The sequence below is a fragment of the Vigna angularis genome, chromosome 10, assembly GCF_016808095.1.
Source record: "Vigna angularis cultivar LongXiaoDou No.4 chromosome 10, ASM1680809v1, whole genome shotgun sequence".
NCBI lineage: Eukaryota > Viridiplantae > Streptophyta > Magnoliopsida > Fabales > Fabaceae > Vigna > Vigna angularis.
In genome coordinates this window covers 21,818,762-21,890,850 of record NC_068979.1, presented here as the reverse complement: position 1 = coordinate 21,890,850, position 72,089 = coordinate 21,818,762, and the positions used below count along the sequence as shown (strand labels likewise).

The 72,089-nt window shown below is 34.4% G+C and overlaps 4 protein-coding genes and 2 long non-coding RNA genes across 9 annotated transcripts in view; 4 read left to right on the top strand and 2 right to left on the bottom strand.

The window, feature by feature from the left end:
* The first annotated feature begins 19,335 nt into the window (after positions 1 to 19,335).
* LOC108338499 (probable beta-D-xylosidase 6) lies at positions 19,336 to 23,650 on the top strand. Its single transcript, XM_017575410.2, has 6 exons — positions 19,336 to 20,139; positions 21,199 to 21,365; positions 21,480 to 21,577; positions 21,675 to 22,022; positions 22,352 to 22,768; positions 22,963 to 23,650. The coding sequence occupies exons 1-6, from the start codon at positions 19,429 to 19,431 to the stop codon at positions 23,568 to 23,570; spliced, it is 2,349 nt and encodes a 782-aa protein (XP_017430899.1). The 5' UTR covers positions 19,336 to 19,428; the 3' UTR covers positions 23,571 to 23,650.
* An 8,779-nt stretch (positions 23,651 to 32,429) lies between these two features.
* Positions 32,430 to 33,692, top strand: LOC108337676 (uncharacterized). Of its 2 annotated transcripts, XR_008245772.1 has the most exons (4): positions 32,430 to 32,506; positions 32,772 to 32,852; positions 33,142 to 33,229; positions 33,361 to 33,692. It is a non-coding gene; the product is annotated as an uncharacterized LOC108337676 (long non-coding RNA). The 2 variants fall into 2 exon arrangements; XR_001832933.2 differs by having other exon boundaries at positions 32,466 to 32,852.
* Positions 33,693 to 35,961: 2,269 nt separating this feature from the next.
* On the bottom strand, positions 35,962 to 42,056 carry LOC108338241 (glycine-rich domain-containing protein 1). Of its 3 annotated transcripts, none has more exons than XM_017575010.2 (9): positions 41,853 to 42,056; positions 41,309 to 41,497; positions 40,705 to 40,822; positions 40,346 to 40,600; positions 39,441 to 39,896; positions 38,329 to 38,867; positions 37,375 to 37,567; positions 37,003 to 37,158; positions 35,962 to 36,892 (listed from the first exon to the last, which is right to left on the bottom strand). In XM_017575010.2, exons 2-9 carry the CDS (start codon positions 41,464 to 41,466, stop codon positions 36,299 to 36,301), a joined length of 2,469 nt encoding a protein of 822 aa, XP_017430499.1. In that variant the 5' UTR covers positions 41,467 to 41,497; positions 41,853 to 42,056; the 3' UTR covers positions 35,962 to 36,298. The 3 variants fall into 3 exon arrangements, with proteins under 3 accessions (XP_017430499.1, XP_017430500.1, XP_052725583.1); XM_017575011.2 differs by having other exon boundaries at positions 41,309 to 41,494; XM_052869623.1 differs by having other exon boundaries at positions 41,309 to 41,479.
* Positions 42,057 to 46,701: 4,645 nt separating this feature from the next.
* LOC108337069 (uncharacterized protein At4g37920) lies at positions 46,702 to 50,545 on the bottom strand. The gene is made up of 6 exons (XM_017573511.2): positions 50,225 to 50,545; positions 49,479 to 49,753; positions 48,938 to 49,103; positions 48,336 to 48,580; positions 47,337 to 47,524; positions 46,702 to 47,244 (listed from the first exon to the last, which is right to left on the bottom strand). The coding sequence occupies exons 1-6, from the start codon at positions 50,403 to 50,405 to the stop codon at positions 47,028 to 47,030; spliced, it is 1,272 nt and encodes a 423-aa protein (XP_017429000.1). The 5' UTR covers positions 50,406 to 50,545; the 3' UTR covers positions 46,702 to 47,027.
* Positions 50,546 to 58,964: 8,419 nt separating this feature from the next.
* On the top strand, positions 58,965 to 61,748 carry LOC128194203 (uncharacterized). Its single transcript, XR_008245523.1, has 3 exons — positions 58,965 to 59,495; positions 59,609 to 59,672; positions 61,452 to 61,748. It is a non-coding gene; the product is annotated as an uncharacterized LOC128194203 (long non-coding RNA).
* A 9,595-nt stretch (positions 61,749 to 71,343) lies between these two features.
* Positions 71,344 to 72,089, top strand: part of LOC108318930 (ABC transporter G family member STR2) — a 5,147-nt gene continuing 4,401 nt past the window's right edge. Inside the window, exon 1 of the mRNA XM_017549923.2 lies at positions 71,344 to 71,829. Coding sequence (XP_017405412.1) covers positions 71,344 to 71,829 — 486 coding nt within the window. The remainder of the gene's footprint in view (positions 71,830 to 72,089) is intronic.

The following is a 72,089-nucleotide window of genomic DNA, read 5'->3' as shown; positions in this document are numbered from 1 at the left end:
AGTGGACAAAGTTACGAGGTCTTGCCTGGTCGGTCTGCAGCTATAATGCATCAATGTTGCATGTCGGTAAAGTAATATATCGGATATAATGTTTTGACAATATTTGTTTATAACATTTTAACATAATCTACGTGTTATTAATTCACAACTAATAATAATAATCATAAAAATCAACATAAATCAATTACAGGATGATACATAGATAATGTTAAAATGTTGTCAAAGTATCATTATTCAAATATCTGCCTTTTGTCTTAAAATGAGTTATGCAATTTATACTTTTAGAGAAAATTATGCTTGATTCACAAGTACAGAATAGACTTTTTAAGTCTGTTACTTTGACCTTTTTAAATATGTTTTAGAACAGACTTACATTTGTCAGGCTTAATTTTTAAATCTGTTATTAAGCAATAGACTTAAATTTAATTTTAACTCTGTTGTGAATCAACAGACTTAAATATTTTTTCAGTAAAAAAATAATAAATGATAGAGAAATATGTTATAAAAGAATTAATGTGATGGAGACATATTAAGAAATAATAATACTGAAACTCTGTCAAGAATTATCATATTGTGAGAATAAGTTAGTCAAATTAATGATGCGGAATTTGAGTAATTTATGTAAATATTTAAACTCAAATCTTATTGTAGTTAAAATAAAACTGGCGTATTCCATCTATTTCAAGCAAATGATCTTTGATGGTGTGACATGCTAAATATTTAATTGATATAAAATTAGATAAAATTATTAATTTCCATGTTCAGATAGAAAACACAGAATTATAGGACAAGGTAACCATTCTACAACCTTCCTAATATTTTTTTGAAACTCTTTTTTTATCAGTTGATCCATCCATATAAATTAAGAATTATCAATCAATATAAAATTTAGTATATTTCGATTAAAATATTCTTATGTTATGTGCAGTGCAGTGTTTCACAAACCCTCCCTTTTCGTTTCATTTTATAGGCAGTTTAAGTTTTTTTAACTTTTAAATTAATTTTTATTTATTCATTTGAATATAATAATTACAATTTAATTCTATTATTAGTAAATACTCATACTAATATAATTTCTTTAACTGTTCTTAGGTGAAGAAAGAAAACATTGCTTGATAATTATTTATATATTATAAACTTCCAAACCAATTAGATGTGTAAGAATAGCGTTATCTTATGTTTCATAGAAGTAGAAGTGTATATAATAAAACCAAATTATATATTTAAATGCACAGTAATTACGAAGAACTATGGAATAGGAAAGAATATAAAGACATTGTAGAAATAAAAATTCAATTCAATGACTAATATATTTCTAATATAATAATAGTAGTAGTTTTCTTTAGGTCACATATATATTTTGTCACCTCTCTTAAGTTCAGAGTTAAGTTAGAATTAGTATATATGAGTGGCAGAACTTTTATATAGATATTTAACATATTTATATGAGCTTAAAGTTAAATAATTAAATTGAAATATTTTAGGCCTTTGGTGATAATCTAAAAGAACAATACGTTTAGAACAGTGTGAATAAATATCAATATAATCATTTTGAACTTCACATGTGAATAACATAAATTTTTACGCTTCAGATGTTTATTATTTGTTCCAGTTTACTCCATGGTTTGCTTCAAAATTAATTTTGTTGAATTTAAATTTTAAACATAGGCTCGTCGTATTCTAAAACGAATTTGAGTTTTACTTTAAATAATTCTTTTCAGCTATCTATGGCCTTTAAAAACAAATATTTTAAAATATTTATGTATTAGAAAGATTAGAACTTTTTGAAAATAAGCGAGTATTATTTTGTGTAACATTACAAAAATATAGTGTAAAACCATATACGAGAGTCATCACATGTTAATAATAATACAGATCAGTTCTACACAGAACGATATACTATTATGGCCGAACGACCTTAATTAATAGCAGGAAATTAAAAATTAAGGCTAGTTATTACTAGACCGAACGTTTTTACAAAATACACTAATACTGCACGGTTTTTACAAAAGAGAAAGCCAACACCAGACCGAACGCTCTCAAGGTTTGGCCTTCACTTCCGTTACGTCTTCTAATATTTCTTCCAGCAGCTCTTCTCCCTCTGCTCACATCCACACGGATGATCATTGCAACAGGACAACGACAGGACGTACAACATAGACAAAGATGATAAACATGGTAAGCTTAATTTCTTCCATAACAATAGACAACATTTATAAATAAACCAATGACACTCAAATCATCATTCATACATTCAAGGCATGCAAAAACGACCACTTGACTCTGACTGTCCGGACTGTATGAATCCTATGTTATTACGACGTTCGTGCACCCGGGTGATGTAGTAATTGGGATACCCTCAACAGCTGTCACCCGAGGTTGATCTATTTCGTCCAAGTTAACCTTATGGACTAGGACCTCCTGCCATTCCCACACGTGACTTACTCCTCTCTACATCAGAACGAGTAATCATGGAATATCAGGATGAACGCCCGCTAAGCTTTGCCCACATCCATACTTTACCAATCAATAACCACTTTCTGAGATATTCCTCCCTGGAATACTCGTTCATAATCAACTATTTCATACACATCACATCTCAATTTTTCCTCATACTTAATCATCCATACATTCAAATGAAATAAGATCATACGCTCTTATCATAGCCCAAGTACGACTGGAATAACGCTTCTTAGAAACTAACGAGACTGAGCGCTACTCATCTACTTTAATAAACAGACTCCTAAGAGTTCAAACCGGACGCCACGAAGCCTACGCCGAGTACTAAGACTCTAGGACGAACACGTTTTAAAGACCAACACTGACTTATACTAAGTAATAATACTGATGAGAAACTATGAATTAACGAACGCTATCTAGTTTGAATAAAGACTCTGATTATAAGCACAGTAATACTATATTACCGAAAACAAGACCCAGCGCTTGGTTTAAGACCGATCCCTATAGAAACCGAACATTATTGAACGAGCGTTGGTCCAAGACCAAGTGCTTATCAGGAACGAGCGCTACTGAGACTGAAAGATTGGTCCAAGACCGATCGCTAATAAACTCACAGAAAACGAATGAATATATATATACAATTGAGCCACCACTTATTCTGAATGAAAAGAACGATAACATCTACGACCTTGAGTAGTATATGACACGTTAACTAAACTATTCAGGAAGTCTAAAGGAGAACCACACTTAGGCTGATCACTCATATTTACATTCTAATATTATAACACGCTCGTTATTACCGTAATTCCTTGTATAAGAGAACCTAATATAGACGGACGCTTGACCAGATTACCACCTTTACTCAGAATACTACAGTTGATGATCAATTCCTATCTCAACTCAATTCACCACATGCATCATTCATCCATCCACACATCCAAACAAGCAGTGAACACATATCTCAAATTCATCAAATAATCAAACAACGTATCATGCAAAGATGCCAACGTTCAAACAAGAATTTAAATCAAATTATATAAGCTTCCCTTACCTTTATACGTAACCGAACGCTCAACGAAGCATAATAGAGCTCCCCTCTATCAAAGAACTAATGTTCGACACTCCCGTTTTAGGAGCACTAGACCAACAGAAAATCAGAAACGCTCAGAATTATACTATCTACTCAGGCAACCAAAAATAGAGGGTTGCATGCAAGACTTCAACGAACGCACTAGAGAGAAAGAGACTCACCGGCTCAGAATCATAAACCGATCGGTTTAAATGGAAGCTCTTGTCGCCAGGAGTGTTCAGACGGTGCCTGAGAGGTGATCGGAAGAAGAAATGGTGATGTTTTCTTAGAGAGAAGGAGGAGATTTTAGAGAGGAGGAGGAGAAAATGTTTTCAGCAGTTTGGAGAAGAAGAAAGGCATGCAGAGAAGTGGCACGACATTTGAAATTTGGCCTTAAATACTGTCGTCACCCAAAACGAACGGCCACTCTCCTGCAGCCACCTGTTTTCCACTACTGAAACGCTCACTCACTTCTTGGCACATGGATCCCACTACTTGGGGGTTTTGAGTGTGTTTTAAATGGGTCTAACAATTTTGTGTAATATGATATTATATTCATGTTAAAATAATTTTTTTAAAGCATATATTATAAAACAAAATTTAGTTTGTGGTCTAATATCAAATGTTAGGATTTCATTATATAATATTATGTTAAAATTTAGAATGACATTATGTTAAAATTTAGAATGACATTGTCTAACCTAAACTGGGTATTGTTTTTAAAATTCAAATTTAGATAAAGAAAACTTGTTTAAATATATAAAGTATTTTCAACATAAAATTTTAAGATTTAATATTTATAAATTTTATTTTTTATATACTAGGAAATTTTTTACTTTTACATGAAACTTTTACTCATTTAAATTTTTAATAATGATTATAATTTACAATCCTCAAAATGGTGCATTTAGTCACGAAAACAATATAAAGCAATGCACACGTATATGCTATCAATCATGGAAGTAAGTTTGTTTGAATAAATAAAATTACTTTCAACTTTTAACTAAAGCACACACAACGACACTGAAATTCATGGCTACAACAATCATATAATGCAAGTTAGATCCGAATAACCCAGAGGGCTTATTTCTCTTTTAAGACTACGTATAAGTAATTAACTGCAACTTGCTACTCTCGAATTCATATCTAACAATGACATGAAAGAAAAATAAAAAGGTGAAAGAAAGTAGCAAACTAAAGTTAGCTGCATTAAATGACAACGATAATGGAATGTCAAAGTGATAGTATCAGAAACATCATAGGAAAAGGCTAGCTATGATGGTAGCTAATGATGAGAGTAATATATATGATATTAAAGTTGTAAGCATACATCATCATATTGAGGTGACTACTAAGCAAAAAGTTTAGTAGAATTGAAGTTGAAGATCACACACCATTCCATTAATTAATATAAGTCAAGATAAACATGTTAATATTTGTACATGTACTATTTCCTCAACTTTATACAAGTCCACGTTACCACTATTCTTTTCCACCAACCTACCTTGTTGAAAATGCTCCTAAAACGTGGTAATCATATCATTTCCATTTGCTTAATACCTCAAACTGAGATCTTGTATTTAGTTATCATTTCCATTTGTTTTGTTTACATGAAGATATCGGCAATATTGCATGATAAGTCTCCGATCACTGTCAGCATCAAGTGATATACTCATGGTTTGAAACTTTATAGGCTTCTAGCTACTAATGAAAAACATAGCTTCATGTGGATCCAACTATTCACATTCCTCGCTTTATATCACATCCAATTGAAACTTCTATCTCTCACCTTTTATACTTGTCTGCTTTTACCTGTCACTAAATCACCATATCAAACCAAGATATCATTGCTGTAACTTTTGTCAAAACTCACATGCTACATTATTTTCGACACATAATGTGTGTAAAATGGGATGCTTTTTAGTGACTAAATTCCAAAATTGAGATCGTGATCATTAGATTCATGCAGCTTACTTGCATTTGCATCAACAAAACAAATTATACTGAACTTCTGTTTACAGCCACAGATTCATACATGTTTGTTTTTATCACAGGTTCAAGTTCAACTGATTGCAGACTTGCAGTGCAGCAGCAATGTCAAATGCAAGATAATGAAGCTTGTATTAAATTCATACCCACATTAGCTTTATGCTAGATCACCAATTAATACGACATGTTATAATACGACAAATAATGAAAAACGTGATCTAGACTTTCTTGTCTTAGTTAATCCAATTTGTCTTGGACTCATTCTATTTTTTGTTATTTTGGTGTCTGGAAGAACCAGTATGCATCAAACTATATAAACTATATGAAATTGAAAGATTCCAGGACAAACGCTAAAGAATCTTTGAATAATCGTCCAAATGAGACAGGGACCACCCAGATAAAACTTTATTCACAAATTTTTCTGACTGAATTGGCGTTAGTTAATTTGGGTACACAAACTAGAATAATGGAGTTGTTTCCATTTATAGAGAGGCTTTGTTTTTTCTTTTGATGTAGGATAATACATTCTAACTTCATCCTAATACCTTGTTCATATCTTCAACATGTTTATTAAGATTTCAGACAAACATAAAACACAGATTGAGACAAAGTTTACTTGTTTTTGTCGAAACAGATTTTCTATTCGGGGAGGGGGAGCTATATACTATCATGTACGGTGCATGTGGCTTGTCTGGGCCTACTACCCAGTGTTTATTTGGGCCACCCAGTTAAGTTTAAGCCCAATTAGAGCAGTCGGCCCAAATAAAAGTAGAATTTTGCTGACCAATAAAAAAGAGTAAAGAATTTAACTGTGTCAGTCATGTTTCACGGATAGGTTTCAATGATGTGTTAGATTCTTTTTTGTTATAATTTATATATATTTTTGGTATCATGAAATAAAAACTTTACATTTGTCTCGGTTCTTTTAGGATGAAAACGTCTCATCATACCCAATGTAAATTCCTTAATAAGAATTGCTCGAAGTAACAACATTTCTATATTATTGTTAAAACTTCAGACCTTTCATTATTTTAAGAAAAACGTGTCAATCCACCTTATCTTCTTAATCTAAGAGACAGCGAGTTTGATATTTTAAAACATAGCCTCAAATTCAAGTATTAAAAATAAAAAAAAGTAGGCGTAGAAAACTATAAATAGTATACTGTTTTTATATTCGTTCATATATAATATTCCTAAAAATTTGAATTCCAATTTTTTAATAGGATTTAATAGAAATATGTTGATTATGTGCAGAAAAAGTCACTTTCTTATTTAATAATATATGTTGTCATATAAAAATATTAACTTTTGTAATAATTATTTGAAAACTTTAATTGGAACACACTGTCTTGTACATGATTGATTTTCGTAACTACTATTTAAACACGTGTGAATGATAAATGTTTGTTTTATGCAACCAAAATTTATAATAACTAAATATTTTTAACATATAAAATATATTTTAATTCGTGCTTAGCAATTTTTATTATAGTGCAAGGTCATTATTAACTATTAGTAGACTCTTCATTTACAAAAAAAAAATACTCAAGTTTATTTATAAATAAAGGTGATAATAATTGATTAAATGAGATAAAAAAAAGTTAAGAGCAACTCCCCTTTAACAAAAATGAAGGAACAACTATACTGACATGAAGATGCTTAGAAATAAATAAGAAAATTTTATATGAGGATCTCTTTGAACTATGAATGTAAATAAATTGGATGTGATCAAACGGATTAATCTTTGCTTCGTTAAAAATAGAATAATGTAAATTAACTCGTCATGATTATGTAAGTTGAAAGTTCAAACCCGTGTTATTAGAGGATAAAAATATTTTTAAAATTTTTAATTTGATAAATAGAAACAGTTATTTCCTTTTCATTAAACAATTATTATGTATGATATCATGATAATCTCTTTAGATAATAATATTTTGATCCATTTGTTAATTTTCTATCCTATTCATTTCCCTTATAGTGTAAATTTAAGTTAATTGATAATTTTTTCTTTAATAAAAAAGAAAGGAGGTCTTTTTGTTTTCAAAAACGAGAAAGGAGTTACGGCCCAAACAAAAAGAGAAAGAGCAAAAAATGTTATGCTATTACATTTTGATCCATGATCAGGTTTACAAGAAACTATTTATGTTGAAATAAATTTATCAAAAAGGCGATTTTGGCAAAATAATATTTGGATCAGTGGTTAAAAATGAATGGAATAAAAAAATATGTGTATTGTAATTGGTGTCAATAGAGCGTATATTGAATTAAAGAGGTTATTAGTAACAATAATATAATACATGGAAGTGGTAAAACTAAAAACAAAATGTGTCTAAAAACTAGATTTTATTTAAGAGAAATCAAATATTTTCATCTTCATTTTGAGTTTCTAAAATGATTTAAGTTTTAAAATCTTGGTCATTAGATCTGCATACTATTCCTTAGTTTCACAATACACCAACTCATTTTGTCTTTCTTGCAAAAGATCTCTTAAAAAATAAAAATATACTCTTGCCATATATTACTGGATTTTTTAAAAGTTTATTAATTGTTGAATTATTCACAATAATAACATAATTACTATCTTAAATATGAGTTAAGCTTCTCAAAACTCTTCTCATCCACATCGTTTGATAGACACTAACAACAATAACTACAAGTTGTGTTACTTTACTTAAGAGAATAACAATGTTTCTTGGAAATTCATGATATTGCTCCTAAACTTAGAAAAAATGTCTAGCCAGAAGTGCTTTTATAATCATCTTCATCTCCTACAAAATCAGAATTTGTGAAAGGAAACAAATTTTCTTCTTCTCCCTTCTTGTAAAATATCACATAACTAGTAGTCTCTTTTAAACACCTCAATATTCTTTTAGTAGTTTAGACATATACTTGTTAATTAAGCTTACACTAAACATGATATCGGGTCATGTAACGATGATATAGTAAACTTCCTACAATTTGCTTGAAGTTTCATCTATGGTTGTACCTTTAACATCTTTGTTAATTTTACTACCTGAAATAATTGGACTTTTCACAGGTTTACTTCTAACATTACAAATTTCTTCAACCCATCATTGACATATTTTTGTTGATAGAAAAAAATTCTACCTGGTTTATGTAAGACCTCGATGCCAAGGGAGAATCTCATCTTTCCTAAATCAATTATATGAAAGAGTTGCATCATGACTTCTTCAATTTAAGAATCACACCCATGTCATTGCTAGTATAAATCAAATCATCAATGTATATGTTGATAATTAATATGATTTCTCTAGTACTTCTTTTGATGAATAAAGTCTGCTCACTTTGACATTTTTGAAAGCTCTCTTGCATGAAATGTGCTTTTATACGGCCGAACCAAGCCCTTGGTGCTTGCCTTAGAACATACAAGGCTTTACGTAACTTGTAAACCTTATGCTCTTTCCCTTTTTTTATATAGCCCTTTGGTTATTCTATATACACATATTCACTTAAATTTCCATGTAAGAATGCAGATTTTACATCTAGCTGAAATATGTCACATCCTTTGCATGTCGCAAGTTCCATGATCAATTGTAGTGTATCCATATGTGCAACAAGAGCAATACCCCTTAGTTACAAATCTTTCCTATATTTATCAACTTCTCCTAACTTATTCAATTTTGTCTTGTAAATCCATTTGACTCCGATAGTTCTAATTCCAACTCACAGTTCCATTAGTTCCCATGTTTGATTCTTTCAATTCAGTTTATTTTGCTATTTATAGCCTTTCATCATTTCTCGTGTTTGACAACTTCCTCGAATACAATTGGATCTTCACTTGTGACATCTTGTATCATGTAGACTTGATGGCAATCCCTTTAGGGACTTCCCATCCAAAGAAGTATCAACTTAACACTAAAACTAATGTTGTGTTCACTTGGGGGTGATTAGGGGAGAGTGATTGAATGAATTTAAGGGGATTTGAGGGTAAACTTTTGTGTTTACTTGAGTGAATTTGGAGGTAATTGAGAGTGGATTTAGAGGTAAAGTTTGTGAGAATTAGTGTAGGATTTGATTGATGTGACAGATAAAACAAATTGTTTAATGGGTAGAAATTGAATATTACCAAAATGCCCCTAGTTATTAAAGTAATATAAAATTATAATTGTTAATGTTATATTTAATTGTAAAAATGTTTATAAAGAATAAAAAATTAACATTAATTATTTAATCATTAAAATTTAAATTTAAGAGCCTATTTAATATTATCAAATTGTTTTTTATTTATTTAAAGATTAAATTAGAAGGTTTCTAAGGCAAAATCTTAATTAGTTTTTAAGATAATATTAAATGATGTTAAATATTTATATATTAGAATTTAAATTTAAGAGGCAATTTAATACATCAAATGTAGGTTATAATAATACATTACAATACAAGAATAATAATACTGCATTGATATTGAAGAATAAAAGAAAGATTAAAAAGAAAACATAAAGAAAGCTTCTTCTTTCTTCCACATGTCCTTTGGAAAAACAGGCTGCACAGACAATGCTATTCAATAATGTTAAAGCAGTTGTTGAGTTTTTGTTTAACTTAGAAAAGAAAAGGGTGTGTTTAGGCCTTTCTCCTGAGCCAATATTTTTTCCAATTTTTGTTTGGGCCTTTATCCTCTCGCAGGCCCAGCTTTGGGCTGCTTGGTGAAGCTTCTTCACTCCCTTTCTCTTTGTCTCACACGAAAAGATAGCAAGGGTAGCACCTTTCTTCTTCTCCAACTAAGAACTCCAGCAATGGGAGTCTTGCAGCGCGCACGGGGAAAATTCTTTCCCTTTCTCTTTGGTTCGTGCAATCTCTTTTTCTTCATGGACAAACCCAATGTTGGGGTCTTTTTGTTGCGTCGCTGATGAGCTATTTCTCTCCTTCTCCGTTCCAGGGAGGTCGCGGGACAGAAAGTGAGATACCCTTCTCTTTTCTCTTTCTGTTTTGGACTGCTTGCAGGGGAACCACTTTTCTCCTTCGTCTTTGCTCCAGATCGCGCATGCAACCGAATACGAAGCTCGTTAAGAAGTATGTGAACCGAATATCACCCACTGGGAACTGAATATGGGTTCTTCAAAAATTATTCACACTCCTGGAACCGAATACGGGTGGAAGGTAACCGAATACACCTCCACTGTTATTCTCTTCTTTAGCTTTGAACTCGTCTTCATCTTCAACCATCATCTTAAAATCGACTATTATGTCAGCTTTAGGAGTTGGAATTATACAATGTGCAAGGGTAAATTAGACATTAGATGGTAAATCCCTTCAAATCTCTACACTCCAGCGAGTGATGAAAAATTCCCCAATCCCACAAATCCGTGCATTTCGTTCCTCGCATTTCGGTTAAAGTGAACATGCATTTCTTCGCATTTCATCGCCCTTAAACACGCGTGAACAATTCTTTCTGCTCAAGTGAACACAAGCTAAGAAAGGGAAGTTGAATAAGGACTTTTAAAAAAAAAGGATCTTTTCTTTCTAAGTCTTAGAATGTTTACTTTACTAAATACATTTACATTGTTTTGTAGGACAAAAATAAGGCTTGGAAACCATAGCCAATCAGCCAAAGAAGCTTGGTGAGCTAAGGGAAGCAAAGGAGGCAAAGAAAGGAAGCCAACCAAACAGCCGCTGCCACTCACCAATGTCCAAGTTTTAAAGCACGTTTTTAATGTTTTTCTTGTATGGAACGTGTAACTCATGCTTGGTAGCATTTCCAACACATGTATCTTGCCATTTTCATAGCTTGCTAGGCACTTCAGAGTCATCTCTTCCTCTATAAAAGAGATACACTCCTCTTTGTAAATGGAACTTGAATGCCTTAGTGAAATGCTGCTGAGATTTGTCCAACCATTCCTTGGTTCGAGTTCAACGTTTGTGCCTCTTTAGCATGTTTTCCTCTAGCTTCCTTCCCCTTTGGAAGGTTGTCTGAGCTTGAGATTCAACACACACTTCCAATCCTTCTCCAAACCATTCACCGAACACCTTCCGTGCACTGCCTCCACCAATCATCTCTTCATTCCGCTGCGACCTTCTAGATCCGTGGAGAGCTCTACTGTGACCAGTGGAGCTGCTTCCATCAAGACTGCTACCTCAACTTCTTCTTTTTCACTTAATCTAATTTATCGCTTCAGGCTAAAAAACTTGGGAACCCTTTTTGTAAAGAGCAAACAACGTACCATATTCATAACAATTTTGTTTATGTGTTTTGTGACTCCATTTTGATGCTGTGAATAAGTTGTGGTAAGCAACCTTTTTATTCCATGTTCTTCATAAAACAACTTGAACTAGAGAGAGTTAAACTCTCCTCCTCTATCTGTTCGTAAGCATTTAATAAATGCTTCAACTTTCTTTTCCATCATTTTCTTGTAGAATTTTAAACACTCAAAAGCTTCAGATTTTTCGAAGAGCAAATGCACCCAACCTTTACGATTATAATCATCAACAAAGCTTAAAAAATATTTTTTTCCACTATTTGAAATGGGTTATATTGGAGTACAAATATATGCATGTATAAGTTCCAAGACCTTGCTAACACGCCATTTACTTGACTTAGCACTTGAATTATAATGTTGTTCGCTAGTGAAGCAGTCAACACACATGATATTGGAGTTGTTGAGTTTAGGCAGTCCATGAACCATTTGTTGTGTTTGTAGTGTCTTCAAGCCTTTGTAGTTTAAGGGGCCAAACCTTTGATGCCAAGGTAAGTGAGCTTAGAGGATATGTGTAGACATTCTTCAATGGGAGAGGTGATAGATCTGTTACCAATGAGGAGCATTGATGTCTTGAAGATAATGATTTTGATGATGTTACAAAGTGAAGAATATGAAGACCCCTGTTGTATGAAGTTCAAAAGCATTTATGTATAACAGAAGATACCAGGATCGAGCAGTTAAGACTAAACGGTAGAAGGCATGACCAAGACCAAGCGAGGCATGAACGAGACCGAGCGGTAGGACGGTGAAGTGGTGGTAGAAAGAATTGAACCTGGCAACCGAGTAGAGGCATGACTAAGACTGAACAATCACAAACAGTTGAATGTCGAACATAGGACAAAGACTGGCCAAACATAGTTCAAGACTGAATGGTCACTAACAAACGATGACCAAGACTGAGCAGTCAGGACTGAGCAGTCGGGGTTGAGCAATCAGGACACGAGCAATCAGGATCGAGCAGTTCGAACCGTGCGGCAGAGGGCATGACCGAGACCACGTGAGGTATGACCGAGACCGAGCAGTTAGTACTAAAGGATGGAAGGCAGTGAGGAATCAAACCGAACGCTGGAAAGCTATAAGAAACCAAGTCGAACAACAAAAAGTGATAAGGACTCGAGCCGGACGACAGAAGGCGATAGGGCTCAAACCAAACGGTAAAAGGAGTTGAAGAACTAAAACCGATTGGTTTGAAGAGTAAATATTCAAACTGTTCCAAGTCTCGCAGATAATCGATTATCACTAGCAATTGAAATATGTCGTTTCAGTTTCAGACCAGTAGGCTATATATACACTCTCCTTCAAATCCTTCAAAAGTAACTTTGCAAATTTAAGAATACAGTAAAATATGAGGAAGTTCTCAAGTGCTAGTTCTTGCTTTTGCTAAGTCTTGTGAATAGGAGAAGCTCGCGCTTTGTGTGTCAAAGGTCAGAGCAGTTCTCTTCAAGTTGGATGAATGTTCTTGCTTCTGGTTCGTTTGTCGAAGGAAGCTGCTTCCGATTCATTTGTCGAAGGAAGATTTGTTTAGTTCGTTTGTTGAACGAAAGGTGTTCTCGTTTCTTAATCTCCATTCACTATCTTGTGATCTGTACAAACTGTAAAACCATTTTTTGATGAAAAAGGTTAATCACTATTCATAGTGAGTAACGACTGGACGTAGAATCTTTTGATTCGAACCAGGATAAAAATCATTTGTGTGATTTTTCTACTCCCTATACTCTTTACATTTTTTGCACATCAACTATTTGTTAAAAAGTTTATAAGAAAATTAAAGGAACCATTTTTTAAATTGACCGAACACACTTTACGCTATTTTATTCCGCTGCGCGACTCGACGATACTGATTGTCGGTACCAACAATTGGTATCAAAGCCTTAGTCCATGAACCATTTGTTGTTTTTGTAGTGCCTTCAAGCCTTTGTAGTTTAAGGGGCCAAACCTTTGATGCCAAGGTAAGTGAGCTTAGAGGAGATGTGTAGATATTCTTCAATGGGAGAGGTGATAGATCTTTTATTGAAGAGATTAAACATACGGTTGCTACTCATTTTTGTATGTGCAATCAAACTTTTAGATGAATGATAGGTGTTGCATGTTCCATTTTGTATAAGAATAGCAAGTTCTTTTTCTTGTAATTGTCCCATGCTCAACAAATTTTGTTAAGCTTTAGGACATAGTATACATCATGAATAAGTAAGGTTGTGCCATTAACGCCAATTGGACATTATTTGTTCCAACAACAGTCATTCGAGAATTGTTTCCACATTTGACAAAGTATTGATCTCTAAATAAGAATAGCAAGTCCTTTTCTTGCAATTTTCCCATGCTCAACAATTTTTTTTAAGCTCTAGGACATAGTATACATCACGAATAAGGAAGATTATGCCATTAAACGCTAATCGAACACTTCCTGTTCCAACAACAATCATTCGAGAATTGTTTCCACATTTAACAAAGTGTTGATCTCTAGATACCATTTTATAAACATACCTTTATTGCCACACATATGATTAAAACACCTTGAATATGAAAACTATGATAATTCCTTTTGGACTCCTTTTCTACAGTAGCCATCAGAAGAAGCTTTTATGTTTCATCTGACTCTACATAATTTGGTTCTCCTTTGTTCCATTGAGGACATTCATACTGAAAATGTCCCAAGTTGTGGAATTTGAAGCATTCCACGGTGTCTTTTGAAGAAAATTTTCTTCCTCTTTCCCGTCCACGACCTCGATGTGTTCCTCTTCCTCGCTACTCTTCGATGTGAGTACTTGTTCATTATCTTGGTAGAACTTTCTAAACTTTTACTCATGTACCACCAAAGAGCTATGAAGTTTGTCAATAGACATTGCTTATGTGTCCTTTGACTCTTCGATTGAAATCACAACATAGTGTTGGGACTATCGAGGAAGAGGTTCACCAGGGAGACACAAACACCACTTACATCTGAGCACAACCATATAAGGGATTGACACCATTCTTTACCCAAAACCTTAAGGCAATGGGTTAATGGGTCTTTCATATTTATATAATGCTTACTTTCTCATTTCTATCCAATGTGGCACTTAGACTCACACTTGGATTCCCAACAATCGTCCCCTCAAGGGTGAGTCCCTTCCACATAGGTACATTCTCCATCCAGCAGAAGCATTCCCAACCAACCACAACCACGAGTAGCCCTTCATACAACCGTTCATTTTAACGGGACTTGCTTACTTGAATACCCTTTGCAAGGAAAACTTTCGATATAGGGACCATTATATTCGTTTGATACCATCGACTCTGATACCACTGTTGGGTCTATCGAGGAGGAGGTTCACCGGAGAGACACAAACACCAGTTACATCTGAGCCCAACCATATAAGGGATTGATACACTCTTTATCCAAAACCTTAATGCAATGGGTTAACTGGTCTTTCATCTTTATATAGTGCTCTACTTTCTCATTTCTATCCAATGTGACACTTAAACTCACACTTGGATTCCCTAACACATAGGTGAACCGTGCTGTCAATGTTTGAAGTATTTTTTTCAACCATCTTTACATCAGGCATAAGCTCTCCATTGCTTCTCATTTTGTTTGCCACTACCATGATTATAACAAAATAGTTTGTGATGGTTTTTGTTCCTATAATTTCAAGCACCCCAAATTCCCTTCTCAATACATTAAGCATTGATTTCTTCACACAATCATTTCCTCCAAATTTTCTTTTCAAGGAATCCCAAACAATTTGGGATGAGCTCCTATCCAAAATTTGTTCTAAAACTGATCTACTAATGGCGTTGGAAAGGTAATGCTTGAATTTATGATATTCAATTCTAGATTTCTCCAATTGTTCACGAGTCAAGGCAGTACCTTCCACAGGCTCCTCAACACCTTTATTGATCAAATTCTAGAGACCCTTAGCATGTAGAAGATTCTCCATCAATTCACTTCAATGGTTAATGTTGACCATCAAAGTAAGAAGTTTTTGTAGAGAGTTTGTCATTGTTCATCTTCATAAAGTTCTTTCCTCACAAGTAAGCCTTATGTAGCAGACTACACTAGTGCAAAAATAGCGTATAACGTCACGCGTTCAATGTCCAACCACTGAATAGCCAACGTTAAAAAATGACCGATGACATTTTTGTAAATAAATGCAATTATTAGACGTCGTTTAGAATTGTAATTTTACGTTAATTTGTTATATTGGGTAAATTTTGCAAAAATGTTTGGCGTAAAGGTGAAAATGTATTTACGTATGACGTCGAATTCCCTAGAATTAGACGTCAAAAGGATATAAAACGTTGAATGTTAAAATGTTAGTGAATTCAATAAAAATTTGAACGGGAGATTGAAAATTCATTCACTTTATCTTAGTGCGCGATACCGTCTTCTCTCCTCAAACTTTTCTGGAACGAAGTTTGACGACAATCACATGTAATATTTCTTTCATTTGTTACAAATGCATGTTAATTAACTAATTTAGGTATGATTTTCGTTTATTTTGACCGATTATTTTCGTGTTTTTGTCCTTCATAGGCGCATTTTGCTTTCTCTCTCACTGGTGGCAACACTTTATTTCGACGAACCCACCTTTTGAAGGTTAGTTTTTCGTTTTCGTTTTGAATAACTTATTTATTGTTTTTGTTGTTGTTTGTTGGTTGAACCTGTTTGTTGTTGTTGTTGTTTGATTGAACTTGTTTGTTATTATTGTTTACTATTGTTGTTTGTTGTTGATATTACACTACACATTCATAGTTCATGTTTTATAAAATACCTAAAACTGAAATTTATTATTTTCTGCTTTTCAAGTTTCGTAGAGTTTTAAAAAAGATCACAATTAATTAAAAAAACAAAAAAAAAATTGATTAACGTCGAATATTTACAAAATTCGACGTTAATTTGCTTTACTATGAACGTCGAATTGTTCTATGTTCGACGTCAATTTAACGTCTTCCGATATTACGTCGAACTCGAATTCGACGTGAAAGGTCGAAAAACACTAACGTTATACGATGTTTTTGTACTAGTACTAGTGGAGACTCATATACCCATTTGAAAAGAATAAAAGAATATATGTATTGAAATTAGAGTCAGCTGAGTGTGTTTATTGAATTAAAGAGACTATTAAATAATCAATAAAAAATATATGAAAATGGTAAGGGCTAAAAAGAAAATGTGACTCAAAATTAGACTTTATTATACTTTAAAAAAAAATTATAAAGATCTTAAATAAAAAACACATTGTTGTTGTTGACTAGTAAAAAATTGGCTTAAGTACACTGTTGGATAAAAAATGCCTTTAGGAACTCAAGTGATTTTTTTACGGGATCAGTTAACCCTATCATCCTTTTGAGGGACTCGTTGGGTAGTTCATTAAATCATTTTAATCAATACAAAAAATCATTTGAAAACCATGTAAAAAATGTTTTCAAATTGATTAATGTAAAATAAGAATTAATGCAAAAACTTTTAAATGTAATTTAAAAAGAGTAGACGCAAACCACTTACATATTTTAACAATTTGTCATATAGAATCTTCATTTAAGAATAAACAAAAATTAAAGATAAAACACGCAAAGTCTAATTTTAAGAATAAGGCACGTAAACAGCTAAATAACTTAGTGCATAAATGGTGAAAAGTCTCTGTATAGAAGTAAGTGATGTCTAACTAAATCCAACTTCAATGTGTAAATCTATACTTGCTTCTTCTTTTTCATATACTTGTAATGGGTATTTTTCTTCTTTCTAGTATATTTTTCTTTGTACTTAAAAAGTATATTATTCCCTGAGAGAAAATGTAAATAGGAAATTTAGGAAAGTGTGAATAGGATTCAAAAAAATGTCTGTATTTTAGATGAATTTGTTGGAAGTAGTACTGGAATAGGAAGAACATAAGGAGTTACATGCCACAAAAGCTTTTCAACACTTTAAATTGATTCCATTTATGGAAATAAGAAATGAACTTTAACCAATGAAATCAAAAAGAGCTAGGAAGTTCATCGATAGACATTACTTCTATGTCTTTTGACTCTTCGATCGAAACCACAACATAGGTGAATCATATTGTTAATGTTCGAAGCATTTTTTTCAACCATTTTTGCGTCAGGCATAAGCTCTCTATTGCTTCTCATTTTGTTTGCCACTATCATGACTCTAGCAAAATACTCTCTTAGTTTTTGTTCTTATCATTTCAAGCACCTCAAACTCTCTTCTCAATGCATTAAGCATTGATTTCTTCACACGATCATTTCCTCCAATTTTTCTTTTCAAGGAATCCCAAACAATCTAAGATCTGCTCTTATCCAAAATTTGTTTGAAAACTAATGGCCTTGGAAAGATAATGCTTTAGATTTCTCCAATTGCTCCAATTGTTCACGAGTCGAGATAATATTACCTTTCATAGACTCCTTAACACCTTTTTTTGATCAAATTCCACATACTCTTGGCACGTAGAAGATTCTCCATCAATTCACTCCAGTGGTCATAATGTTGACCATTGAGGGATTTTTGTAGAGTTTGTCGTTATTATTCTTCGTAAGGTTATTTCCTCACAAGTAAGCCTTATATATCAAGTTAATGAAAACTCTCATACCAATTTAAATAAAATGAAAGAATATGTGCATTACAATTTGTATCAACTGACTGTATTTATTGAATTAAAGAGACTATAGTCAGTAACAATAACAAAATATATATAACTGGTAGTAGCTAAAAATAAATTGTGATTTAAAACTAGACTTTATTATAACAATAAAAAGACAAATTATAAAGATCTTTAAAAAAACATTGTTGTTGTTCGCGAGTAAAAAATGGCTTAAAATCATAGCATCATTGATGTTATTCATTTCATGAATAAATAAAAAAACGACATCCTTAACTTTTAACTGAAATAAAAATTAGAAAACAAAAAAAGTGCACTGTTGGATAAAAAATGCCTTTAGGAACTCAAGTGAGGGACTCATCGAGTAGGTAGTTCACTAAATCATTTTAATCAATACAAAAAATTATTTGAAAACAATGTCAAAATTGTTTTCAAATTAATTAATGTAAAATAAGAATGCAAAAACTTTTAAATGTAATTTAAAAAGTTTAAACGCTAACCACTTACATTTTTTAACAATTTGTCATATAGAATCTTCATTTAAGAAAAAACGAAAGTTAAAGACAAAACACGCAAAGTCTAATTTTAAGAATAAGGCACGTAAACAGCTAAAGAACTTAGTGCATAAATGGAGAAAAGTCTCTAAATAGAAGTAAGTGATGTTTAACTAAATCCAACTTCAATATCAGTAAATCTTTGCTTGTTTCTTTTTTCATACATACTCGTAATGGGTATTTTTCCTCTTTCTTGTATATTTTTTATCTTTTTACTTAAAAATTATATTATTCTCCTAACCTGAGAGAAAATGTAAATAGGAAATTTAGGAAAGTGTGAATAGGATTAAAAAAAATGTCTGTATTTTGGATGAATTTGTTGGAAGTAGTACTGGAAGGGAAAGAACATAAGGAGTTACATGTGACAAAAGCTTTTCAATACTTTAAATTGATTCCATTTATGGATATAAGAAATGAACTTTAAGCAATAAAATGAAAACCGTGAAAAATGAATTGCTTAATTTAATACTCGGCAACACAAAGACAAATCTGTTTTAACAGTATCTGGTATTAAGTAAGACAACAGAAGAGAGTGAGTGTGTTTGGAAGAAAGCAAGAGTGAGATGAGGAAGCAATGGGCAAGGAGTTCCATGATGATGTTTGTTCTGATGTTGTTCATTGTCTCTGAAACAGCCACCGCAATAAGCAACGACTACTCTTGCAAATTCCCCCACCACTCTTACCCTTTCTGCGACGCTTCCCTTCCCACTCTCGCTCGAGCGCGCTCCATCGTTTCTCTCCTCACTCTCCCGGAGAAGATCCTCTTTCTCTCCAACAACGCCTCTTCCATTCCTCGCCTCGGCATCCCCGCCTACCAGTGGTGGTCCGAGTCCCTCCACGGCATCGCCCTCAATGGCCCCGGAGTCTCCTTCAACGGCACTATCCCCTCCGCCACCAGCTTCCCCCAAGTCATCCTCTCAGCTGCCTCCTTCAACCGCTCCCTTTGGTTCCGCACCGCCGCCGCCATCGCCCGCGAGGCCCGCGCCATGTTCAACGTGGGCCAGGCCGGCCTCACCTTCTGGGCACCCAACATCAACATATTCAGAGATCCCAGGTGGGGCCGCGGCCAGGAGACTCCCGGGGAAGATCCCATGCTCGCTTCTGCCTATGCTGTTGAGTACGTCAGGGGCCTTCAGGGGATTCGTGGAATCCATGATGCTGTTGGTAATGATGATGATGATGATGAACTTATGGTGTCTGCGTGTTGCAAACATTTCACTGCTTATGATTTGGACATGTGGCAGCAGTTCGCGAGGTATAACTTCAATGCTGTGGTGAGTTCTCTTATCTTTTCTCTGCTTCCTTCAGTGATCATATTTTCTGATGATTAATTTCTTCTTACTTTATACACAGAAATGAATAGTAGTCCCAAACAAATAAACAAGTAATGGATATGTACTTAATATCTTGAGAATCAGTAGTATACCCTGATGACTCTCTTCAACTCAATCTTAGATGAACTAATCGGACTTCACTCGAATGTGGTAGTTGGCTTAGGTACTTGGTAATTCGGCTCTCAACTTTCCTAGAAAACACATCGACCTTGGTGAAACTAAAGGCTGTTTGGGGGCATCCCCACAGGCTTACATATCTTAATACTCAAGGCCCGATTCTCTTAAAAGGAGTGAATATCAATTGTTTTGGGTCTATAAATAGACCTTTACACCATGACCGTGAAGGACACACTATGCTTCTAGCTTAAAATCTCTCAATATCTTTGGCTAGAACGAGTAGGAAGATAGTGTAGGAGAATTTAGAATTGGAATTTGACTAAAATGCACTTAGTCATACAATCACAAATGGCCATTGATAATGTACCCTCCCGAGCTACCAGCCTATCTAGAGCTCAGACACACCTTAGCATCATTATCCTCTACTGCTCGAGACCTAAAGATTATGTTACGTCCTAGATTTGTGCTAGCCTTTTGTGACGAACTGATTCTTACAGTGTCTAGCTCTTAGGCAACCAGGTTAAATGTCGTTAAGGGGATAACACAAGCATACTGGGGTACTGTGACGATGGAGTAACAGTCCATGGAGTTACGTACTGACCCTCAGTCTTGCTAGGAAGCCAGAGAATACCCACTTGAAAGGACCAGACATGGTAGAGCTTTGGACCATCATCTAAGGGTTTCCTAAACTGAACATGTAAATTCATTGATTTTTATAATAATTGATTACAATTTAGAATTATATCTTGTTGGTTGATAATGTAAAAATATTTACATTAACAATGCATAGAATTTTGTTTTTTTTGTAAGGGTTTTATTGTTAGTATTGCTTGGATTTGTAACGTGTTGGTTAGCCTTCATCAATTGGTCTTGTGATTGTAGGTATCACAACAGGATTTGGAAGACACATATCAGCCACCTTTTCGTGGTTGTATCCAGCAAGGGAAAGCAAGCTGCTTGATGTGTTCCTACAATGCGGTGAACGATGTCCCTGCTTGTGCTAGTGAGGAACTCTTGGGACTGGCTAGAGACAAGTGGGGGTTCAAAGGGTATGGGATTTTGGGTCTTTGAATTTGTAGCAATGTGAAAATTTATGATGAAAAACAAAATAGACAAGAATATTTTGTTGATTATCAGGATTGGTGGTTTTGACTTTTTAATAGGTACATCACCTCAGACTGTGATGCTGTGGCCACGGTTTATGAGTCTCAGAAATACGTTAATTCCAGTGAGGATGCTGTTGCTGATGTTCTCAAAGCAGGTGCTTTCGTTTGTCTGTTTAAATGCATCTTTCATTGAATTTTTTGCAGCAACATTGTTCGAACTCGACAGTTTCTGACACTTTCTCAATTCATCAGGTATGGATATTGATTGTGGAACGTTTATGCTTAGACATACTGAACATGCTATTGAACAAGGTAAAATTAAAGAGGAAGATATAGACAGAGCTCTTCTTAACCTTTTTTCTGTTCAACTGCGCCTTGGACTGTTTGATGGAGACCCTATAAGAGGCCAGTTTGGAAAATTGGGATCAAAGGATGTTTGTAGCCTAGAACACAAAACACTGGCGCTTGAAGCTGCAAGGCAGGGAATTGTACTGCTGAAGAATGACAGGAAGTTTCTTCCCTTGAATAGGGATATTGGTGCCTCCTTGGCTGTCATTGGTCCAATGGCAACTACAACCAAACTTGGTGGTGGCTACTCAGGTATTATTTTCATATTGGAATGTTGTAATTTTCCCATCTTCATTTGTTTGTTTCATTTAATTTTGCTTGCAGTAGTTATTTCTGGTCAGGCTATCCCTACCCTGCCAAAATGTTTGTTTCATATACCACTGCTTTATGTACCCAGGACATTCATGCCTGCTAAAATGCCAAATACTTTCTCTATTCTAAAATAATTATCGTTTTAGCAATTTACTACTTGTGTGTTTTATAATTTTTAGTCCATCATTACTCTAAATGTTTCTTTATCTTTTATAAGACCCCTCAATTCCCTGATACTGAACTGCATGATTTTGCACCTAATAATGTAGGAATTCCTTGCTCCTTAACAAGCTTATACGGAGGACTTGGAGAGTTTGCAGAGAGGATATCATTTTCTTTTGGTTGCCATGATGTATCGTGTGAATCTGATAATGGTTTTGGTGAGGCTCTTGACACTGCAAAACAAGCTGATTTTGTTGTTGTAGTTGTCGGACTTGATGCAACGCAAGAGACAGAGGATCATGATCGAGTTAGTCTTCTCTTGCCTGGTAAACAGATGGACCTTGTATCCTATGTAGCTGATGCTAGTAAAAATCCAGTCATTCTAGTTCTTATTGGGGGAGGACCTCTTGATGTCTCTTTTGCTGAAGAAAATAATAAAATTGGAAGTATTCTTTGGGTTGGGTACCCTGGTGAAGCTGGCGGAAAAGCCCTAGCTGAAATAATCTTTGGAGAGTTTAATCCAGGTATGTATACTTGTAAGTTATAAATGAATATGCTGTTAGACAAGGGTGTCTTCATCCATTTTGAACATTTGAAGTTAGATAAGGGTCTTTGTACTCCAATAGTCATAGTTACTATTTTAAGCTAACTGCTGTTAAATGATTTTTTTCTTCTCACAAGAAGATTTTTAAATATCCAAATCCTTTTTGTGATGCAGTGGGAAGACTACCAATGACTTGGTACCCTGAGGCATTTACTAATGTTCCCATGAATGACATGAACATGCGAGCTGATCCTTCACGTGGTTATCCAGGAAGGACCTACCGCTTTTATACTGGAAGTAGAGTATATGGATTTGGCCATGGTTTAAGTTACAGCCATTTTTCCTACAATTTCTTATCAGCCCCAAGTAAAATTAGTCTGTCAAGAAGAATCAAAGATGGTTCTAGAAAAAGATTGCTATATCAGGCACGGAAAGAAGTTTATGGAGCTGATTATGTTCCAATTAATGAGTTGCAAAATTGCAATTCATTGAGTTTCTCAGTGGATATTTCTGTGACGAACCTTGGTGATTTGGATGGAAGTCATGTTGTAATGTTATTTTCTAAAGGGCCGAAAGTTGTAGATGGTTCTCCAGAAACCCAGTTGGTTGGGTTTAGCAGTCTGCATACTGTTGCTAACAAATCTACTGACACAAGCATTTTGGTTCATCCTTGTGAACACTTGAGCTTTGCAGATGAGCAAGGAAGAAGGATTTTGCCAATGGGCCACCACACCTTGAGTGTAGGGGATGTGGAGCACATTGTTTCAATTCAAATTTATTGAGTGCTTGTAAAATGCTAAATGTGTAACTTAATGAAAATTTTAAACAGATATGATAAATTTCAAATAATGTTCGTCGAGAATCCAAGCTTTTTGGTCATGAATTTGTTTATTGCGGGTAAAAGTGGGAACAGAGAAGGTTATGTTGTGTGGTCATGATCGTTGTTCGCTGGTCCCAGTTATAAAGGAATTTGTAGATTAGTTTTTGTTTTTCTGCAAGACCTGCTAAACATAAACGGAAAATGAACAATGAATATGTTAACAGCCTTGTTGTGTAGCAGTTGAATAACTAGTTCATAAGTTATTAGTGGGGTGAAGAATGGCATTAGAATGTGAAAGAAACAAAGAGTGTGATGCAAGAAGTAACTAACAAAGTATGATGAAAGAAGTTTTCTTGTTCATTTTGGCCCATATTCAAAAAGAAAAACGAATAAAGGTGCAAAACATCTCCACATAACAGAATTTCAAAAGTTAACAATTGAATTTAGATAACTCTTTTTATCCAATAATTTTTAATGGCGAAGTCAAAATATAAGACAGTTTAAATACATTTTCTTTCTTTCATCCTTTAAGATATTTTTTAAAAGATAAAACCATCACAAACAAATCTTCAAAGTGAAAAATACCTTAAATATTAGGTATGACAGGTACAATAATAACAGTGAAAATTATTTCTGGTTTAATTTTTTTGGATAACATAAATTTTTATTCTGTAACACTTCCTATATAAATTACGATAGTTCGTTATTTGCATGCCAAAACTTTTAGGGTATTATCATTATTTTAGTTAACAATGTTGAACTAGAATTTATTCTATATTTTAGGAATAACCGAATGATTTCAATCCGTCATATTTTATTTATTGTTGTGGATTTTAGCGGATATTATATTATCAACCATGAACACGATTCTAAACCCAACCATATTTTCACACTAGGTGCTTCCAATAATACTCAGACCTCCTTAAAGAAACACTTGTTGAATAAAATACATATTTAAAAGTTATAAAAAAATTCCGATCATTAGAAATTAACAATAACTTTCTTATATGATCATGTTAGTTATAATTAAATTTCAATTTTAATTATTACTTAAATATGTTTTCACTCTCTATACAATAAGTAAGTTTTTTTCTATTTTAGTTTCTCTATTTTTTATTCTTCCTTCTCTATAAGTATTCTATTTGTTGGGTCATCTATTTGAAAATCAAAAGGTGTCAAAGTGATCACTGCGGCAAGGCCTTCTAGTCTAGCCTATCAATTCTTGCAAAAGAGTAAGTTAATTTCTACTTTTTTCTCTAGGTTTCACGTTTTTTTATGCATGTGAACTATTTTCTACCGCGTGTGTCATCTAAGTGTTCCTTTAGATTCTTTGTTGATTAGCAGTTCTAACCGCGTACTCTAATCATGATTTTATGATTTGTATATATAATCTCTCTAAGTTGAGAAAGAGGTTTTAGGTTCTTTTAAGACCGTTTGGTCGTTTAACCGGTAAGGAAAGCTAATGTTTGTACTTAAATTAGATAATAATGTATAAAATTGTGATTGTAAGTATGTATGTTATTGTATATCTAAGTTGACTATGTATGAAATGCTTGTTTTGGTGCTAATTGTGTTTGATGTGAAAATAATGAATTAAATGTGCTTAATTCTTTGTATAATGTGTGAAATGAGGTATGATCTTGTGAAGGTATTTAATATGAAGGTATTGGTGTTTACTTTGGTTAAATTTTTAAGAGGAAAGATATAAGTATCATTATAGGTCTAATTTAGTCTATATTGGAAGTTGAGAGGTGATTTGTTGAGATATTATTTTGAGATGATGAATGGTGATTTTGGACAACTAATTTGATCTTTGGTAACTATTTTAAGATGAGAAATGAACTGATGAAAGGGTTTAAAATAAGATGGTGGTCTTTTTGGGTGTTTACCATGTGGTTTAAGGGTTGTCTTAGGGGTTTTGATAAGTGTTTTTTTCTGTAAAACTGGTTGGATGAAGAAAACAAAGGTTTGGGGACAATTTTCAAGTCATTTAAGACTTGTTGAAATTGTAAAACCAATAAAATTTGGTATGGAGTTCAATAATGGACTAATGAGTGGGTAATTGCATGTTTTTGAGTAGTGAATTTCTAAAGGAGTGATTTTAGAGAGAAACTTGATGTTTTGGGTTGGTGTTTAGGCCATTTAAGACTTATGTAGCCTTTTTGTTCAACTAAATCTGAGGTAAAATGTTTAGAATATGATATATGAGTTTTAGTTGTATATTGATTGGTTGAACCTTATTTCCTTACCAAATCATCAAATTGTTATCTAATTTAAGTTATAAACATGTTTTTGAATCATTCTCACTGTCTAAGATGTCATTTTGACCATTTGGATACCAAAGCTAGTTTTAGAGTTGATTTTCTGGTATAGGGCTGAGCGTCAGGATTGTAGGGTTGAGCGCCTCCATTCCAGTGGTGTTGGGGCTAAGCATTAGGAAAGTGGTGTTGAGCGCCACTTTCCAATTGGTATAGGGCTGAGCGCCAGAATGTTAGGGTTGAGCGCCATGGGTGCAACATTGGTTTATGTTCTCTGTTTTCTTGTTCTTATTGGCTTTTGAGTTGTATTTGGTACTTTGATAACTTGATTGGATTATTTCTAGTTCTTTTGGTGGATGTTTAGTGGATTCATGTTATTGGTATGCAATGAGGCTATGTATATGATTAAGTATGATGAAAACATATGGGTAACATGTATAATGATATTCGAATAATATGTGAATTGTGTATTTAAGTATGATGTGAGAAAGGAATTCCAAGGAGCAATATCCTAAGTTGGTTATGTTGTGTAATGTATTGAACTAGGGTCTCCTGGATTGGGGAATGATCCTGACACTCTCAATAACCCTATCTCAAGTAGAGATAAGAGATTATGTTGTGGAGAGTAGCCGGAGGTCCTACTCTATGGTCACTGATTTTGGCTATAGATGTTTGACAGATTAATCTTGGTATATGACATTATGGTTTTGGTTAAGGTTGTAGTTATTATTCTGAGCAAGTTACTCCACCATACATGGATGCATGTTCCCCATGAGTCCAACATTTATACATTTATCTAGATAGTCGGAGTACAAGGTTGATAGGAATTATTTTATATGTTTCTTGATTCATAATATGGATGTATATTGTTATTATTTTAAAATGTATGTATATCCTTTTTGTATTTTAGCTTACTCTTCTGTTTGTGTTTGCTCGTATATGTACTTGTTTTCTCTTTTGCAATGATCACCTTAATAGTATGAGTTTAAGTGATGTCTTTGGAGAGTAGGTGCTAGTTGGTAGTAGCGGAGCTAAAGCTTAAAGTAGGACGTTCCGACTTTTCCTTTTTATTTGCAAAGTTTATCTTACACTTTTGGTTCAGTGTAATATGTATTCTTGTAGTGTAAAAGGGATAAATATTTCTATTATAAATAATCGTATTAGGATTTTTATATGTTTTCTTTAAGTTAAGTGTTTATAATATTAAGGGTTAAATATGTTTTTAGTCCCTTAAGTATCACACGATTTTGGATTTAGTCCCTACTCGAAACTTTGATTGCTTTTAGTCCTAATAGTTTTGAAACTGTTATAAATAGTCCCTAATTTTGGATGGCGTTAACTTTTTTTTTTGACGTGGCTAACGGCCAGCCCACGTCTGATGTCAGGTATGAGTTTATTTTCTGCCATGTTTTCTTTTCTTTTTATTCCAAATTTGCACACAAGCCCCTAATTTCTTCAATGTTTACACTTCAGTCCCTAACTTCTTTTCAAAATTGCATAATAGCCCCTGTTTGACCAGCTAGGTGCAGGATTGACTCAGGTGAGTCTGTCCAGTGAAACCATGCCACATGCCAGTTCACCCTTTACCCAAAATTAGGGTTTTGAATTGAGCACCAGGAAAAAAGTTGCGCCTACGCCGTCATGGCAAGAACACGAGAGCGGGTTGCTCTCTGATGAAGCTCAACTTGCTTCATCGCGAAGCAGAATTTCTATGGAGGCGCTTAGATGGCGCGAGTTGCTGCGCAAATCTCTCTTAAGTCTAGAAGTTGATGACTTGCGAGAATGGGGATAGTGGCTTCGTGATGGGTTTTTTATGTCTCTAGCTTCTTGGTTTTATTCCTGCAGGTTTTTGGAGGTTGACGCGCTGGCTTGCACGAGGTGGTTCGATGAAGATGAAACTGCCATCTGGTGGCTCTAGTTTTCTCTCTCAACGATGATGGCACGATTTGAAGGAGATGACGGTGGCACTTCTGCTTGGGGTTTGTAGGTGGTTGGCTTGGGATTTTGTGGCGGCATGGAGGCTAGGTGGTGGCGGCCTTGCGTTGGAGGTTCAACGACGATTTGGGTTTCGCCTTCTGTGTTTCTGTACGTTGCGAGATGGCTGCCAATGACTTAATCTCTTTGCGGTGTTCCTTCTGAACCCTAATTACGGTGTTCCTTCTGAAGTGTAAACATTGAAGAACTTAGGGGCTTGTGTGCAAATTTGAAATAAAAAGAAAAGAAAATATGGCAGAGAATAAACTCATATCTAGAATCAGACATGGACTGGCCGATAGCCACGTCAAACAAAAGTTAACGCCATCCAAAATTAGGGACTATTTATAACAGTTTCAAAACTATGAGGACTAAAAGCAATCAAAGTTTCGAGTAGAGACTAAACCCAAAATCGTGTGATACTTAAGGGACTAAAAACATATTTAATCCTAATATTAAAGTTGTAATATATCCTACAGCTATGGAACACTATAAAAAAAATAGGAATGTTAAATTTAACGAAATATCAACTCATTATTCCTATTGAGACAAATTTAAATTGTGAGATAATGTTAGTTTGTGAATATTCAATTTGTGACATTTAATTTTTAAGATTAGTAAGATAGATGATATTTACTCATCATAGAATTAATATTATAAACTGAAAATAGTGATTCCAATTTTTTGAGAGAAAAAAAATAAATATTTTTTTTATAGAATCTAAAACTAAAATTCACAAATTTAATAGAACCTAAAAATGATAATTTCAAAATTTATAGAGAAGAAAAGAATAATTTCTTTTACATGGATCTCAATAAAGTTCGTTAATTTAAAAAATAATAAAAGCATATTTAATCCTTTCACCATTATTGTCTAACTTAAATTTATGGTTAATAATGTCTCATTATACATATAAAACCTTAGGAAGCAGTGATTGGACCTTTATTTAACAATGACAATTACCATCATATTTAATTAAATACACGATCCCTCATCTCATGCTTATTTATTTGTCAACGTAATTAATGATTGTGGCTGGTAATTACTTGTTTAAAAAGTAAGCAATTCCCAAAGCCTAAAAGGAATTACATATATGCAATTTGATTTTGAGGAGTTGGTCACCCCAACACTATGAATACCAAAAGGTCATTGCTGCTTAAATATTCATATAGTACTTCACATTAAACTAATTTATGGAAAAAGAAATATTTTATTTAAAAAAGGTAACACAGAAAAAGTGATTGTCATTGGAGAACCCTATAATTAGCTTAATAATAAATAAATCCCCTAAATTGTGCTTAAGAAACTCATATTTTGATAAAGGTGTTGAACTGGGACATTGACATGGTATCCGATTAGGATAAATTTATAAATATTAATAAAAAAAACGATTCTCTTTTATTTAATATAAGTTTTAAGGTTTTGAAAAACTTTTTTTTTACATTCTTAATCTAACTTAAAAACTAATTAAAAAGATAACTAAATAATTACCAACCACTCCAATTGGCCAATACCTATCTCATCGTCATGTTGTTTGGAACTTTCCATAGTTGTCATTCATCATCAAACTTCTTCAAAAACACCATCTCGTGATCTCACCAATTGAAAATTCAACTCTCCTTTTCATTTTCCTTTATGTATTTTTCTGACATATTCTTTCCAACCACAAAAATTTACAAAGGAAAAATTGTGACCAGTAATTTTTGTTTCCTCAGAAACTTAATATATATTCAGCAAAACCACTGACTGAAAAAATAATAATGATGAAAAACCAAACATGTATTATTTTAGATTATATAATAGAGTAATGACAGACAAACCCTCTAATAATAATGAAAAAAACAAACATGTATTATTTTAAAATAATATTTATACTTAAAATATAAAATAATTTAAAATAAACCCTCAAAGAATAAAGTTAAATGTTTTTAAATAGGTGTAGAAAACTTAAGAGGCGTTTATGGATTTTTTCCACATATAATATATACTCCTATGTTTTACTTAAAATATGTTTATGCGATGAGAATATATGAGTCCAATGGACAAAAATAAAAAAGTTATATTGTTTTAATATTTTGAACTAAAAATGGTGTTAACTTTTATATAAATTAGTCATATATTTTATTATTATTATTATATTTTTTTAGGTTTGTTTGGAGATTATTACATGTAACTTCGATATTTTGTCGCCTCTCTCCTTTTATTCCAATATATCTTTTACCGTATGTCGATTTTAGTTAATCTCAAATTATTAATTAACAATAAAATGGTTTAAACTCCAAGATTGATGATCCTTTTGGTGGACTGTTTTTGGATCGAATTTTTTCAAGTCGAGTTTTAAATATTCTCGTTCGGTGTGAAGGTTGCATATGTAGTTTGTTAAGAAAGTATTATGATTTTTTAGAGGTATTTCAATAAGGTTGAGCTTCTTTGGTCCACTATTTTTGATTGTCCTCTTGAACATATCACTCGTGATTGATCATCTTGATTGTATATCTGTTTGATCAATTCAAGATACTAAATCATCAGTCGAATAATCTAAACTTCAAGACTAATGACACTCTTGGCCGACCACTTTGGGTTGACTTTTTAAATATATCACTCATGATTGACCACCCTAACCAAATGACATGGCTGACCGATTATAAAATGGTTAGATTAACATCGAATCAACTTGTTAATATCGATTAAGATATGATTGGATCATGAAATCATAGAGATGTATTACTATAAATAAAACTCTAAGGTATGACTTTAATAGAGATGTATTACTGCATTAATATTATATCGATCGATATTAACTTTAACATCAGAATACCTTTTGTAGGTATCACCCGAATGGACTAGTAGACTTGATCCATTTTCCGTTCGGGCACAAAACGAGCATGAGCATTTGAGTGGCACAAATAAGCAATCTAAGGATCAGTGGTACTTGGCGTTGGAGACCAACCACAAGCCGTACCCATACATCCCGAAAGGGTCGACCTCTTGGACATGATCATCTTGACTAAACGACAGGTTGACCATCCTGATAAAGTGGTTAGATTAACAATAATAATAACAAATCAACCTGTTAATGCCAATTATGATATGATTGGACAAACAAAAAGATAAAAACCTATAAAAATCACTATAAATAAATCTTTAAGATATTACTTTCATAGACATGCATAACTGTATTAATACTATAATGATTGATTATTTAGTAACTTTAACATCAAAGTATCTTTTATAGGTATCATCTAACTGGATTAGAAAACTCAATGTAACACTTATTAAATCACAAAACACTATATGAACACCCCCAAACACTACAAACAAATAATATAAAAATCAATAATATTCAGTGTTAAAAATTGATCCTAACCCTATATTTCGAAACACCTATTTTCTTTACTTATCTCTTCAACTAAGTTATACAACCTAACCTTTGTTTAATATATATATATATATATATATATATATATATATATATATATATATTCTGGACTTTTGAAAAGGAATAATGAAAATGCATGGATCCCCACTTTGAAAGGAATTTGAAATTTGCAATCAATGTATGTCATTGCAATATGGCAGAAAGTAAAATAAGACTATTCTTTCTTTTGACAAAAAAAGCATTCACACAATAACACCTAAACAAGTGCGTCACACCCTCAGGCTGCAGGACAAGGTTCTTTCTAGGAGTAAACAAACAACACCCTATTATTAAACAACTACAATTTTTAACCTTTAAAACTGTTTTCTCCCTATTCGTTTTATTCTGTTTATTCAAGAGGATTAAAAAAATTAAAGAATATAATCAATATCTTCATTATATTATTTCTTTTCAGCTTTCCAGCAAAGTAAAATAATATTAACCACTTCTTAACTGTAGAAATAGGAGTATTTTTATTTTACTTGGTACCGGTACAAAGTATAACTAAGAAAGAATCTCATTTTATGAATAATTTCTGGTTTAAAATAACAAATATTGTGTTTCAAAATAAAAATAAATATTAGTTGTTCCAGCATAAAGTGGCGAAGATAAGTATGAACGAAATCTTCAAGAAGCAACGGGAAACACCTCTCAAGCCTACATCACTGGTCAATACCTAATCCTCATCAAATGAACCAGAGATAAAGAATAATGATTAACTCATTATTTATTCACCAAGGCCATTTTTTTTTCTCTGTCTTTATATTCTCTTACATACTAAAAAAAAAGTTAATGAGAATTGGTAAAAAAATCGATTTTTATTAACAACTTAGTAGTGCACTCCTTTGTAATTCTTAATATAACTCCAAATAAAAATTTATATTCTTTTTTTCATTTCTTAACTAGTGTTTAGAAACTCTTATTAAACATACTATTTTTTTTCACAAAATTGTTTTATATCCTTAACTAATAAAAACTATACGTATATTTCTTTATTACACCATAATTTTTATTCTCTAATACTTTTTTAACATAAAAATATTTTTATTATTAATCAGAGATTTGAAATACTAGTTAACTTAGTTTTACAATTTTTGGCAAGTTAAAACAAGTGAAACACAAGGTAATCCCTGTCTTCGAAACACGTGGGTTTAATATCATAAAGTAAAGCCATTAAAATAAATTCGTTGGCGTAAGTCTAAATATAGGAGATGAGTTCTGAACAGGGGTAGGTTCTGGGAGAACTTGGTATGGAAAGTTGTTTTTGTTCTTCTGGACATCCTTTTCAATAGAAAAAATAGGTTTTCGTATTGGCGAAGGTGAAAAGATGAGAAAATAAGGATTTTAAAAATTAAGAATAATATATTTCTAAAGTTGACAAGGAAGGAAAGAAAAAAGGAATAAAATTTTTCGCGTGAAGAAAACACGCATAACTCAGGAACTTCCTTCTTCGTCTGCTTCTGCTTGTGTTACATTTCTGCTACAGAAGACTAACACTCATATCACATCGTAGATTAGAGTCACAAAGCTCTCAACTTTTTGCCACAAATGAGTGACCCCAAGTATGCATATCCCTACCCTGCTCAAGGACAAGGTAAATTTCTATTCTTTTTTCTCTTTTGGTTATGCCCACAGAATCAAGCAAAACATTTAAGTTCATTCTTAGTTACACCGAAGTGGATCCTCTGCAGTTTGGAAAACCACTGCACCATGATTGTACTCATAATAAGTTTCATCCTCTGAATTCTGAAACAAGTCCAGAGTTGTTTTTCTCTCATGTAGATCTTTTTTTCTTCTTCTTTTTTCCAGATTTGGTTCTGTGTTCTTTCATTATGCATCAATTTTATTTTATTTTTTACTTTATGGGGAACTTTTGTTGGCAGGGTACTATCAAGGTCCTCCGGTGATGGCACCACCGCAATATTATGCTGCTCCACCACCCAGAAGACAAACTGGATTCCTTGAAGGATGGTTAGTTCCCTTTACACTTTTTCCTTTATTACTTGTATTCTTCTTTCTTTCTCGCTTTTCATTACCATCAGAATAATACAAAAATAATACAAAAGAAAGAAAAAAAAACAACTTTTTTGTTCTTGCCGCAGTCTTGCAGCTCTGTGTTGTTGCTGCCTCATAGACGAGTGCTGCTGTGACCCTTCGATCATATTTATCAGTTGACAGCATCAGAGTTTATTACTACAAGTGAAAAATTAAATAAAGAAGCTACAAATATACACAGGCTTTATTATTAGTTAGTATAATATCTGTACTGCATATTTTTACTTTATAACTTTTCCAACTTGGTCATGTTGTATTTGGTGTGTATGGTTTTAGCCTCTCTTACTGAAGGTTGGTTCTTCAGTTATTTCATTTGCAATGTGGAAATTAGAAACCAAACTATTCTTGTGCAATTAAAAAGAACAAAAATTGTGGGTCATTCAAATGGGTTGGTCCCTCTGTTCCCCAATTATATTTGTCTTGGGTCTAATCATTTTGAATTTGGAATGTGGAAATTAGTAACTTAGCGTACAGCCGATGTGACTTTATCAAAAGCTGAGTGTGACCCTATAGTTTTCTGCAACATTATATTTTTTGAACAAAGTTTTATGAACAACTCTTCCCTTCTCTACCCCGTACCTACTAAAAAATATTATCTTTTATTTTTCTAGGTGATTTATTTTAAATTATTTTATATTTTCAAGTAAAAATATTATTTTATAGGGGTGAGATAGGAGTTGAATGAAAATTTAGATCTTTGTCTATCATCACCATATTTTTTTTAAGGTGTATTTACCTACGGATACATTGACAACTTTTAGTAATAGGTTAAGTGTCCTGCTAATATGTTTAAATTTATTTATTATTTTATTAATTTGTTTAAATTTATTTTAAAAATATATTTCAAACATATCAATCACAAATAAAAAATGTTTTAAAAAAATTATTAAAAAGATATTTTTCTGTACTATTTTTCCTGTTAATTTTTATGAATAAGTTATGAAATTTTTGTAAGTTAATACTTTTGTAACTTAATGCTTTTATAACTTATTCTAGCAGATTGTACTTTTTTAACTGTTGTTGTTTTTAGCTAATATGAGAGTGAAAATAGACATGTTTCTAGGATTAACTTGAACTCTACACGGAAGACTTCACTTGAACTCAGGATAATAAGGTCTTAGAAAACAAATAAATTAAGGAAACTAAAATAACAAAGATTTTTCAAATGAGATCCAAGTTGTAAAAGGACTTCTCATGAGTAAACTTTTATTTATAACATTTTCTTCAACTCTTCCTTTCTTTAATTTAATTTCAAGCAATGAAAATTTCTTAATCAATTTAAAATTATAATTTCAGTATGGTTATTTTTCAGCCTCTCCAGCAAAATTTTGTCTCCTGCAAAAGCCATAACCACATATTGTATTATTGGTTGTTTAGAGTTGATACTGACATTTATATATCTGCATAGACACTATAAAATTGGTGTAATTGTAACCAATTCTACCATAACGTTGAGATATACGACTATTTATCCTATTGAATATACAAAAGCCATGTTTTAATTCCCTCGTACTATCGGAAAGGTAGATCTTAATTAACTCAAATGTATTATACAATTATAATTAATTGGTGGACACACTGAATTCATCCAAATAGATAGGGTTTTATTTTACCTCTTTTTTTATAATATTTTTTAATTTCTCATATTAGTCTCAAGCTTCATTACAATTTTATTTTTAAAATATATCTCAAAGAATGAAAGAAAGAGAGATTATTTAAACTTGTAGTACTTAAATTTAATACTCTTTTACAACAATTATCACATTTGTTTCTAAGTTTCATTTTCCTATTTTTCAACTTATTTCATTAACTTTTTTTGTGTCTCTTATGTATATGTTTTATTTTTACCTTTTGTAACTTTTCTTTAATTTACTTAGACACTCTTGTAACAAAAATTAAAAAAAAAATGTCCGAGACTTTGAAAGATAATAGAATTTACAAATATGTGACAATTGTATAATATATAATCTTATTTTTATTCAAATAATAGTATGTAATAAAATTATTTTTTTATGATTTATTAAAAACTAATTTACTTTTAAATATTATTATTTGACATTTTATAAAATAATTAAGAAATTCTTAATGTTAAAAAATGATGGAAAGATAATATATATAAATGCATGCAATAATGAAAAGTTAATGAAATAATTTTAATTTACGTAATTAAATGAAATATTTTTTTAAAATGCCATGTGCTAACTTTAGCGGAAGAACTTCAATATTACGTATAAATCTGATAAAAAAAAATTGGTTCGACATATCACAAATTAAGACATTAGTTAACATAAATATAATTCATTAACAAAATAAAAATAGTATTATAACATATATTGCTAGAGCATTTCTAAAATTTACATGCAAGATGTTCTCTTACCTAAAATATGGAGAAGGACAATGTTATGTCATGAATCATGTTGAGGTGTTCTAAGTATGAAGTTAAATGATGATGTTGAATATGCCGTTTTCTTAATAGGAATAATTGGATATACAAGCAATTTATTTACAACTCAAAGTTTAATTTTTCAAATTTGACTATCAAATTTGTTAAAAAATAATTTGAAATCTAACTCAATCTCACTCATCTGAGTTATACAGTAAAATTTGCATGAAACTTTCAACAAAATCCACAAACGAAGGAAGAAAACTTTATAAAGTGTAAAATTTATTTCACATATATTATTATATTTTATATCCTTGTATATAGGACTATGCACACAAAATAGGAGCATAAGAACACACTCATAGTTGAGAGTGATTACTATGTTTAGTTGATTATTTATTACACATTCAATCCTTCTCCTTATTTTTCTACCTTTTCTGTCCAACAAAGACATTGATGGAAGACAAGCAAAGCTGAGGACATATACACACGTTCATGTATACAATGATAACATGCATAATCATGCATGTTTCATGCAGTAACTGCTTCTTCGATCACGTACTCTAGCTCCTCCTCACACCCCTCCTCCTCCCCCACCACTCTTAATTAATCATATTTCCACAGCCACCGCCACAACCACCACAACCACCACCACAACCCCCGCAGCCACCACCCCTAATTATACTTCCACATCCTCCCCCACAACCACCACAACCAGCACCACAACCCCCGCAGCCACCACTCCTAATTATACTTCCACAGCCTCCTCCACAACCACCACAACCAGCACCACAACCGCCGCAGCCTCCACTCCTAATTATACTTCCACAGCCTCCTCCACAACCACCACAACCAGCACCACAACCGCCGCAACCACCACTCTTAATCATAATTCCACAGCCTCCGCCACAGCCAGCACTTTCCACTGCATTCCCACAACCACTCCCACAGCCACTGCCACAACCTCCACTGGAGAGTCCAGACTTCTTTGATATACCAACATCTTCACTGCACACATCAGGACTCAGCCCCATTCCGTTCAAGACTTTTTTTCCATTTTCCTCATATACACCATTCACCTTCCAATCTTTACTGTTAGCATTAGCAATGACGCCTTCATATTCTTCCTTTTTCATTACATTAGAAGCAATAAAAGCCAAAATGATTGCGGGCAGAACCATCCACTTTTCCTTCGCCTTTACAAAAACAAGCAGAAAAGGCAGAAAACAAATTAAGTAATAACGTAGAACAAAAGTGTCTCTCTATAAAGTGTGTAACATATATATAATAGCAAGAAAGTAAGTACCGTGACATGTTTAGATGTCAAGTCAAGCAATGCCACTGCTTTCCCATAAGGCTCTTCTATGGAGAATTCAATAGCTGTCAAGAAGTCCATTTCATTTCCTCGTTTTCCATGGTGTCCCGCTTCATAATCTAGCTTTCTTCCAGCGAAAAATTTCAACTGTAAAAGTTACATGAATTTAATATTATAACTTTGAATTTGTCTCATATGAGGCATGCACATCTTTAGCAATCTTATGTGCAGCAATGCTATTGAAAATTGTACTGGTTACTGGATATGTGAAACATGAAATGAGTAATCAAGGATTCAAGATCCAAGAGAGCTCTTGGCAGGACAACATATTTTAAAATGGAATACTTCAGAACAAATACATACAGTCTTGGCACCAGTAAGCTCAAAGAGATGGCCATCGTTTGTGCACTTGTGTGGAAGGTGGAAGAACCACAGATTCTCCAAAACAGACCACCCATTTTCAATAAACTCAGCTAGAGTGCGAATTTCGCCGGACTTCATTACGCCAACAACCTTCTTTCCAGGGTTTCCTATGTTCTTTGCATTCTCCAAATCCCTAAAATGTAATTGGGAAGATCAATAGATTAACTAATTGAGAATACTTCATTACACGAGGCAGTAATACTGGATAATGTACATAAGATAGATTGTGTTGTATTCAAAAAACATGTATGACAAACACAATTAGACACTGTTAGAAGTTTTCATACTTTTTTACAGCTTTTCTTACCACTATTTTATGGAATTTTAAAAATTTCGGGAAAAATTTGCAGAAAATTCGTTTCTTACTAACTTTTATGAAAAATCCGTACGAAAAGTCGAGTAATTAGGGAAAAATTTCTTCAGGGACGTAAATCTGCTCAACTGGTTCAACTGCATTACAAGTATCCTCTCAAATGGATTTATGGACTAATGATATTTTGAAACCATAACTTTTAGTCATAATTGTGCTTGGATGTTATAATATTTGTAAGAGTTCAACATTTATATTAGGATGCACTGAATGGCAAACCTCAACAATATCTACATACAGAAAACTATAGTCAAAATAAAAATTGGCTTTCAATTTACACGTCTAATCTTGGAATTAGATGACTTGCAAGAACTTGTTAGTAGGAACATTAATATTCACATACAATTTGAACAAGTTGATATGTTCAAGACACAAGACAAGTTGCAAAGCAAATCAGTTTTCAAGCAGCAACTAGCCCTCATCAATTACCTAACACCAGCCCAACACGACCATGATAAAATGAAGTACACATTTTGGCAAGGAACTTCAATTGTTATCAGGCATAATATAGAGGGTAGATGTACCTCATTTGAAGGCGGATGATTCTGTTTCCATTTTCATCAGTGACATGTGTCCAACTATTAGCATGTTGAGATCTAACAGGAGGGTTGGAGAGGCATTCGTTTTTGGAAGATGGAGGAGATAGAGTCATTTTGAGTTTATATGGGGCAAGAACTGGGACAGAAAATGAGATGGCTACTCGTAACAAGATTGGCTTTGAGCTCACAGTACCAGCACTTGGTACCAACTCAAACCATTTCTCCACATGGAGTTTTGAAACTGGGTCAAAATAGTCTTTTATAGAGAAAGAAGCTGAAGCGATTGTCTTTGTTGATTTTCTTATAGATAAATTGGAAGAAGAATAGGACGCGAGTTCAAAAAGCAGCTCTCCCGTAGGTTCACACTGGAAAGATGCAACCTGTTTCTGTCTAGATTGCGATAAAATAATCAGTCTTCTTTTAGCACCAAAGAATGCATCAGGCTGTGATTTGGAAAATAAAACAAATATATCTCCTTCCTGTCCCTCTGGTAAGTTTTTAGCTCCCACGAACTCCAAGAGAACCTGGTTGGATGTAAGAGGAAATTGCAAATGTTATCTCATATAAACAAAAGCTGTTTCAGTGATAGTTATTCAATTTATGCCTGTATACAAGCAGAATAATAGTGCAGCAGAAGCCAAACAATAACAAGTGATAGTAATATGATCTCCAACATCAAGAAAGATTGTCCTTAGTATCCCAAACAATTATGGTTCCATGTGAAAGCAGACAAAACAAACTCAAATAAGACAACTTGTTAGAGGTCTTGGTCTGCATTAGGTGATCAAGCTCTTGGACTGACAGAGCCTTTATAAACAAACCTTCCAACTTCATTGGCTCAATTTCAAACGGCTTATATGTTATGATGAAAATCATTTATAGGGAGAAACGTCTACACTAAAATTGATCCGGTAAAAGGCTTATACATGCATGGAGTTATATTTGCATATTCGTGCACACGATTCAATAAATTTTGCATGGAATTGTTTATGAAAAATGTTTTTTTAACAACTTTTTTTATACATGCCTACACAGTAATTCAGAGCTAGAGCTTAAAACACGTAACATATGACACATAAGAGGAGATCTTAAAGTACCTCCATGACTTTTCGATCTGGTAGTGAAATTTCTTGTGGGTACTCATTCGAAGAAACAACCTTCTTGCAAGTAGTGTTAGATGAAAGAGGGTTATTTGTTATGGGAGATGGTGCATTACCCCTGTACATTGCTCCAGCTTTCCAATATCTTGTACCAAATGTGACTTCCCACTGTTTGGTGGTTCCAGAAAAACCAATATCCAATTTCTTGCCTTTAGTTCTGTCTGAGTCTGTATCGTCATGTTCCAATACTTTTCCAAGTGCTTCATTGAGGTCTTTACAATAAGAAACTGGATGTAACTGATGAGAGTGCCAGATTAGGTCAATATCATATGTTGGAACACAAAAGCGTTTTCTACCCTCTTCCTTGTTTCTCTTGATAAGATACAGAAACCCTCTGTATCTGGCCACAGCTTCTTTGATAAAGAGATCATTTTTCATGTGGGGTCTTGATACCTATGACAAAGAAAACAGATATTGAATCCCTTGAGATGATGCAATATTATTATGTACTAGCCACGCACATGAAAGACCATTGGTAAATTAATTTCTCGAAACTGTTTGTAATGCTACTAAACTGAAAGCTACATTCATATATCACCAAATGATATTAATGTTATTTGGGATGCTGTCAATTAAGAATGTCGCAATAAAATTGTATGAACTTAAGATTTTTCAAAACAAGGTACTTATGAAACCACATGCATGTATTGGCAAGCAAGCAAAGCACACTCAAGTCACAAATTGATATAAAATTGAAGAGTCAGGTTGAACACAGCCCAAATCATGCTAACATTTAAATCAGAGCTTTGATCGAGACAGATGACAGACTAGAACTGGCCTGGTAAGGCTTGGTAATTCTGCTAGAATATCAAGCTTGTGAACAAACTCTAACTTTTCTTTACCTGGTAAAAGAATGGACTCTGCCTTTTAGCAGCTGAAATCAGATCATACTTGGTGTACTTTTCAAGCCTAGAAATCCTTTCAGAGATATCCCCTGGGAAAATATTAAGCAAATCAGCATTGTAGGGCTCATCAGGATACAGTTTATTCCAGATTTCTTCAGTTTTCCTGCCACAAACTCCTTCAACAGTAGAGACAACACCAAAGTTGTCAAGTACTCGTCCATAAAACTCCTCACAGTCAGATTTGTATCTTACCTGTGTAATAAATTGGAACCAAATTTTATTACTAGTACCTCAACACAATCAAACACTACTGTTAATAATCAGGAATAATATATATGTCCTTGTCTGAAGCCTACCGGGTGGAGCCTGTGACAGTGCCAGACCCATTCACAGTCAAGAGGAACTACCAAAGGTCCTTCAAAAATCTTAGACTCGGAATGTTTGGCAAGCAAGGGAAGCCAACAAGCATTGTACCTGAATAGACACTTTCATTGTTATTAGATCAGCAGAAGAAAATAGTTTTGTTCAGTTGAAACGATGCGAAAGGAGGAAAGAGGATATAAATGATCTTTTAAAAAAAGGGAGTCACCTTACTATTTCTCAATCCCTATCTTCATCTCTTCTCTATTTCTATTCAAGTAAACATTTTAACTTTCTAATTTTTATCTATTTCCACTTTACTGACTAATTTCTTTCCAACCTATTTTTCTCCTCTCTTTCAAACAGAACATATGAGAGATTGATCAACTACAATGAAAAGCTGTCATTTGACAGCAGATAGATGATTTCAAGGACAAATTATAATCCATAACACACGATTCTAAAGGTCCATCCCTAGTGCCCTTTATAGAATTCTTGACTCAAGCTTAGTGAAATAAATAAGTAAAAATAACAAGCAATTGTTCTTTGAAATAAACTTTATCCGCAGCAAATACAGGAAATACTTCATGGAATGTTCACCTATAGATAGCCCTCTCAAGGGCAGGGCCATCATAGAGGTGACGGTTCCTGTCAACAGCTGCAAGAAACTGAAGCTGCCTTTTTGCTGCAACTAAAAGATCCACGCTTAGCTGAATCTTCTGAGCTTCATTCCATTCCATTTCTTGTTTGGCATCCATCTCTCAATTTAACCTGAAAAACAGCAACCTTCTAGAAACATTTTGGTGTAAGTTAAAGTGCCCTTCTAGACAGTGTTGTCTCAAAATTTGCAGTGAAAATGGAATTTATTCGCAAGAAAGCATGTTCCACAAACATTTTTTTGCTATCCACGATTAACTGAGGAGATCTTACAAGACAAGAAAAATATAATATTCAGAAAAGGGTCTATAAATATAAAAGAAAGGTATATGCAGGTTGGTCAAAGCAAAATTTCAAGAGAAATCTTTCAACTAAGCTCATGTAACAAAAACAAACATATTACGATCATCCACAACATACAAGTAATATACAAATTCATTGTATCAACACCAAAAAAAGGGAAGAAAACAGGGCATTTGGGGATTACCAGTTTCTCTGAAACTGTGAGGCAGAGATACTGTAGCTGCAGAAACGGAAATTCCTCAGAAGGAGGATCTGTATTTGACTGAGCTTTTTATGTTCTTTTCTGATTTTCTGACATCGCAATAGGCATTACATGATTCAACTGTGTCTTACGTTGTGTATATGTTCTGACTTGTACTGCACCTGAAACTAGTTCCAGGAATGTTGTACGTCTGATCTAATTAATAGTACAGCAAAATACTCCATCCATAATCATGACTTGTACCAAAATTTTCAATAATTTTCATTTCTTAAAATAGTAAATAAGGGAAAATATATTTCTTAATTTTTAATAAATTATATCATTACTTTTATTTTAGTCCTATATTCAGTGCATTTTCCTTGTCGTTTTATTCTCTATAAAATTGTGAACTTTTTGTCTCATGGGAAAAAAAATCATTTTAGTTTTTTATTATTAAGGTAGTATATATTTATTTTTTAATATTCATTAATCACGCTATCATTTATTTAATACGAAATCCTTGCATCTCGGATTAAAATTAAAAAAATTGATAGAGACTAAAAAGGATTTTTAAGATAAAAACAAAACACATTTTGTATAAAAAAACACTAACAACATTTTTTTTATATTTTTGATAACATAAGAGACAGTTATGGTTAAATATCCACACCAAAAGTAATAATAGAAGACAAATGCAAGGACCTTCTTTTCTATTTCGTGTACCCTTTGCTAACTGCGAAAACGACCATGGCGTGACCAAATAATATATAGATATAAATATATTAGAAAACGATAATGCTCAATAATAGTTAAAGGGCAAAGTTGAAGCTTGATGATTCACGCTATGTTACCTATTCTTTGCAATGAAAACAGCTTACTTGATGCTATAATATCATGTGGGCACAGTTTTCCATCACTATCTACCCCAGCAAAAATAAATAAAGATTACAAATCAAAGTTGAAATTATATATATAAAAGAATTAACTTCTATGTATTTGATAATGGATATGATGTTTACCGAATACACCGTAACAAATGAGACTTGAACTCTTAAGTAATTAACATCCTTCTTAATTAAAAAATCTTGAGATAATAAGTTAGTAAATTTTGATTCTTATATGATATTCTACTTTTTTTTTCATTTTGACACAATATAAGGCTTAGAATTATACTTTTTAATATTTAATTTAAAGTTTATACCTTTACTTTCTTAATATGGAAATTCTTTGTTAAATGTAAACGAGTTGAAGTAATACTTAAAATGTAGATTTCTTTTTGGTTCCTAAACTAAATAACTTAGTTTAACCAGTACCCTAAAAATCTTGTTTTTTTTTTTTAATTTAATGTTTAAGAAAAGTCTCCAGGAAAAAAAGTGAGGGTTATTCATTTATAAAAGGACAAGTTTACTCAGGATACTGGGGCTATTCTTTTAGGTTGATCCTCGAAAAGAGTGAACAAAAACATTCAAACCGGGTAAGTGGTTATTTTAGTCTAAATAAATCTATTTTAACTAGTTTGGTTCAAATATTTCTTTAATTTTATTCTCCCATTGAATCAAACTAAATGATGATTCAATATGCAACATCCCAAAACAAAAATAAAGTATAAAAATTATATAAGGGAATAATCACATATTAATATTATTTCAGCTCAGTTTACATAAGATGAGACGTACGTTTATGGCCGAACGGCCTTACAAGATAACGGAAAAATTAAAACTGTACAAATATGCAAGCTAGACCGAACGGTTTACAGAAGACGTACCGAACGGTCATACAAAAGAAGAAAACAACAAATGACCGAACGATTATCACACAAAGAAACTAACTACTGACCGAACGGCTCTACTGTTCGGTCTTAACTTCTATCTCGACCAAACTTTCTTCTTCCAGCAAAGCTTCTCCTTTTGCTCACATCCACACAGACGATCATTGCAACAGAAGGACAACCACCAAACGTACAAAACGGACAAGACAAGAAATAGGGTAAGCTTATGTAATTTAATTCAATTATCAACATATATCTCAGTCAATCAATTTAAACAAGATAACTCATTAACTCTTTCATGCAAAGCCTAATACTAGAATCTGACTGTCCGGACTGTATGAATTCTGTGTAGCTACAACGTTCGTGCACCCGGATGATGTAGTAACTGGGATACCCTCAACAGCTGTCACCCGAGGTTAGTCTGTTCCATCCAAATTAACCATAATGACTAGGATCTCCTGCCATTCCCACACATGACTTACCCTTCTCTACGTGAGAAACGAGTAATCACAGAATATCAGGATGAACCGCTAACTTAGCATGCCCACATTCATATTTTACCAATTCCAATATACATTCATGAGATATTCCTCCCCGGAATACTCGTTCATAACCAAAGTCATTTCATCCATATCATATTCCATCATCTTTCATTATTAAAACCTCAACTGAACCAATTTGAATAAAGATCCCTTAGGATACCAAATATCGAACGTTAGTTTTTAATCCAGAACAAGACCAAACACTTGGAGTGAGACCGAGATGTCTCCAACTCAAACATAATCAAATTGAGAGAGTTACTCACTAGTTGTGAAAAGAACCGAATATAATAATACTTCTCAGAGACTAATTTAATCGAATGTTGTTTACCAAGTGAGCCAATTCAATGAACTGACTCTTGAGAGTTCAAATCGAACACCGTAAAGCCTAGGCCGAGTACTAAGACTCTAGGCCGAAACCAATTAAGACAGATACTGTAGGACATCAAATAATAGCACTTGACGGAATTATATGAAGAAACCGAACGCCAATAAATACTTAGCTTCTTAATGAGTTAAACATCAAGGAAACCGAATGTCAGTCGAAGACCGGGCACTGTAGAGAGCGAACGCTATTGAGTTTGGACGAACGCTCCTATTATAAAGATAGATTACGGAAATGAGAACTAGCGCCTGGTGTAAGACCGAACACTTACTTAGTATGAGCGCTTGGTGTAAGACCGAGCACTACTTAGTACGAGCGCTTGGTGTAAGACCGAACACTACTTAGTACGAGCGCTTGGTGTAAGACCAAGTACTACTTAGTACGAGCGCTTGGTGTAAGACCGAGCACTACTTAATTTATAGAATAAAGGCTTGATAAATATAAGATATCATTTAATCTAATGTTCAAGAATGAACAAAATATACAAATACATATAGATATACTGAAGTTTATAATCAAATACTAAGGAATGAATATCCTTGGTTGAATGCTTAAGTACAAATATTACAAAACGAAACGAAGACGATAGTCTTCAACTAGAATTCTCTCCAAATGAAAGAATCCAGTTCCAACCGAGTCCACAAGAAAATCGAACACTATATCGAACGAGCGCTGGTCTAATACCAAACACTTATTAAGAACGAACGCTACTGAGAACGAATGCTTGTATAATTGAATGGTCAATACTGACTCTCGACAACATCCCTACCCATTTCATGGCTTTCATTAATCATCAATAGTTTTAAAAGACATACCATATTTCATCATCAACCAAATCATCAAACACAATATCATTCCAGTTCCTCATACAGTCAACAATGCAGTAACAACCATTTTTCACATTCATTCAAAAATCAACGAACATGCATCCATGCAAAGCAACAAAATAAATTAAATTATATAAGTTTCCCTTACCTCTAAACGTGACCGAACGTTCACAATTTGAACAAAATAGCTCACCACCAATTTCTTAGAAGACTACGATCACGATTTACAAAACTAACCAAATGAAAGACTAGAAAGGCGTTCAGAAATGGGTTAAGGAACTCATGTAACCGAAAACTGAGTTTGCATGTACAGAAAAACCACTCGGCTGAGAGAGATTAACTTACCAGTCCAGAATCCGAAACTGATCGGTTCAAAACGCCGGGAGTGTTCAGACGGTGTCTGAGTGGTGATCAGAAGAAGAAAAGATTAAGATTTCTTAGAGAGAAGTAGGGGTTTTTTAGAGAGAATGAGGAGAAAATGAAAGTTCAGAACTTTTGGGAAAGAAGGGTGCATGTAGAAGTGGCGTGCATTTTTGAAAACTTTGAGTTTTGCTTCTACCGTCAAAACCGAACGTCCAATCTGCATCACACACCTGTCTTTTACTATCTGATTTTTGAATCCCCTGCCTTGACACATGTAATCTACTAAGATGGGGTTTTGAGTGGATTTTAAGGGGTCTGACACGATATGTTTGTATTAGATTATCACATTCATTATTAAAATAATAAAAATATAAAAATTTTCATGAAATTTAAATTAAGTATATGATTGTGAAATGATGAAAAAAATTAAATTAAATTCTATAAAGTCCAAAGTTAATAAAATATTAAAAATACAAATATATTATATGCTCGTATGAATTGTTGCATACATAAAGGTTAGAAGGGTATTATTATTTTCACATCAACAAATTTTTACATACACTATTTTATCTTTAATCTCTCTTTTTATTTATAAAAGTACAAAAGTAAATTTATTAATTACTAAAATGCTCATAAAAGTGAATTATTAACCTGTACAATATTCAAACCTATGAGTAAATTATTTCAATCATACTCACTTAACACGTCATCTTGAAAAATATCAGTTTGACTCAACTCAAAATTGATTGATAGATTAAATAGATCAACACAAAATTTTAAAATATTTATTTTTAAACTAAGAAAATAAATATAAACATCAATTTCTTATATTTAAAAATCATCATACTGAAAACTAAAACTCTATTATACACTTTTAACCTAACAGATGCCGACTTGAATTGACAGATGGTTTTGGATTCATTTTTAATTCTCTACTTTCGAGTTCTAGAAATAAAAATTTGAAACACAATTCAATATAAACAAATTTAGATTTTCTTTCGGTTGAGTGGTTCAAATTGGATTGATACGTTAATGTGCCCACCTCCACTCGAAAACATTTATCATCATCCAACTTCCTCAAGCAAAATGCTTTATAATCTACACCTAGAAGTACAATCCTAAACTTTGCAATGAAAATCAGATGAAATATGTTAACATCTAACTGGAATGTATTACAAAACTTTGAAAGGGTAGTAACTTCATTTTATTCTCCACTTCAACCCTCCATACTCTTGATCCAAAAAAGGCACGGAACAGGAAACACATTGGTAAGAAAGGGTGTTCACGAGAAGCAACTCAAAACTCTACTGGTTTGGAGTCATCTTTCGTCTCAGACTTCTCTGTTGTATCTTTTGCCATATATTCCTGTTCAATAGTATCTTTCAGGATAAACAACCTCTGAATAACAATAGGGTCAGTCATCTGCTTGGCTTCTCTCAAATCTGTTTCTTCCTTGTTCAGATGATACGCATCAAGCATGATCTTAATCCACTTGTGCAACTCCTGTGGGGTGCTGCTTAACCAAATCAAAATTAAAGCAATATATCATATTTATCACAACACTAAGATAATATTTTAGAGTGAACCAGAAGAAAATTCTCTCACGTGTATAGAGCATAAGGGTCTTTGGCTTCATGGTTATCACCAGGGGAGAAAGCCGTTGCCAATGCAGAAAATCGCTCCTCAGGATCTATGATGTTTAACAAATGCTTGAGTAGTTTTATTTCTTTTGGAGTAATACTCCTTAGGCTGCTCTTTGTGGCCTTGTACAATTGATACATTATATCTTTAACCTGCACAGTACAAAGCAAGGTTGTTGAGCACATATGATAATGCAGTCTAATAATATCTTCTAAGCTTGAGCAGTCAAAATCAAGGTCTAACATGCTAGATGAACAAGAAGGAAAGTGTTCAGATTATACCAGTTGATTTATAAATCAGAACCATCAATTCAGTTTGTTTCATGGACCATGATATTTTAACAACCTTCTTTAACAATTTTTTGACAATAAACTCCGTGTCACTATTTTATTGGTTTGTATATTTTAAACGGACCAATCATAAGCTACCACATATGCTATTGTAAAAAAGTTGTCAAAAAAAGTTATTAAAGAGGTATTTTCCTTATTTCATTCGTAAGACCCCTATAAAAGATTCGTACTTTTAGCTGCCTATCCTGGTAGGTATCAGTATTATATAGGGAAAGACATGAAAACCTCTTAAAATTTCCATCCCATGTAATTTCATAGTCATAACCAATGTAAGTAACTACGTGTGGAATTATGATGGAAGATGGTCCAGGATCATAAGTATCCTCCACAAGAGAGTATGTGATATGAATGCCTTTCTGACTCTGCAATATAGCATAAACAACCAGCATTTTTCTTTTAAGTTCTTTATTTTAAAACTTCAAAAATAAGAATCCGCACTCAAAACTGTTTCAAAATTAGCAGAGCAAGCAGAAAGCAAAACACTCTATTTGATTTTAAGTTTTATAGAGCCTTTTATTAGTATTTGCCGGGGACAACTAGAAATACATGTTGTCCTATCTTCCAAAAGGATGGAATTACAGAACAAAACCAAGGGACATCATAAAATTTGCACCTCATTCTTCATGGTTGTAGAAACTTTTGCTTTAGCCCAAGCACTGCTTATCAACAATATCAATGAAGAATCAAGTTCCTTTGCCTTTGCAAGACTTTTGATCTTCTGACAAGCAACATCAATAGAAGGAGAATTGAGGATATCATCAAATTTGGCCTGTGCAGTATCTAACGTGTCCACAACCTCTAGAGTATTATCATATGCACTGACAGCTGACAAGCATCTACTCCCCAACCTTGAAATACCTGTTCAAAACATGCCAATGCCACTCATAAGAAACATCCTACACAAGGAGAAGAATCACAAGTGTTTAACTTTGTAGAGGGTGCAAGGGGAAGGCTCATTATGTATATTTACCAACATTAAACCCCCAAAGCTTAATACTGTAAACATCTACCAGACAAATGTTAAACTTCTCACATCTTCTTCCTTTCTAAAAGAAATATAATTTTATGATCAGTTCTTTCTTTCCTATTAAGTTACAACTACAAACATTCTTAACTATTTTACTTATTTCTTCTGGCCATTATTGGTTACAGAATTAATAATAGTTGAGCCAAATACTCAAAATTAAACATTTATTTGTACTTCTGCATAATTACCATCACGATCTTCCAAGCTGTCATATGTTTCTGAAATAAGAGAGAGGTAGTGGAAGAATTCTCCTGTAAAATCCTTACGCCTTCGTGCAACAATGGCATTAATGTCAGTTGGGCTATCTTGTATTTCCTTCAGGAGTTCACAGTGTACTTCCATTTCATCATCAATCTGCAATGCTTACTCCTGATCAAACAAAAACCGGGGAAAGAAGGTCTAAAGCCAGGCAACTCCCTAGATATGAAATTAAACCTTGATGTACAGATTTGTGCTTTCTTACAAATAAATTGATTGGCGACAAGAATAATGTTATCTTATTATTAGTTTGGCAAGAACTTCCAAGATAGTGTATCTCATCTTTTCTGCAAAAAAATAACTGGACTAAAATTTTTGTTTTCAACATTTTGGGCCAGAAAATGGGCGAAAACCATTAGATTTTGTTAAAAGCTTCTTTGCCTTTTTCAACTTTCATTATGCAGCAGGAGAATCTATTTCTAAACATTGGAAGGGGGCATGGTTGTGAGGAACAAAAAACACGGAGACTACCTTCTTCACTTTTCTTTGCAATGAAATGAATTTTTCCTTCATAATTGGATCATTCTCCAAATCAGCCCTTCTTTGGCACCTACTGTAGAATCTATCCTTGTATTTTTTCCATTCCTCTCTGAATATTAAGTACCCTCTCCATTCCTTTGTTTTGGTTTTCTCATTCAAAAAGAGATCTATGATTTTGTCACAAAACTGAGTCATAGTATAACCATTTGCAATTTCAACTTCTTGCTCCTCAACCTGAGCTGTGGAAGCACTGCTAGCCTGTTGACCTGAAAGGAATTTCAGTTTTTAGTGAGACACAAAAAATTACACCTAGAAATTAGTCAGTAAAAAAAACAAGATAAAAAAAGACATTAAAAAAAGAAGAAAATATAAATAGGCTTTCTTTTCTTGTGGTTTATTAGCATCCCGGCCAAACCAGTGACATTCTAATTTCTTACACTGTCAGCAGTTCAATAAACTAAAACAAAACAAAAACTGCAGACAAATAAAATAAAATAGAAAAAAAAGGGATATGGAACATGTCACTGTAGTTTACAGTGTGAACTTCATAGGTTTTCCCTCCACCTTCACATCATATTGCTACCCAGCCCTAGAGACACCCTTAACACTTCAAATAAAGACCAAAATTTAAACCTTTTTACAAACCCATCAAGTTGAACACATAAAAAGAATACAACATATAAAGAAATAAACAACGGGGAACAAAATGACTGAAAAAAAAGGGAAATGATACTCACTGGACAGAGAAGTGCATATAACATGGGGTTTGAAATTCTGAACTTTAAGGTTTTGTCTTTGGCTTAGGAAGGAAGGAGAAAAGTTTGAAGCAGTATATGAGGAAGAGGATGTGGGGTAATTCGGGAAGAGGTTATTTTTGAAAGAGGTGAAGGTGGTGGTGCTGTTGAAGTACCCTTTCATGTTAAGGTAGTTCCTTCAGCCACAACACCGAATTGTCTCACCTTTCACTCTTCAGAAGACATTCAACAGAGGCAATGTTGCCCGAAATCATCCTCTCTTATCCTTTTCAGGAACAAAGCAGAGTTGTGAATAAATTGATTAGAATAAAATCATTTGAAAAAACCGGGGATATTTGTATATTTGGGAAAAAATATATTCATCCATAACTATTTCTTATGATTTCTTCAAAAAGAAATTGGATATTCTTTTTCATCAATAGTTTTTCAAATTATCAAATATAGTCCTCACAAGTTATGGCATTTGGGTTCATCTTATTTAAAGGAAAAAGTATTTAGTTTAATTATGTTTTTAGTTATAGTAAATTCTTTTAATCTTTCAAACTAAAAAATGTTAACCTTTTTTTAAAAAAAAAATTATTGAAATGTAATTTAAATTTCTGAATATTAAATTTAGAAAACTAAAAATTATTTTAGTTTTTCAACTTTAATTATTGTAACTAAGAAAATTGTAAGTACATTTTCTTTCATTTTAATTATACGAAACTATTGGAATGTACAAGAACATTATTATTAGGATTAAAATTATATTTTTTAAATTTTGAGAAATTAAAATAACTTTTTTTAATTTGAAAACTAAAATCAAAACTACCTTAAATTTCAAATTTCAATAAATAAATAAAACATAATTTAGCCAAATCAATTTTTGGAGGAAACTTCAGTCAATCATATTTTATATAATTAATCGTTTATGTATGTTAAAATATCGGTAAACTATAAATACTAGTTGTGAGGACTGAAAAGAAGAAGAAAAAAAAAAAAAAAAAAAAAAAAAAAAAAAAAAAACGTGCGTCCACGTGGCGGCAGGAGAGCGCGCCACGTTAGTAGTGTACATGGCCGACAACAGTGCCCGACAGCCACTGACGGACGCCAGCTGCCGCACGTCCGGGTGAGTCAGCAGCGTCAGTGGAGCGCCGACTGAGCGAGCGTTCGGCGTGGTGGATTACACGTGGCTAGCGTAGAGTGGACGTCCGGTAGTGGGGAACAGTGGGTCGGCCAGCTGAACGAGCGTCGGCGATGGTGGAAGACACGTGGCAACAGTACAGTGGTCGACCGTCCAGAGTGGGTTGGTGTAGTGCGTCCGGCCAAGCGCGCACTGGTATAGTGGAGACGTGCGTTCGGCTGAGTGGAGCACTCACCTCTTAATTTAATTCTGATAGATCTCTCTCTTCACCCTCTTTCCTTCAGTTTCTCAGATTCAATTCTCTCCTCCTTCTCTCTTCACTCTCTGCACCCTTCTCTCTCTAAGAAACCACCACTGCACCTCCTCCATTCCACACTCCGGCAAGATTGAAGGACGCTCGGCGTAGGAGTTCCAGAGAGAACGTTCGACTGGTGAAGCTGGTAGGTTCTCCCTTCCTCTCTGACGTTCGTCCTTAGCTGTGTTTGAGTTGTACGTTCGTATTTCTTAGAGTAGAGCGGTTCTGATTTTTCATTATTGGGGTTCGTCTGAACAGTGGATTAACGAGCGCTTGTTATTGGAATTTGAGTAGAGAATCTGTGAACGTTCGTCATTTTCGGGTAAGGGAAGCTTACTTAATTTAACTGTTTTGTTGTATGTGTGGGTGTGAACGTTCGTTATTTTACTGTATAGATGCATGATGAATGATGAAATGATGGTATGAACGTTCGTTATTTCACTGTATGATGTTGCCATGACTGATTTGCATGAACGTTCGTTATTTTGAAAGTATGAGAATATTATATGTTGATTTGGATGCATGAACGTTCGTTATTTGGATGAAATGAAATATATGAAAGTACATGATATGAATCGTATGAAAAAAATGAGATTTTCTTTATGTGAACGAGTGAAACTATGAGAAAGGAACTGGAAATGAAAAATGAATTGTAAGAGGACTTTATGAACATGTACGTTCGTACTGAACAGTCATTTACCGTTCGGTTTTCCCCTAATAAAAGGTTTGAAATGTTGATCCTGTCATTTTAATAAATCCCTGTTTGAGGACGAACGTCCTCGTCCTAAATTGCCATGCTTGAGCGTTCGGCCAAGCACTGTTTTGATCTTCTCTTTGTAATTCCCATGATATTTTACGTTCGTTACTGGGACGGTCTCTGACCGTTCGGTGTTTGTTGGTCAACATGATAAATTCCCTAGTTGAGGACGAGCGTCCTCACCCTAGAATGCTCTGTTTGAGCGTTCGGTTTGGCACTGTAGAAACGTTGTACGTCTGATAAACTTCCCTCTTTTTTTGTACTTGTATATATATACGTAGCAGTGCATATTTCAGTTCGTATTACTTCTCCAAACTTCTCTTAGTTTATTTTCAAGACTTATCAATCTGAGTTACTGGACGTTCGGTCTTACACCAGACGTTCGCCCAGAATAGCGTTCGGTCTTACACCGGACGATTGTACTGGAAGGCGTTCGGTCTTACACTGAACGTACGCTCAAAGTGTCGTTCGGTCTCCAACTGAGCGTTCGTCCTAATAGTGCTCTTCTTTGAATTGAGCGTTCGTCCGAATAGTGCTCGGTATCGTTTTGAGCGCTCGTTCTCTTCTCCCACTAAATAGCGTGCGTCCAATGAACAGTACTATTAGAATTTTCTGCAGATTTTAACGTTCGGTCTTCGTTCCGAACGAGCGTCTTTTGGTCTCACTTACAGCGTTCGTCCTCGGTCTTTGGGGACAGAACGTTCGGCTTTTGGTGATTTGGTTATGAATGATGAAAATGATTATGGATTGATGAATAATGAATGATGAACAGTATTTGCGATGATATGAAAGTTATGAATATTGAACGAGCGTTCCAGGCAGGAACGACTCATGGTTGAATGTTGAAAGTTGTAAAGTATGACTGTGGATAGTTAATGCTGGCTGTTCATCCTGATGTTCCGTGAGTGCTCGTTCTCAAGTAGAGGACGCACGTCATGCGTGGGAACGGCAGGAGGTCCTTAGTCCATAAGTTAACATGGGCGACGTAAGAACGGACTAACCTCGGGTGGCAGCTGATGAGGATGCCAGTTACCACACCACCCGGGTGCGTGAACGCCTGTAACTACGCAGATTTCATACAGTCCGGACAGTCAGTCGTGTTGAGTTTTATTTTGTACATGCGTTAAATTATGTGATGTATGATGAATGCGTACGTTGATATGTATGTGTGAAATGAACTGTTTGCTAGAAATTATATGTTGATGCATGAGTTAAATTACGTAAGCTTACCCTTTCGTTTCCTTGTGTTGTCCATTGTACTTGTACGTCCGTCTTGTCATTGCAATGATCATCCGTGTGGGTGTGAGCAGAGGGAGATGAGCGTTTGGAAGAAGCATTGAATGAAGAGAGCCTGGTTGATGTTGAAGTGAAGATCGAGCAGTGAGATCGCTCGGCCAGTATTGTATTTAGTTGAATTGAGTGGTCGTTCGACCATCTCTTGTTTTCTTTTGAGTTAATTCGACCGTTCGGTAATTATCCTGTGTAAACCGTTCGGTCAGGTTTCTTGTACGTTTATCTTAATTTTGTAAAACCCTTATGTGTGGCATGCGACTTTTGCACATTCGTCCGTTATGTTGGATTTGTACTCAAGGACGTTCGTCCTTGAGCGTTCGTTCGGGTTTTATTTCGTTTTTAGTTGGAAAACTGTATTGAAATATTATTAAATGTGATTTTCTGATTTTATGGTGTTATGCTGTATTTTTGGGATGTCACATTTGTGGTATCAGAGCAGTTTTGTCCTCTTAAGGACACTGTAGGTTATGAGTACACTGTGTTTTTGCTGTGTGCTTAAATTGCGTTCAATGAGTTATTTTCGACTCTTTCAACAGGGCTAACGTTCGTTTCTTTTCTCTGTTTCTCAGAGAACCAATGGCACCCAGACTTCCCCCTCCTCCTCCACCGCAGACTAATGAGCATGATGTGCCCAACAACACCAGATTGTTGGAATCAGTAATTGAAAGGTTACAAGAGCAGAACGTTGTTTTGACGCAGCAAAATGCGGCTGCCTTACAGAGTTTAGAAGCTGCTCGCGCAAGTTCTGAAGTGACTCAGAGACAGCTTATGGAGATTCTTGCAGCTACCAGGGGTACACCCGGAGCATCTACTTCAAACACCACCCATCAGGCTGAGTGGAGTTTGGAAAATTTCCTACAGCATCGTCCTGCAAAATTTGATGGGAAGTGCCTTCCCGACGGAGCTGATCAGTGGATAAGGGACATGGAACAGATTTACGATGCCAAGGAATGTCCTAATGATCGAAGACTGGCATTCACCGAGTATCTGTTGACCGGAGAGGCCAGTCATTGGTGGTCGACTGCGAAGATGATACTAGCAGAATCTCACAGCCCTATTTCCTGGAAAGTCTTCAAGGAAAAGTTTTATGAGGAGTATTTCCCGGATAGTGTTTGATTCGGCAAAGAGGTGGAATTTCTCCAGTTGGTACAAGGTAATATGTCTGTTTCAGAGTACACCAACAGGTTCAAACATCTGGTTCGCTTTAATACCCTTGCCACCAGTGAGGTGTGGCAGTGCAGGAAGTTTGAAAATGGACTGAGAAGTGATCTTAAGGTATTGATATCCAGCCTCTGCATTAAGTCCTTTCCTGTTATGATTGAGCGAGCAAAAGTGTTGGAGAAAAATATGGCTGAAGCAGAACGTCAGAAGAAGCAGCAACAACCAACTAGAGGGCCGATCATGTCCAGGCCGAATATGAATCGGGACAGGTTGTCGTATGCTCGTCCAGCACAACCATCTAATTCTCAGGCTATGGTTGTTGCCGGACAATCTGGACAGCACGGATCAATCAAGTGTTTCCAATGTGGAGGACCACATTACCGGTCTTCATGCCCTCAGTTATTGGGAGCAAAGTCCTGCACTCGTTGTGGAAGGAATGGTCACACAGAGCGCGACTGTAATATGGGCGGACGAGCGCCAATGAGGCCGCCAAATGCTGGAAGAATGCAACAGGGAAGGGGTGGACGAGCACAGGCTGTTGGTAGAGTTTATGCGATCACGGCCACGGAAGCTGCCAGTTCAGGTACGCTCGTCACTAGTACTTGCTTATTACATAAAATGCCTGTTTGTGTGTTGTATGATTCGGGGGCAACACACTCCTTCATTTCGAAGGCGTGTGTTGAGAAATTGGGATTAGCCGAACGCGAGATGCAATTCGACTTGGTAGTATCAACCCCAGCAGCGGGTGAGGTTAGGACGTCTACTGTATGTGTTAAATGTCCTATAGAGGTTGAAGGACGTAACTATAAGGTAAACCTCATCTGCCTACCCCTAAAGGATTTAGAAGTAATCCTAGGAATGGATTGGTTGGCTGCCAATCGCATTCTTATTGACTGTGGTGCAAAGGAATTGGTATTCCCGGACGAGTATGAAGTAGAGCTATCGGTGACGCTCGGTCAGCTAAAGGAAGACATCGTGGATGGTGCTAGTTGTTTTCTAATCATGACGCATTCGGATGAACGACTTGAAGGTTTGAATCATGAGCAATCGCCCAGTAAGTCAAGTGGAGAACGATCAGTTGTGGATGAATTCCCCGATGTATTTCCTGATGAAGTGCCTGGATTACCTCCTCCACGCGAGGTAGAATTTACTATCGACCTAGTGTCGAATGCCGGACCTATCTCTATTGCACCATATCGGATGTCGCCAGCGGAGTTAGCTGAACTCAAGGAACAGATAGAAGAGTTAATTGATAAGCAGTTTATCAGACCAAGCGCATCACCTTGGGGAGCGCCAGTACTCTTAGTGAAGAAGAAGGATGGCAGTTCTCGTCTCTGTATTGATTACAGACAGTTAAACAAGCTGACTATCAAGAACAAGTATCCTTTGCCTCGGATTGACGACCTGCTGGATCAATTACATGGCGCGACCATATTTTCAAAGATTGATTTACGGTCGGGATACCATCAGATTCGGGTGAAGGAAGAAGACATCCAGAAGACAACCTTCCGATCTCGTTATGGACACTACGAGTATGTAGTGATGCCATTCGGTGTGACAAACGCCCCAGCAATATTCATGGACTACATGAATCGTATCTTCAGGCCGTATCTTGATAAGTTTGTGGTTGTATTCATTGATGATATTCTTGTCTACTCCAAGAGCTATGAAGAGCATGAGGATCACTTGAGGATCGTTCTAGGCGTGCTAAGGGAAAAGGAGTTATATGCCAAATTCTCTAAATGTGAATTTTGGATGAAGGAAGTGCCATTTTTGGGACACGTGGTTTCAGCTGGAGGAATCTCAGTGGATCCGGCTAAAGTACGAGCAGTGTTGGAATGGGAGAGTCCACGTTCGGTAACTGAAGTTCGCAGCTTTGTGGGACTTGCAGGCTACTATAGACGGTTCATTGAAGGGTTTTCCAAAATAGTGGCTCCGCTTACTCAGCTGACCAGAAAGGATCAACCGTTCGCTTGGACCGATCGGTGTGAAGAAAGTTTCAAGGAATTGAAGAATAAGTTAACAAGCGCCCCAGTATTAGTCATACCTGACACGGCTAAACCCTTCGTGGTATATTGTGACGCGTCTCATCAGGGTTTGAGCTGTGTACTTATGCAAGAAAAGAGGGTGGTTGCGTATGCTTCTCGACAACTGAAGGTTCATGAGAAGAACTACCCAACTCACGACTTGGAATTAGCAGCGGTCGTCTTTGCTTTGAAAATCTGGAGGCACTACTTGTATGGATCGACATTTCAAGTGTTCAGTGATCACAAGAGTCTCAAGTACCTGTTTGATCAGAAGGAGCTGAATATGCGACAGAGACGTTGGCTTGAGTTCTTGAAGGACTACGACTTTGAACTAATCTATCACCCGGGAAAAGCAAATGTTGTAGCAGACGCCTTAAGCAGAAAGGTAGTTCACGTCTCCTCCATGATGGTCCGAGAGTTAAGTTTGGTAGAAAGCTTTAGAGATCTAAGGTTACAGTTCGACTTGCAACCGAATATTATTAAATGTTGTACTCTTAGAATCTCCAGTGATGTATACGACCGGATCAGAGAGAAGCAACGAGAAGATGAAGAGTTGGTGAAGATATTGAACGCACTCGGTACAGATCAGGCCAAGGAGTTTAACACTGGAACTGATGGTCTTCTACGCTACATGGATAGAACGTGCATTCCGAATGATGGCGAGTTGAAAAGAATCATTCTTGAGGAAGGACATCACAGCCGCCTTAGCATACACCCTGGTATGACTAAGATGTATCAAGACCTCAGGAACTCATTCTGGTGGCCAGGAATGAAGAGTGATGTTGCACGTTTTGTGGCATCTTGTTTAACGTGCCAACGAGCCAAAGCTGAACATCAGAGACCTGGCGGTCTACTTCAGCAGTTAGAGATTCCAGAATGGAAGTGGGACAGCATTGCGATGGACTTCGTGACTCACTTACCTCGAACGGTCAGAAATCATGATTCCGTATGGGTAATTGTGGATCGACTGACGAAGAGTGCTCATTTCCTAGCAGTCAATCTAAAGATGTCAATGACGAACCTGGCTAAGCTTTATATCCAAGAAATTGTTCGCCTGCATGGAGTTCCATCCAGCATTGTTTCAGACCGAGACACGAGGTTTACTTCTCGGTTCTGGCAATCATTACAAAGTGAGCTCGGTAGTAAACTTCAAATGAGTTCGGCCTATCATCCTCAGACAGACGGTCAGTCCGAGAGAACCATTCAGACGCTTGAAGACTTATTGAGGGCGTGTGTCCTAGATCACATGGGCGTCTGGGATGAAGTCTTGCCTTTAGTGGAGTTCACATACAACAACAGTTTTCAAGCCAGTATAGGAATGGCTCCTTTTGAAGCTCTATATGGAAGGAAATGCCGAACGCCTTTGTGTTGGTTTCAGGAAGGGGAAAAGGTGTTAACAGGACCAGAGCTCATTCAGCAAACAACTGAGAAAGTGAAGCTGATTCAAGAAAGGTTAAAGACGTCCAGGAGTCGACAGAAATCTTATGCTGACAAGAGGAGAAGACCCTTGGAGTTCGATGCAGGAGATCATGTCTTTCTTAGACTACATCCGACCACTGGTGTAGGGAGAGCCATCCGACCAAAAAAGTTATCTCCCAAGTTCATCGGACCTTATCAGATCTTGAGGAAGATTGGACCAGTTGCGTACGAGTTGTCCTTGCCGCCTCAGTTATCAAACTTGCATCCAGTCTTTCACGTTTCTCAACTCCGTAAGTACGTATCCGATCCTTCTCATGTATTGGAGTTGGAGAATATTCGTCTTCGTCAAGATCGTACGTTGGAAATGCAGCCGGTACGCATTGAAGATAGCGACACCAAGTACTACAAGAAGAAAGCCGTCAGATTGGTGAAAGTCGTCTGGGACGAGAAGACGGGCGACTCCACTTGGGAAGTGGAAGATGCTATGAAAGATTTGTATCCCCATCTGTTCGAGACTCTGTCCTAATTTTCGAGGACGAAAATTTTTGTAGTTGGGGGGAATGTGAGGACTGAAAAAAAAAAAAAAAAAAAAAAAAAAAAAAAAAAAAAAAAAAAAAAAACGTGCGTCCACGTGGCGGCAGGAGAGCGCGCCACGTTAGTAGTGTACATGGCCGACAACAGTGCCCGACAGCCACTGACGGACGCCAGCTGCCGCACGTCCGGGTGAGTCAGCAGCGTCAGTGGAGCGCCGACTGAGCGAGCGTTCGGCGTGGTGGATTACACGTGGCTAGCGTAGAGTGGACGTCCGGTAGTGGGGAACAGTGGGTCGGCCAGCTGAACGAGCGTCGGCGATGGTGGAAGACACGTGGCAACAGTACAGTGGTCGACCGTCCAGAGTGGGTTGGTGTAGTGCGTCCGGCCAAGCGCGCACTGGTATAGTGGAGACGTGCGTTCGGCTGAGTGGAGCACTCACCTCTTAATTTAATTCTGATAGATCTCTCTCTTCACCCTCTTTCCTTCAGTTTCTCAGATTCAATTCTCTCCTCCTTCTCTCTTCACTCTCTGCACCCTTCTCTCTCTAAGAAACCACCACTGCACCTCCTCCATTCCACACTCCGGCAAGATTGAAGGACGCTCGGCGTAGGAGTTCCAGAGAGAACGTTCGACTGGTGAAGCTGGTAGGTTCTCCCTTCCTCTCTGACGTTCGTCCTTAGCTGTGTTTGAGTTGTACGTTCGTATTTCTTAGAGTAGAGCGGTTCTGATTTTTCATTATTGGGGTTCGTCTGAACAGTGGATTAACGAGCGCTTGTTATTGGAATTTGAGTAGAGAATCTGTGAACGTTCGTCATTTCCGGGTAAGGGAAGCTTACTTAATTTAACTGTTTTGTTGTATGTGTGGGTGTGAACGTTCGTTATTTTACTGTATAGATGCATGATGAATGATGAAATGATGGTATGAACGTTCGTTATTTCACTGTATGATGTTGCCATGACTGATTTGCATGAACGTTCGTTATTTTGAAAGTATGAGAATATTATATGTTGATTTGGATGCATGAACGTTCGTTATTTGGATGAAATGAAATATATGAAAGTACATGATATGAATCGTATGAAAAAAATGAGATTTTCTTTATGTGAACGAGTGAAACTATGAGAAAGGAACTGGAAATGAAAAATGAATTGTAAGAGGACTTTATGAACATGTACGTTCGTACTGAACAGTCATTTACCGTTCGGTTTTCCCCTAATAAAAGGTTTGAAATGTTGATCCTGTCATTTTAATAAATCCCTGTTTGAGGACGAACGTCCTCGTCCTAAATTGCCATGCTTGAGCGTTCGGCCAAGCACTGTTTTGATCTTCTCTTTGTAATTCCCATGATATTTTACGTTCGTTACTGGGACGGTCTCTGACCGTTCGGTGTTTGTTGGTCAACATGATAAATTCCCTAGTTGAGGACGAGCGTCCTCACCCTAGAATGCTCTGTTTGAGCGTTCGGTTTGGCACTGTAGAAACGTTGTACGTCTGATAAAATTCCCTCTTTTTTTGTACTTGTATATATATACGTAGCAGTGCATATTTCAGTTCGTATTACTTCTCCAAACTTCTCTTAGTTTATTTTCAAGACTTATCAATCTGAGTTACTGGACGTTCGGTCTTACACCAGACGTTCGCCCAGAATAGCGTTCAGTCTTACACCGGACGATTGTACTGGAAGGCGTTCGGTCTTACACTGAACGTACGCTCAAAGTGTCGTTCGGTCTCCAACTGAGCGTTCGTCCTAATAGTGCTCGGTCTCCAACTGAGCGTTCGTCCTAATAGTGCTCTTCTTTGAATTGAGCGTTCGTCCGAATAGTGCTCGGTATCGTTTTGAGCGCTCGTTCTCTTCTCCCACTAAATAGCGTGCGTCCAATGAACAGTACTATTAGAATTTTCTGCAGATTTTAACGTTCGGTCTTCGTTCCGAACGAGCGTCTTTTGGTCTCACTTACAGCGTTCGTCCTCGGTCTTTGGGGACAGAACGTTCGGCTTTTGGTGATTTGGTTATGAATGATGAAAATGATTATGGATTGATGAATAATGAATGATGAACAGTATTTGCGATGATATGAAAGTTATGAATATTGAACGAGCGTTCCAGGCAGGAACGACTCATGGTTGAATGTTGAAAGTTGTAAAGTATGACTGTGGATAGTTAATGCTGGCTGTTCATCCTGATGTTCCGTGAGTGCTCGTTCTCAAGTAGAGGACGCACGTCATGCGTGGGAACGGCAGGAGGTCCTTAGTCCATAAGTTAACATGGGCGACGTAAGAACGGACTAACCTCGGGTGGCAGCTGATGAGGATGCCAGTTACCACACCACCCGGGTGCGTGAACGCCTGTAACTACGCAGATTTCATACAGTCCGGACAGTCAGTCGTGTTGAGTTTTATTTTGTACATGCGTTAAATTATGTGATGTATGATGAATGCGTACGTTGATATGTATGTGTGAAATGAACTGTTTGCTAGAAATTATATGTTGATGCATGAGTTAAATTACGTAAGCTTACCCTTTCGTTTCCTTGTGTTGTCCATTGTACTTGTACGTCCGTCTTGTCATTGCAATGATCATTCGTGTGGGTGTGAGCAGAGGGAGATGAGCGTTTGGAAGAAGCATTGAATGAAGAGAGCCTGGTTGATGTTGAAGTGAAGATCGAGCAGTGAGATCGCTCGGCCAGTATTGTATTTAGTTGAATTGAGTGGTCGTTCGACCATCTCTTGTTTTCTTTTGAGTTAATTCGACCGTTCGGTAATTATCCTGTGTAAACCGTTCGGTCAGGTTTCTTGTACGTTTATCTTAATTTTGTAAAACCCTTATGTGTGGCATGCGACTTTTGCACATTCGTCCGTTATGTTGGATTTGTACTCAAGGACGTTCGTCCTTGAGCGTTCGTTCGGATTTTATTTCGTTTTTAGTTGGAAAACTGTATTGAAATATTATTAAATGTGATTTTCTGATTTTATGGTGTTATGCTGTATTTTTGGGATGTCACACTAGTAAAAAAGAAACTTCCAAATATATTAATTAAAGGTGAGCTGTGATGATTGTATTGATATAAAGAAATTTATTTAATCTTTAGTTCTAAAATTGATAGATGATCGTGGATAAATAAGATAATTTTTTCTGGGTGAAAATTTTCTATTGACTCCTATAGTTACTTCCTTGACACATTATTCATAAGGATGCGTGATCAAAGTGAGTTTAGAAGCAGAAAAAATATATTAAATCATGATTGAAGTTAAATACAAAAATTTCGATGGTTTCTAATAAAATATTAATAAATTCTAATTTGTCCATGAATTTTACATTTCAATTTAGCGTTGGATACTTTTGTCAATACAAATTTTGTTTGTAAAGTTTGTCAAAAGATTTTGTTAATAAATTATAATTATTATTATCAATAAATATTTTTGTTCATAATTTATTTATATACTGATGATCTTATTTTGTCGGTAAATCTGTTTCCATTTTCGGAGGCATAATTTTTATCTAATGTGATGATTTTTTTATATATACTAATAGGAGATGCGCCAATGAATTTATTATATCAATAAATTTGTTGGACTTTGGTCAACAAATTTATTCATCCAAAAGTTTATATATATATATATATATATGAAGAGAAAGTGAGTGAGAAGAAGAGAAAAATAGTGGCACTTGGCAAGGTAAAAATAATAATAAAATAAAGAAAGTACCTAATCGTATATTTTACTGATAAATATTTATTGATATGCATTTACTAATGAATTTTTTATTGTTGGTACTTATTAATAGATATTTATATTAGTTAGTACTTAGCAACATATACATGTATTTTATTGATAAAATTTATTAATGACTGCTTTACTAACAAATTTATACTTGTCAGTTATTTATAAATAAACATGATTTATTCACGAATTTTTAGTATTACTAACTAATAATTAATATTAATAATATACAATTTTTTTTAGTAATTGTGAATTGAGTTTCCAAAATTACTTATCATATATTTTCTTTTAAAAAATTATCATATAATTTTTTGTCAAAATAAAAACAATAATATAGTTTTAATAAGGTTTAATGTTTCGGTAGGACCTTATTTTCGTTCGAAATCTCAAATAGGTCATTTTCTTTCTTGGTGTCTTAATTGGGTTCTTATTTTTGTAAAATTGAAATAATTAGAGGTTTGTCATCAAATTGGACAAACGATTGTTTAAGTTTGGGTTATGTGGCATGGTGAGTGTATTGATTAATCAGACGTGGCATTAAAAACGAATATAAATTAATTTTTTTATTAAAAAATGGATTGCACAGAGGTTAAATCAGATGTACTTAAGGAAAAAACTGGGCAAAATAAACAAAATTAAGTGCAGCCCTGCAATTGAGAAATCCAAATCAGATTGGGAAAAAAATTGGACCCACCTTCCCCAATTTGATTTCTATTTCGCAATTGCACAGGAGAACAGGGCTTTCAACACTTAATTTAATTTGATTTTCCAACTTTGCCCTTACTTAAATTATATTTCCACTATATACACTTAATTTTTTAATTCAAAAATTAAAAAAAATACAAGTGACACACGTTTTTAATGTCACGTAAATTAAAACTACATTGTTAGCATGCCACGTAACATCCTCCTTAACGACGTTTGATCAATTTGAAGCCTTTATTTGATTCAATTTTATAAAAATAAAACTCAATTGAAACGTCGAACAAGTCGGAAACGTATTTGAGATTCTGAACGAAAATAAAAACCTACCAAGACATTAAACTTTTTAATAATAAAAGAATGTTTATATGCGAAAGAAAAAGAGTAAAATATAAGTAAGTTTATATTTATCTCAAGTTAAATCAAATTGTTTATTAAATGTTGCATCTATTAAAAAGTAAGTAAATTTAAAATATGTAAAATATAATAATGTAAAGTGATATTTATGTCAAAATCAATTTCATCTAGATTTATAAGAAATTGAGATCAATGAATAAGCCTTTGAATGATAATTACTCTCTGTCGGAAACAAGAAGTCTCACGAAACATTCAACTTGAACGATTTTTTAACCTTAGATCCAAATTCTTTATTAATTTTAGTGGATTATTTGGATTTTCACTATGAATTGGTGTGTCCAATTTTTGTGTTTTGGAGTTGAACTTATAGTTTAATCATGAAATTTTCTTTTACTTCATACTTGATTTTTAGTTAATATAATTATTTACACCTTTATTTTTAAATTTCATGTTGGTTTTCGCAAGATAATTGGAAGAACAGATTCGGTTGTCGGAGTCAAAAGAGACAAAGTAATTGACTCTTAAATTGATTCACTCAGTGGTTGTTGAAAACGATGTCTACGACTATAAACGTGAAGTGGTGGTAAAGAATAATATGATGTAATGGTGGTGGACAAGACACAACTAGAGGACCACAAATAAAAGAAGTATTGACTGTATTAAATAGAGATATATCAGAAGAATAATAATCTTTAAAGTAAAAAGAAGACGTATTGAAGGTGATATCTATAGAAACAAAATAACGATTAAGAGAAAATGAAAAACACTTGTATCCTTTTTGTGATATAGTAAATCATAAAAAAAACATTTGTGTGATTGAGGAGGTAACTTATGAAGACTAGGACTAAAATTATAACAAAACATGTAGATCTAAAAACTTGAGGTAAGGGATGAAGAGGAAATAAAATAGAATGAAATATTTTATTATTTAAAATTGAAGAGGGAGTGTGATTAATGAAATAACATATAGTAAGAATAACATCACTTCAAAAATATTGAGGAACCCTACCATGAATTTAAAGAGCATAAGTTGTTTCAATAAAATGTCTATTTTTACACTTAACTACCCCATTTTGTTAAGGTATAAGCAAATGAAATTTGATAGAGAATGTTTTGAGAAGCCATAAATTGTAAAAGAATGGAAAAAATATTTACGGTCATTATCACTTTGTAAAGTTTGAATAGGAAAACTAAATTGAGTTTTAATTTCATTAAAAAGTGATTGGAATATATGAAATAATTTAGAATAATTTTTTATCAAAAACAACCAAGCATATATGGAAAAATCATCAATAAAAGTAAAAAAATATTGAAAACCTAAATTAGACTTAACACAAATAGGGCCCAAAATGTCATAGTGAACTAAGATAAAAGGGAACGAAGCACTTTGGGAGACATTAAGAGAAAATGAACTATGATTGTGCTTGCCTAATTGACAAAACTCACACTAAACTAGATAACTTGGATAAGCTGAAAACAAGTTACTGCAATTTGACAAGACTATGATGACCTAACTGAGCATAAGGAAAGGATGAAGACTTAATAAGTGCGCAACATGTGTAGAATGAAAAAGATGATAAAGACCATGAGACTTACATATGATGTCAATCACCTATCATGAACTATGGTTCTGTAAAAAAAAATGTTTGGAAAAGGAAATAACACAATCAAGAGAACAAAGACAACTAATGAATAAAAAGTTGAAAGGAAATTCGAGGACATAAAAAACATTATTAATGGATAAAAAAAGAAAAAGGTTATCAATCTCAATACCATGAGCTAAAACCCTAGACCCATCAACCATAGTAACAGAAGGTAAATTATCCGAAGAAGATAAAAAGAAAAACAAATACTTGTTACAAGTAATGTGATATATGACTTATGAGTCGAGAACCCAAGGACCAAGAGAAGTCATACCAATAAAAATATCTACTTGTTGTGTGTTATAGAAGTAATGGATCTAGAAGGCTGTTGATCCTAATACTGTTTGAGAAAATTACTATTAGTAATAGATTTGTCGGTGATATCTCAAATGAAGAAGGATCCACAAGAGGTGATTGTGAGGGATGATCAACTTGAACAACAATAGCAGATCAAGGAGGACGTTCAAGTAATGCATAACAACTTTCAATCATGTGGCCTAGCTTACCACAATGGTCACACTTGTGACGTCCTTTTTCAGGCTTGCGAGAGAGATAATGATCATTACATTAGATGTTAATGTAGAGGAATCATGTGCAAAAGCAGGTATATCATTGATGGGTTTACTTGGTATATGCAAAAGAGTGGAACAAGTAGAAATCAAAGTGGGTACAACAGGTGAACCCAAAAGTTGATCACGAACATGAGAATTTTTATTAACAAGTCTATGTAATGCAAATTCTGTGAAAAACTTTGACGGTTGCTTTATTTCTTAGGCAAAAGTAGGGGTAGGAGGTAATAAATCATTAAATTAATGAAAAAGAGCATGAATCTTACCTATATAATTAGTCATCAAGTCTTGATGTTGATAGGCAACAACATTGAAAAAATAAGAACAAACATTATAAAGATATTGAGACAGCAACGGAAGAAGCCATAGATAGAAAAGAGAGAGAGAGAAAGGAAGAAACCTAAAAATCCAAGTTTGTCCAATCAATGCAACAAGACCATATTTGAAAAGAATAGAAAGAGACAATCTCGACATTGGTCGCTACCAAAAAGGGACAAGTCGCCATGCATGACAAAAAGTGACGCAGGTGCGTGACTTTAGGAGGCGCGTGAGGACAAGAGGAAGATTCGATGAAGGCATTGTTAATGACACGGTGTGACTAAGTTAATTAAAACCATGTGATCTTCAGTTTGAACTAGAACTCCAACAACGTTGACAACCACAATGACTATTGAAGTGGCAAAGGTAGCAAAAAATTTTCTAAAAAAAACTTAGGCTCTAGATATCATATTGAACATAGTGAAAAATATGTTTGTAATTAATCTCCCTTGTGTAGAAAATACATACTATATTTATAATAAAGGAAATATAGGCTAAACCCAAAGTACAAATAAAGAATAATAATAAAGTACCTAAAGATAAAAGATAAAGATAAGATATCTAATAATATAGTATATCTAACTAACTCTAAACATATTTTTTTGTTACTATAAAATTGATCATTATTTAGGAATTTTCTTGTAGTGTTGGCTTAACCTAGCATTAGGTCAACTCTACTTAATCTAGGTCCGACCAACTTGACATGATCAGGACCCAGACATACTTGACTCAAGTTAGGGTAGATCAATTTGGCTCCACTTAGACTTAGATCGACTTGATTTGACTTTGACTTTGAAATACTCGATTTGACCTTGAATGAGTCTCATGTAATACTATCTTACTTGGATATGATCTAAACTTGAAAATAATCTATGTAATTTAAAGAAAAATTTTGTAAATATAAAATGATTTTTTTTGAAGAACTTTGAAAAAAAAATCAATAAGATGAACCACAATATTATCCATATTTATATTTGTTATCTTTTAACATATTTTTTATATTTAGATAATTTTTTAATTTTTGTGGTAATTATAATATTTTATAAGTAAATTAAAATTCACTACATTTGAATGATCTTATACAAACAACAAATATTTAAAAAAATGAAACAATTTAAAATAAAATTAATTCAAAGTAAATTTATTTAAGGGTGTTGCTCCCTTCACCACCACCCCTTGCTTCCTCCACCTCCCCTTTACTGTTTTGCCTTTCAGTAAAGTTTTATTTTTAGGGTTATTATTTTTGAATTTTTACCCACTCTCAACTCATTCCACTAATGACCTATTATTAGTCCCCTACATGAGCAAGAAGTTTTTCTTTCATTTTAACCTTAGAATTCTTCCTCTTTTTGTTTTGCTATGAGAATATGCGGTGTAGTTTCATTCGGTGGTATATTTAGTGAGAGGTTGCAAAGGTTGGTGGTGGTGGTTGAAAGAATTGATCAAGCGGTGTCGGTCTCAATGGTGCGATGGTGCATGCAGTGGTGCTTCCTCCAGATGCGTAATCAATCCTAGAATAAACCCTAAAATAAAAATGTAAACTTTAAACGGAGTAAGCATCCTTCAGCGGATGTCTACATCCGTTTTGGCCTTTGCGGCTCTAAGAGACAACCAAGCACAACAACAGCACATGATAAACAGATATACATATTTAAACTAACCTGAGATGGAGATGAAAAGCCAGATCCACCGCTAGATTTACGCTCTTCCTCTACGCTTCTCCAAATCAACACCAACAATGGAAGGAAGCAAAGGAAAAGGGAAGTGGGGAAGAGAAGGTTGAAAGAAAAAGAAAGAGAAGGAAGAAGAAAACCTTGAACGAGGATGGGAAGAGAAGAAGAGTGAAAGATGTGGTGTGGTGATGGGGTGCAGCTGCCGCGAGAGTGAAAGTGAGAGGTAAATTAGGGTTTTGAAATATATTAAAAATTTTCAAAAGGTAAAAAGTAAAAAAGTTAAAACAGAAGGGTAGTTTTGAGAATAAGATAAATTGGGGAGGTGGAGAGAGTAAGGAGTGGTGATGGAGGGAACAACACCCTTTATTTAAACATCCTAAAAATTATGAAATTTTCTATTCAAATGCAAGGTAAAGTTTTGAGTATTATCCACTTAAAGAATCCCATAAAATCATCAATATAATATTGTAAAATGTGAAGCAGTGAAACTTGTAAGATGGCTTACTCGTCTAATCTAAATTTTTAGAAGGACCATATATAAAATCACTTCACAAGCTTATAATGTGCCGAATTGTTGCTTAAAGGAGATGACAATATGAAGAATCTCAGCGTGAAATAAAATAATATAAAATTTAAGGTTGGTTCATCCAATAAATAGTATTTTAGGTTGAATTCTTATTGTAATCAAGTCGTAACAAATTATTTCATTCCCTGACTTGTCCTTCTTCACCTTTGTTCACAAGCAAATGAAACCAAGTAAGTCACATAAGAAACACAAGAACTAAAACATAAAAAAATGGTAAATATATAAATATACTATTTAAGAAAGCTGGTAAAGTTAAAAAAAAAACAGAAAAGAGAGGAAAAAAACATAATTTTAACGGCAACAAAATGTTATATATAAATATATAGGTGATGTGATGGGTGGATTTCTTAAATTGAAATTAAACCGATAAAAACGAGCTTGAATGAAAAATATTGTTTTATCTTTTCCTTCCTCCTCCATAATTTAATCTGATTGTATGCATGTTTTTTCATCTTATAATTACTAGTTTCTTTGAACAACGTTCTCTTTCACGATTCGCATTTAGGATAGTGGATATATTGTCCGATAGGTTTTATTTTAAGATAAAATCTCTACGTTAACTAGGTACTCGTGTATAAGTAAATACTTTGACATTTTTATTATAATTTGTGAAGAAGTTTAAGGTGGAATGAGAAATCTTCAATGGATGAATTTCTGATCCAAAGTGGTGTTAGTCTGAGCTGTTGATAGGAGTGGATGGAAAATTCACCTTATGGTGAAATTAAGTATTTATAGACCTTTGAGTCTACAAAGGATATATATTAAGAAAGTACATCTACAAGGATATATTAACTGTCTACCTAGGGTTGCGTGGTTTGAAGTGATGCGAACCGTTTTGGTGCTAAAATGTTGGTCCTCTTTGTTTTTAGCTCTTGATGTGCCTGAGTCTCATTTGCTCTTTTTCGTTATTGTTTTCGCGCATATGCTCTGTGCTCTTGTTTTATTTATAGGTATTATAATGAGATGCGTTTTCAGTAAATACTAGTTTGTTGGATTTATTAAATCCAAGCTTAATTATATCTTACAAGTGTATCCAAACTTTAAAAGAATGTTTTTCGTTAATTTGTTTTTTGACAAAAAAACCTACAAATAAGATAATGTTTAATCCGAATGATCAGAAGTCCATATTGTAAAAAGTGTAGCACTAAGTGTATTTATTCAATAAGGTGAATATGAAAAGTCAAATCATCTAAGTTGTTTTATATTTTTTCAATTAAGTAGTTGAGTATTAATCAAATCACTTCATCCTCACTCTAATTGTGTAGAATATATTGTATTAGAGTTTACTAGCCCGTGAAACCCAGATATATAACACACTTTTGCCAACTAATTGCAAGAGTTGTTAGATATTTAAGTTGTTTAATAATATTTTAATTAATTAGTTTAGTATTAATCAAATCACTCCATTCTTTTGGATATTATATTATAGCTTACTAATCTGTCAAACTCAAATTCAAACTCTCATATATATATATATATATATATATATATATATATATATATATATATATATTGGATATGAGTCAAGATAAATTATTTATTGTCATACAAAACAGTTTAATTATTTGTCTTCATGTTATAGTTTGTTTTTCCTTAATTATGTTGGGATTATTTGCTGAAAGTATATTCTAATGCTGAAGTTAGTAAAAAATTTGATCATCAAGCTATTAATGCGTATTAAATATTCTCATAGTTTTTAGTGTAGGTCGAGGTCAACGATTTTGTATGATATGAATTGTTAGCGGTTCAAATGCTTGTCCTCATATTATCGTTCTTTCTTGTCGTTTGTCATTTTTTTAGAGATTAGTTGTAGAAGATATTTCGATGCCTAAGTTGATAAATATTTGATAACTCAAGTTATTAATACGTATTAAATGTTCTCACATACTTCTTTACATGTATTTATAGATTTCGAAATAAATTTTGAATTAGTGACAATCGACCCAATTGATTATAATTATTATTTTGTCTTAAATTGATTAGTGTTAGAAGAAATAATTTCTCTATAAAGTGACTATTCGACCTATTGGTCACAATGCACAATCTGAGAAGTAGTGAATGATTATGTTTGTGACATGCTAGACCGTTTGGACCATCAATCTAAAATTTATCATATAATCATATCACATACCTTGATCAATTGGTTTTTCACGTGTTTCATAAACACAAAAAAAAGCTTAAAAGTTAGTCAAATTCCGAACATAATTATTTAATAGAAGAAAACTTGGAGATCATGACCAATTGATATATAGCTTGGTTCGGAAAGAAAAGATATTCCAGCAAAGAAAATCACACTTTGTTTAATAGCTAATGGTAGTAACTTGTACTTTTGAAAGGAGGTACAGGGATAAGGATCTTAAGCCGAATACGGAAGCAAAACGTACATTTCAATATCCATTGTTGAAAAGGATGGTGCTATAATATTTTCCAATAAATCTTATTGCATTTAATCTTTAATATTTTGCCTAAAAAAGAATTCGAAAGTAGCAATCTTTTGTTTTTCTAATATAGTTGTAATCGGTAAGTCCGTTAGCATCACATATAAATACAATAATGAAATGTTATATAAATCCAAAAAGGTATGGTTCATTGCCAGCCTTTCTTTACTGAATATTATATGAAAAATGATACACACATGCATGCTTAATGTTTGCGAATATAATGAACGAAGCGATGAAGAAAACGAGAAGCCACTTTCACCTTTTCGATGGAAACAACCTGAAATGGATTATTCAACGAAGACAGTGAATAGCTTTGGAAGCACCATCTTTCACCGGCGGCACAAAGTCCTTTTCTCACATTCTCTCTTTTAATACATCCTTAACCCTCCACCCTTTCAGTTTCAGAGCCCTTCTGAATAGGGTATATACCCTCAACATTTTCTCAAACACTGAAATAAACTTCCTTCACCTTAGCCTCAACTATGGCTGAAGCCAATGGCCACCGTCGTGTTGAAACAGTGATTGACATAAGGAAACCACCGGTGAGCTTCAGCGGGGGTCTTGTGTTCGAGTGCCTGACTTACACTGTGACAAAAAAGGCAAAGGTGGAGGGGCAGTGGTCGAGTGAAGAGGTGGACTTGCTGCATGATATCACTAGTTATGCTCCAAAGGGGTGTATCACTGCAGTGATGGGCCCCAGTGGTGCAGGAAAGTCCACTCTTTTGGATGGCCTTGCTGGGAGAATTGCTACTGGAAGCCTTAAAGGGAAGGTCTCCTTGGATGGTGCAACTATGAGTGCAAGTTTGATCAAAAGAACTTCTGCATATATCATGCAGGAAGATAGGCTTTTCCCCATGCTAACTGTCTATGAGACTTTCATGTTTGCTGCCGATTTCCGCCTTGGACCACTCTCACTTGCTGATAAGAAACACAGAGTGGAGAACCTCATCAATCAGCTTGGCTTAACGGTATTCATAGTTTATTCACTACTTTCATCTGTCTTTTTAAGATATACTTTCTTCGTTATATCTTCTCATCGACATAATTCCAAAGCTTATAGAAATAACAATCTTTAGGCTTTCCCTCCTCACACCACTTTAGGGAATATAGTATATAGTATATACAAGCAACTTTTTTTTTCTTCTAAATAATCAATTCTTTTTAATAATAAAAGTATTAAATTAAGATATGTAATTAATTTATAAACTAAATTATTAAGTAAAAAGAT

Bases quoted from the DNA above. Each gene is read 5' to 3' on its own strand.
- LOC108338499 (XM_017575410.2), top strand. From the start codon at position 19,429: ATGAGGAAGCAATGGGCAAGGAGTTCCATGATGATGTTTGTTCTGATG. The intron at 21,366-21,479 runs GTATGGGATTTT...ACTTTTTAATAG, and splicing joins GACAAGTGGGGGTTCAAAGG to GTACATCACCTCAGACTGTG. The intron at 21,578-21,674 runs GTGCTTTCGTTT...TCAATTCATCAG, and splicing joins TGCTGATGTTCTCAAAGCAG to GTATGGATATTGATTGTGGA.
- LOC108338241 (XM_017575010.2), bottom strand. From the start codon at position 41,466: ATGGATGCCAAACAAGAAATGGAATGGAATGAAGCTCAGAAGATTCAG. The intron at 40,601-40,704 runs GTAGGCTTCAGA...TTTATTACACAG, and splicing joins ACTGTCACAGGCTCCACCCG to GTAAGATACAAATCTGACTG. The intron at 37,159-37,374 runs GTATGTATTTGT...TAACTTTTACAG, and splicing joins AGCTTACTGGTGCCAAGACT to TTGAAATTTTTCGCTGGAAG.
- LOC108337069 (XM_017573511.2), bottom strand. From the start codon at position 50,405: ATGAAAGGGTACTTCAACAGCACCACCACCTTCACCTCTTTCAAAAAT. The intron at 49,104-49,478 runs GTAGTCTCCGTG...TAAGCATTGCAG, and splicing joins TGCAAAGAAAAGTGAAGAAG to ATTGATGATGAAATGGAAGT. The intron at 47,245-47,336 runs GTGAGAGAATTT...TTGGTTAAGCAG, and splicing joins GACCCTTATGCTCTATACAC to CACCCCACAGGAGTTGCACA.